Raw genomic sequence first — 72,089 nt, forward strand, 5'->3', positions numbered from 1 at the left:
TGTGCCAGAGCCTGACCACCCTCACAGTAAAGAATTTCTTCCTGATATCTGACCTAACCCTGCCCTCTGTCAGTTTGAGACCATTGCTCCTGTCCTGTCACTCCAGGCCTTTATCCCAAGTCCCTCTTTGGCTCTCTTGTAGCTCCTTTAGGCACTGGGACTGTTCACTAGGAATGTGAAGCTGTTTCAAAAGTGTCATGGCCTTAGAGAGGGAGATTTAAGGGAGTTCATATTTTTATGAACTTTGATTTTCTTTCAGTAGGGAATTAAGCCCTTGAAAGAGAAATATTTTCTTGTGATAGTGCTGGATCCTGCCCCAGCTTCCCCCCTGCATTCCAGCTGGTGCAGGAAGGTGTGAGACAGGCTGTAAGGAATCACAAGTCTAATACAGGCTGGAAATGGTTAAGTTTTGATGGCTCACAGATGTCAATTTTCAAATATCCTTGAAGCACACACACCTGAGAATGGCTGTGGTGGGGTGAAGACTTCTCTTGCCTTTGAAACAAAGGGACTGCTTGAGCTCACAATTGGTGTCTGTGATCAATTTTCCAAACTAAGGCACTCAAACCACTCTGCTCAGAGTCTCTCTGAGTCTCAGAGTCCCTCTGCCCACTCGTCTTATTCCAGCCCTTCAGTCTTTACTCAGACAAAAGTTTTTCTTGACCTTGAGGGCAGTTTTTCAGAACAGGAGGCTGCAGAGGTAACTTCCATCCTTATTAGGGCTGCAAAGCTCACGGACTACCTCCTTCACATTCCCTTAAATTTCACCAAAGGCTGTAAAAAGAAGAGTTTAATTTCTTTGACACACACTGCTTCAGTTGCTGGCACGACAAGTTGTTTCTCACTGAAGCTCTCTAAAATACTATTGATTTTGGCAGGATGGCTAAAATGAGCTCCTGTCTGCTTCTTATCATCTCCCAGAGACAATGGAAGACAACTATGGACAGCATCCAATCTGCTTTGGAATCACAGGGTTCTCACTGGCAATTTCAAATAATGGGCAATACACTCTTCATGGCTTAGGTCCAATTTTGTTTTGTCAAAGAACACAACTCTTCTCTTTTGCCACTTTGAATAAGATGACTCATGCTGCCTTGCCATTTTCAGCTTCTTGAGTGAATTATACCTGGTGTCATTTTTAACGTTTTTCTATAACTAAATAGACTCTGTACCCAGAAAATGTGGCTCCCATATCAGAAGATCAAAGGAGAATTTATTGTTCCCTATCTCATGAAATTATTTTGTCTTTTGTGACACAAATACAGATAGAAATGATTTACTCTTTCTTAAGTTTTTGAAGTCCTTTCAGTGGTGAAGTTTCTTTTGTGAGAACATCAAAATGAAACATGCAGGAACAAAGAACAGAAAAGCACCACTTTGCTGACAACTTTGTGTAAATTTGTACAAGTCACAAACAATAGAATCTATGATTTTCTCTCTTCCTGATAGGCATTTGTTTTATTTGATTATCTCTTTACAAGAGATTTTTTTATTTTATAACTGTAAAAATGAGAAAAAGTTTGCAGGCAATGCTTTGCGCAGGACTGAGTGATCTGTGTGCTCTTCAGCAGAGTTTTCTCCTCTGTAGAATGATGGATTTGACATCATGATGGAGACACGGGCTCTGGATAGACAAAAGGCAGGAAAATGACAACAGGACCAATTTCTCTGGTTTGTACCATGGACTCAAGTTGTTATGTCATCTACACCTGGATGTGAGTAAGGATTGAAGAACATCCTCACTGTGAGGATGGTGAGGGTCTGGCACAGGGTGCCAAGAGAAGCTGTGGCTGCCCTATCCCTGCAGGTGTTCCAGGCCAGGCTGGATGGGGCTTGGAGCAACCTGGGATAGTGGAAGGAGTCCCAGATCATGACAGAGAGGTTGGAACTGGATGGGCTTTCAGGGACCTTCCAACCCAAGCCATTCTGTGACGATTCTATGATGAACGTGGCTGTTTGTAATGATTCAACTGTAATATAGTGAGAAAATATTACTGTTTTGTCTTTTATTCTTTAGTTCAATTTATGAATGCTCAGCTGGGTGTCTGGGATTCCCAGTTATTAGAGAAGACCCTGGAGTGGTTGGTAGTTGGAAAAAAAGCAATTAGAATGAATAAAAGTAATGGCAGAGGGAAGGAACCCTGCAAATCCTTTAGCAAACAGATGAGACCTGAAGTCCATGCAGTGTTAATCTAAATGAAGCACACTCTAAGCACAGTGGAAAGCTTGGTCTGCAATTTTTATAACCCTTTGATATACTAGAGATCACATTTATCCCTTGTCTTCATTCTGATTTTGCAGCTCACTAACTTCACAGGAAGTCAATTTGGGAAACATTTATCAGCCTCAAGACGAGCTGGGGAAGATCCCACTGGGGAGAGATGATGATGACTTGGCCTCCTGGCAGTCCCTACCAGAACCATCGTCTGCACTGTGTAACCAACCATATTTTCACTGTGGCACTCGTATTTTACTGAACAAAGACTCTGCCTTCATTAGCTCTCGTTGTGTTTGATTTATTGATGAGGACAAGAGAGTGCTTTCCAAGGACAACACAGAAAGTCTGGAGCAGCAACAGCAGCACCAGTGCTCAGCAGGGCAGAGACCACAATGCAAGAACAATGCTCCAGTGGCAATACTCAGTGGCTACAGGGCAATATCGTGGTGAGAAATGGCTCCTGGGACCAGCCCCTTGTGGGTTTTAGGTGTTCACTTTTGGGGGTCACACCGTGATTTATTTTAACTCTGTAGTTTCCAACATGCCATGAAACTGTTGTACATTGCAGCACATCTGCTGCCATTTGGGACTTTATAGCTGCAAGTTACTTTTCACACTTGAGATGTCTCCTCTTTCACTGCAGCCGTGGGGATAAAACCCAGATCACCTTGCTTGTGGTGGCTGTTTATATTGTGGGAACTACTGATGTTCTTAGTGGGATCCCAGCTGCACAAGTATTGGCTGTATGTGAGGGCTGTGCTTTGGGCCCAACTCCAAAGTCACTTTGCTGATCACGCAATAAAACCTACGGGACCGAAAAGGCACTGACAATATAAAAAAACCCCGTTGCATTAAAGCATATGACAAATTAAACATCTTCTACATTGGTTTTTTTCAAACTTTCTGATGCACAAACATGTAACACATAAATTATTTACATTAAGGAAAATATGGAACATAACACTGTGATCAATGTGGTAGACACTCTAATGGATGTCTTTGTGTAAAAAAGTCCCTTGAACAATTAGGGGAAACTTCTTTGATTAACAGCCTTTTGAATTCACCCTCTTTATTCCTCCTTTATAAGCCATTAATGGGTATGTCAGCTAAAAAAATAGCCCCACAAGAATCAGCTTTGGAAAAGATAATCTGAAATCATCTAAGTTCACTGCCATTAGTGTGGAATTGTTCTCTATAGCATTGTCTCTATAGCCTAATTTTGGGTAACTCAATCACAAAATTATTTTTCTGTTTCTCCACAGGCTTCATCACTAACTAGCTGAATAGTTTAAAAAAGAAATGAAAGGGTTTTTTTAAAACTCTTAATTCTATTGCTTTTGATTTTCAATAACCTATCATCTAGTGTGACCTGTAGCTTCTTTATGTGTGTTAATTATAATGATTTTTCAGCTGTATTGTTGCAAATAGGGACCAGAAAGCTACAGATTTGTTTGTGGAGTTTTTTAAAATTTAATTAGAAGACATAATTTTTCTGTTGATATTGGAAAATTTAATCAAAATTCTATTTAAACACACACACATATATACATACACAAAATACACACACCACCGTTCAGTCTGTTCTAATGGTAAAATCATGGAGCTTAGGCCCTATTTCTATTTTCAAATGTGAATTATAAATTATAAAATACACATTCATGAGATTATTTCTGTTTGTTCTTTCATCCAGTTTCTGGGAAATGCTCAGTGACTGATATGAGCATTGGAGAGAGCAGCAGTCCAAGAAGTTCTTTCTGACCTTAGAACCACAGGGTTTTCACAGCAGGCAGAGATGTGAATTCAGGCTATAAAATACTTCCAGCTTCTGTGAATCACTTTATTTTCAATGGGAAAAATGTAAAAAAAGCAAGTAAAAGGTTTATGGTAACTCCTGTTCTGTACTGTCCTGTAGTAGAGCATTTACTTCCAGGCTACCCCCAGAGACTGGCAGGAGATAAACAGATGCATCTCCATAATTCTGCTAATTGTAGCAATCAAAAATATGTCTGCACCATTCTCACTTAGTCCATGGTTAAATCTATTGTATTAATATTCTATTTTTATTTCCTACATTTTTCCTATTTTTTTTTTCCTCTCTAATTCATCTGTAAGAACCCATTAACTCAGAGCCCAAAGCAATAAGGATGGACTCTGAACCTTAGCTCAGCTTCCATTTCCATTGTTTGTGTAATTATTCTTTAATCACTTTTTAGGCATCAAAAACTACTGGATCTTGATTATTTGGTCTAGGAAATGGTGAGGACAAAGATACTCTGTCCCACAGGAAAAAGATGAATGAAATGACTGCCTAGGTTTAAGCTCTCTGAAAAAACTCCCTAAAAACAGAGGATACCCATCCTGAGTATCAATTCAATCCCAAATTTGGGTTAATATTTCATCTTTTTATGAAACCTAAGTACAAATTCATCTACACTTTCTCACAAACTTGTTTATTAAGCACTCTTCCTCCTCCCTTTTACTGAGTAAGACAACTGAAGATGACTTTATTTACCTATTTTCAATAACATGGCAACGCTGGTGGACAATTTCCTGTAGGAATCTGAATTTCTGCTGTAACCTTTGCAAAGGAGACAGCAAAGCCCATGCTTGTCATCCTTAAATTAAAAACCAAATTATTATATTGCATCCTATGAGGGCATAGTTATCCCTGATACAGAGACCACATTTACCAGGAGATAATCACATTTCCTGTAAATGTGGCAGCTCCTGAGCTAATGGCAGTGCTATTACCTAAATATGTTACCCATTTCAGCTAATTAGACCTGCAGTAAAAATGAGAATTGCCACACCCGTCAATGTTGATGGGAGAAACAGAGCTCCTATAGCAACTCCAGCTTCCCTGTGTGCATTTGACTCTATTTGTGTTTCCTATACACCTGCTAACCTGCCAATAAAGTTTCCACAAACTTACAGTTTCATATTGCTTATGTGTTGTGATAAATCCATCCTAAATCTGAGGGTGTGGGGGATAACTGTATAATACATCTCAAAAAACTTTTTTCTTTGTTTGTTTTTTTTTTTTTTGTTTTGTTTTGTAGGCTTGGTTTAAAAATTATCTCCAGGTTTTAAACTTTTTTTCCTACTCGTGATTTAACAAAAAAATCCCCATATTATTCTCGGCAATCCTTCCCATTACATTGTATAAGTGATGATTTTATGCTATTATTTTCTGTTTGTGCCTGCAATCAGCCAGGCCCTGTTTGGTCAAGGAGCAGGTGGAGTTTCACACCACAGCACCAGCAAGGTTGAGGGATTTTTCTGGGAAGATTTACAATAGTGCAGAGCTCACTCTGAAAGAGAAAAAAGCACTCATGGGTAAAATAAAACATTACTGAAGTTTCAGGTTAACAGTTAATGATCACACAGTTCTTTGCAGGCAATTACTGCAGTCTTTTTAAAGCCCCTTTTGTGGCTGCTGAAAGGGCCCTTGGAGGTTCCTGTACTACTGATACCATTTCATCAAACCATCACTTTGCTTGCATCTGAAAATGCAAAGTTTAACACTCTCCTTTGGAGATTATTCAATGTAATATTCTCCCTCATAGTCATTCAGCTGAGTGTGACTTATTTCTGCAATGCAGCAATGTCTGAGAACACTGATACAGCATCTGAGCACTGAAACTGGAATCTCTGAACAAGTTTAAAATGCATGTGCAAAATTTATCTATCACTGGCACTCCTGAATAAAAAATACCCCAACCTATTTATTGCATTATTTTGGGTTTTTTTCCTTCTCTCTAGGTTCATAGTCAGCAGAGAATTGTTTAGGAAATGACACCAAGATAACACATAACAAAGACCAGTCCTGCACTAAAGACTCACAATAGAAATGCAGTCAATGGAAAAAGCTGATAGTTGTTTCTGTACATGAATTTAGACCCAAAATAAACACATCATTTCCCTAAGGCGACAAGAAGTCTTTAGAAATGTTCATTGTTCATCATATCCTTTCACATGGGCCTTGCAAATGGAAGAGACACAACCAATAACAATCCTCTGTCCTCCTGAGTGTGCTTTTATCCTGGTGCATCATCAAATTGTCCTTTTTCTTCCAGGACTCAAATGCACTTTTCCATGGTACCTGGGGGCTGACAGGCTGAGGCAGCTGCTGGAGCTCAGCCTGGAGAAGGGAAGGCTCCAGGGAGAACTTGGACACCCTGCAGTGCCTGAAGGGGCTCCAGGAGAGCTGGAGAGGGACAAGGGGTGGAGGGACAGAACAAAGGATGAATGGCTTTAAAAAAGAGAACAGGTTCAGATTAAATCTTGGGAAAAAATCATTCCCTGAGGGGGTGGGGAGGCCCTGGCACAGGGTGCCCAGAGAAGCTGTGGCTGCCCCTGGATCCCTGCAAGTGTCCCAGGCCAGGCTGGATGGAGCTTGGGGAAACCTGGGCTAGTGGAAGGTGTCCTGTGGAAGAATCTTGTTTAGCAGCCTTATATCTTATGATTTAGATACTCAAACTATCTAAAAGCATCCAGTTTGCTGAAAGGAATATAAAGTATCCAAGGGGTTTCCTGGTGAAGGCTGGATATGATCTTGTCTATATTTTGTCCAATTAATCACACTTCAGCTGTCCCATGAATGGCTTCCCTCTTACAATAAAATCAGTTACAGAGCCTGGGTTTTGTACTAACAAAAGATGAGGAAGACTAAAGAGAAAAACCTTAAAAATTTGATATCTGAAGATCAGCCTTAGCTTACAGTTAAAACAGTGACACAATCTCCTGAAAAATCCAAAGAGATATTTATTGCAAGTTGAACAGCAACTTGTAAATAAAATTTAGAGGTTTATTTTCAATGGACTTAAAAACAGGGATTTCATCATTCAAGACAGAATTTTCACCAAAGCCCTTGCACTACATATTGCCATATTAATATGCATGCACAGGCACAAACATATGTCACACACAAAATGCCACCTGATATGAAAATCACAGTGTACCACTTTTTCTTTTCCACTTCTTCTGGAATCATTTTTTAAAAGAGTATTAACATTAACATTTGGAGTTTCCATACATAGATATATACTACTTTTATTTTACTACTTGAAGAAAATATAAAATAGTTTATATGTACTATAATGCTCAGAAATCCTTTTTGTACAAATGTACACCTTCTAAAATTTTTGCTTGTAAAAAGATTCACACAATTTAGGTCAAAATACTGGATTTATAATGCAGTATATATTTTTTTATTTTAACTTACTTTATCTTCTATAGATCATTTGATAATCCACGAGCATTCTGAAAAGCAAAGCAACTTTACCTCATTCAAGGCAAGTGAGGGAATTTTATTCTGAATGTAGTGTAGCAAAAATATGAACTGATAAATTATGGTATTCAACATTAATGGCTTAAAAGGGAAATAAATGTTGCTCTCATTTATGTGACTTTACTGTTTCATTTTATATGATCCATTAGCTTTTCTTTTCCTGCTTTGGGGTGGCTCCAATGAAGACAATAAAATCAGCTGGCCTGTTTCATCCATTTTGAATCATTGACTTGTTTCTTTGGGGATGAAAGTAGTGACAGTTTCATAAGCACAAATTTTTATTGTTCAAGCATCCCATACCACAGAAACCCTTGTTGTGATCTACTGAGCTCCTTGGAACTTGTGCTGCCTTTGGAGAGATCGAGGAATGAGTGAATCCATGGAGTTATAATTCTTTGGAGCATGGCAGTAATATAGTTTGGAACGGACCATAAATTATTTAGTAGTTAATATAGTTAATATAATAATAGGAATAATGGGAAAAACACAATTGTTTCAGTCTGTTGAATCAGCAGAATGAGAGCAAGAATTTAGTGTAATTTTTAAAACCCTGCTTCTGGTCATGTGCAGTGATTTTCTCTGTCCACCACCCTGAGCACTGTCCCAGGGAAAGGAGCCATGGGCAGCAGACAGGTGAGAAACTGAACACCTGAAAATGTGCAGGCTGGACAAATGAAGAGCAGACTGTGGCTCCAGGAGAGTGAAATCATTCCAAAGACAGTGCAGAGTATTTCTGCAGTGACATTTGTCTTTCCCAACACCCAGCATCACTGTGGGTGGCACATCCTCACCACCACCTTCACCCTAACTTGGGCAGTCCTCATTTACTGAATGAAAGTAGAGATGAACCTGCACCAGGAAACCAAAGCTTTGAAAATATATTCACAGAGGAAAAAAATAAGGTTTTGAACCAGGGAGACCTAAACCTGTCAAGATATTTGTGTTCAAGGAACGCTTGGTGTCTGTCATCAGCAGGCTGGATTCCATGGCTTCCACACTCATTCCTGCCTGACCATTTATTGCTCCATAACAAAATCTACTTTGTCCTCAAAATAAAGGTAGCAAATCAAAGTAAAAATTCTAATCTAATCTAATCTAATCTAATCTAATCTAATCTAATCTAATCTAATCTAATCTAATCTAATCTATATAATATAATCAATAATAAAATTATAGAACATGTCCTCAGTCCTCAGTCCTTTTTCTCTGCTTGTGTCTTGCATTTCTTTCCTTGTGCACATTTTATTTTTGAAGCAGCCAATTTTTAAATTTATCTATTTTATGCTTTCCTAGATCAAAGCCAAACACAGCTCTGGTTTCCCATGATTGCTGAATTCATTGCAGGAAAGAGGACAACATCCAAGCTGCCTGATTCATAAAGTGTTGTTTGTTATTTGTCTGAACATGTTCTTTCCACTTGCAAAACGTCCTTGAATCCTGAGAGGTTATTAAATCTAATACAGTTTTCTGGGTTTTTTATTTTAAAAAGCAAGTTGTATTATTTATTTTACATTTCTCCTTCTCTTTCCTTTTTTTTTTTTTTTTTTTTTTATTATATTTGTCACCTAATCAAGTCTCAGAAAAGTGTGTGAGCAACCAACATAATAAAATGCACACAGATTTGTGAATATGGCTTGACCCCAAGTCCACTGTACAATAAATTCCATTAATCCCAGATTAAGTATGTGAGAGACTGTTTTTATAGTACAGCTTCTGAGAAGCAGCTAGCAAGTGATTCAGAGCTTGGAAATTACTTAAAAGTGCATCTGTTTGGCAAATTCTTATGAATAATAAACACAACATATTGTAAGGTATCACAACCAATTGTAAACTTTTTACTAACAAGAGAAGACATTTGCAATAAAGTTCTATTCACAGAAATAATCTGGTTTAATTTACTGCAGGGCTGAATTGTTCTCATTGCCAGAGGAAGACCCCTCCACAGGCATCCATTAATTTGTTTCTTACACTTCAATTTTCAAGGTGTTAAATCCTGCTGGATTCATTTTCTGCTGCAAATCTGGTTTGCATCAAATGGAATCCAAACACAAGAAAACTTTTCCATTATAAGGATTTTAAGTACATCTCTGTTTTTTTCCTCAATATAATAATACAAATAAAGTGTGACTGTGTGAATCTGGCAGTTACACACCCTTTTCCCAGATTTCTTTGGGATATGGTGGCTGCTTATCTTTCCTACAGGGTTACTTTTACATCTTGGGAGAAGAGAGAAGGAGTGAGACAGAAAGATTACACATACATGAAAACCAAAATATTGATTGGGAGGTTGTGACTCGCTTACTGATGTTACATTTGTCCCTTTCCTTCCTGTGAGGAGGATACTGAGGAAAAAAAAGTGCAACATAGATCCAACCCCATCTTAAATAGTTTTGACATGGTGGATGCCATTGAGTCCCAAAATACCAAAAATAATTGGTCTTTTGCTCTTGTTTTTAATTACCCAGCAATTCCTCAGCTCCTGTTGAAGACACTGATAAATTTTTTGCTAGTCTCAACAAAAACAGTCAAATGAACATTTCCACCTGTGTGAAAAGTTTTTGATGAAGTGCACTTTTCCCTTTAATTTTTTTTTATATTTACTGTACACATAATCTATACATTTTGTATAAAATTGAAAGAAGGGCTGAAAATTCCCCCCCCCCCCCCCCCCCCCTTTTTATTTACATGAAAATTTTTGGCACTCTTAATATTTCTTTTCTGCTTGAGGTCCATATCTCAGGGAGAAGCTCTTCTGACTTGGTGGTGTTTGATATTGTTACCTGACAATTTTTTACCAATGTTTGAACCTGGGTCTGGATATCTAACTTTAGGAATTCTTTCTTACCCAATGGTCTTGCTTTTCTTGTGACTGGTGCCCTCCTGTGCCACTCTAAATAAAGCCTTAGAATGAGACTCATAACACATGAATGGAAATGCCTACAAATGTAGATATCCACAGATGAGGCAGGCATTTACATTTCCTTTGTACTCACTGGGATGTCACAGTCACTACTCGAGTGCAATTCATCTGGCCTAATTTGGATGTCTTCATTAGGATGAAAGGAATTGTGTCCTAGAAAAGTCCACTTCTTCTGCTGGCTGTAAATGGAGCGACTACAAGAATATTAAATGAAGTTATACTTGTAAATATCTCAAGTTTAGCAATACAAAGTTAAATTTTTTCCATTTTTTAATGTTCTTTAATAATTCACTTAAAGTTAGTTATTCTCTTTTTCTTGGATAAGAACATTTTAAGCACAACAAACAACTTGCCCGAAGACACATTTTTTCAAACATTTTTTTACTTAATCTCTTCTGCTCATGTATCTTTTGCTCACATCCATCTAAAAAATTACTCTCAGAAGGAATGTACTGTTCATTTTGCAACTGGATCCAACATCTAGTCAGTTGAGTTTTATCTTTTTGTTTTTTCTGTAATTATATTTATAGCAATTATAATTATACCTCTGTGTTTCCCAGCCTCATTGTTTGCACTCAGTCTTTTGCCTCCAGCCCTAGAATAAACAAAGGAAGTCTGACTGTCTGCATTATTTCATAGACTGTTACCTCCCTCCCCATCCTTCTGACAGGTTCTTGCTCTAAAATAGTCAAAAAAATTCAGACAGTAATTCAAAGAATCAACCTCTACCTTATTCCAGCCCTAAAACTTCAAGTCATATGTACAAAACAGTCTACAATCACCCCTTTCCCCTCTTTGAATCATTGAATAGCTTTTTCTCCTATGAAATGAAGCTGAAACATGAAGATAACAAATTGCAGAAGTGACAAGCAGTCACTTTGGTAAATCTCACATTGTGCTTTTTTCTCATTTCAGATTTTTCCAATATTTTGCTGGTGCAGTATGTGCTTTCCCTTATTAATCTGTCCACATTTCTCCAACAAAAGATGAGCTTCCATCATTTTAGGGAGTCCATTTGTGTGATTGTTGTAAGCCATTTTTGCTTCACGTGCCCACTGTGCCAGATTTTTTTAGATCTCGTGCTCCTTAACAAGTTTGATCTCCCCCAGCTGGTTCTTCAGCCCAAAAGCATTCCTTCAGCATCCTTTCTTCCTCCTGAGGAAACATATAATTAATTTCAACATTTGTCCAGTGTTTTACCAATGTTTCCAGCAATGACTGCAGGTTATAGTCAAGGCAAGATACATGTCTTAAACACTCAATATCAGACATTTTCTTCTTTCTTTTCAATTTAATAAGCAGGATCTTCCACTATCCAGTCAGTGGCATCTTTCCCCAACATTTCTTACAAATGTATTCATAGCATTCTAATAAATGTTACGAATTCCACCCATTCCTGGTCTTTTACAATTGATAGTTGAACACAAACCCCTTGCACATATTTTTATGGAATTTTCACTTCTTACTCATTGATCTGGATTAGCATTAGTCCCAAGGGGCTTAATTTAGATTGATTCACCTCTTTATTGGCACTTGATGTACCAAGGACAGTGCTGGCCTCATATGGACTACAACATAAAAATTGATTTTAAAGGCCAGCCATCAAAGGTAACAGTTTTAAATCCAGCCAGAATAAACCACATGAGATTAGAAATCCATTGAAATGAATAAAAATAATCCTACACGCTTGGCCAAATCTATGATCGTGGTCTCTGGTGTGTCAAAGCAAGTAAATACACACTTGTGTGTATATAATGTTTTCTGAAATCCCTCAGTGAGATTTTTACTTGGAAAAGTCTTTTTATCCTCTTAGATTCAAAAGTTGAAAGTTGTAGTCTTCCAGTATATAGCACATGTGGAAATGGTTTGTGATGTTCTAAAGGCCTCTTGTATCTGCAGGAATACTTGTTAAGAATTATTTACAAGTTTTTTATCTATGTATAATGGCCAATTTTGCAGCAGGAAATCCTCCAGAGTTCTCTGGGATGGTCAGACTTTTCATCCACATTAATGTTAATTTACACACATGAGCATACAAGCTGTGCCTATCAGATGGTCTAAGTACAGCAGAAACTGCTGGACAAAATTTTGGGGATAGCTGAAAATTGCCATCTAAGTGCTGATACACTGCTATTCCACGTGGGGCAAATTTAGTTTCATCTCATTTCTCACCTCTTACACTAACTTCAGGAGACTTGTGATCCTGATTATCGACCAGCATTGACTAGGTGCTGATTTTGGCTTTGACTTTTCTGCTTGCCAGCCAAATCAGAGTTCTTTGGCAAGCAAATCTACTCAGCCAAGAGTGTTGGCTCATGGAGCTCCTCCCTAGGGAGCATTTGATTATAAACTCAATAAACAGCTGTCAAGGAAGGAGCAAAGCTTCTGGAGTTTGCTGCTGTACTGAATTTTCCAGCTCTCTCTGGGGGCTGATTCAGAGCTCCATCCTTGCTGTAAACACATCTGTGATCAGTCTCACCCTTGTTGAAGTTTGTCATGAGATTCCATGGTACTTCAGGAGAGCTGGGTAATGTGTGTGGGGAGAGCAGTTGGGTAAATGAGAAGGGTCGTCTCGTGTGAGATATTTCAGAGATGCATCCTCCAGGAGGAGGCTGGAGTGTGGTAAGGGCACAAGCAGCACTACTCACACATTTTCTGAGAGGTGTGTAAGTGACCTCAATGCACTCCTGGAACTGTATCCAGCTTGCTGTGTGGTGCCATAAGGATCTCTGGAAGGAGCTCAGAGGATCTGTCCTCTGGGATGTGCTCGTGCCTTATTGCAGCAGAATGGTGTCAGCATGGCCACTGACTAAAATGTAAGTCTTAGAGGAGTGTGAAAACACATTCTGAGGGCTTGATAGGAGCCAATTACAGAAATACAGATGGCTTACAGAAAATAAATTTGTGTTTGAGTTCTGTCCTAAACTGAAGTGTTCTCAAGTCTTTATATTATTCTACAGCAGTTAACCATATACTTGACTTTTCCACTGTCTGCCCAAGCAGCAATGGAGAAAGAAATGATACCTTATTCTACTTTATTCTGCTTTCTGTGAGAACTGTCTCAAAGGTAAAGCACAGTACAATGGTTACTCTTTCTGAGATGAACTGTGACTGACGAGATTTTAAGCTTTTGTGCGTAACTTGAAAAGTAAGAGTAATTACTTTGAAGCTAAGGAAGCAGTCACGTGCTTAAAAACTTCGTTATATTGAAAGTTGAGAACTCATCCAGAGGATCATGGCTAAAGAGCTGAGTTTCTCATAAGTAGTTTCCATAGTCAGTCAGGGAGAATTTGTGTCTTAAAGAAAGATTTAGACAGGCTATGACTCTAACGACTTTATAAACTTTGTATTCAGTAAGTTCCTCTGAGGATAATGTAGAATTTAACATATGTGGTGCAAAACTCAGTATTTATCCATGGCTTCTTGCTGGATGTTGTAAGAGCCCTGGGGGGCAGCAACAGAAGTTGCATCACTTGCTTGTGGCAAGTTGAGAACTTGGGAACTGTGCTCCACAGTGCTCAATGTGCAGCCAACCCAAAGCCTGTGACTCTGGAGCATCAAAGAGCAATATGACAATGGCTAAATGACTGGGAGGAACAGATTTCCCTTCACAAATTAACATATGAACCATAATGAGACTTGACTTATTTACTTGAAATAGAGAATGTCTAAAAAGGTGGCTGGAAATCATAGAGTCACAGGATCACAGAATAGTCTGGGTTAGAAGGGACCTTAAAGACCTTCTTGTTTCACCCCCCTCCTATGGGCAGGGACAGCTTCCCCCAGACCAGAACCCTGTCCAAACTGACCTCAGACACTTCCAGGGCAGCCACAGCTTCTCTGGGCAACCAATTCCAGTGTTTCATGAACATCAGGAAGAATTTCTTCAGGAGAGAGGTGGTCAGGCATTGTGATGGGTGGCCCAGGGAGGTGGTGGAGTCACTGTCCCAGGAAGTGTCCAGGGAAAAACTGGATGTGGCTCTCAGTGCTCTGGTCTGGCTGACAAGGCGGGGATCAGCTGGAGGTTGGTCTTGACCTTGGAGGTATTTTCCAGTCCTAGTGATTCTGTGATTAATTTACTTTTGAAAATAATAATTAGGATCTCAAAGAGAAGTGCTGATATAAACCTCCAGTACTGATATAAACCAAGATACTAGTTCAGACATTTATTATATTCAATAATGAAGCAGTTCAATATCTCTGCAATGAAATTTAGATCAGTGGTCCAAAATGAGTTTAAAGTTGCATAAAATTTTCTCCTACCTCAAAATTCTAGTTTCTTTTACAAAACCTAGTGTAGTACATTACAGACTTTGTGTACTGGAATTTCTGCTTTCTGTGTGGACTGAAATGTCTGTTACTTCTTTTAAAGCCTTCTTCCAACAGCGCTCTGCAGAGACACTCAATTTAACTGCAAAAAAATAACTCTTGATGTAGAAACACAGCAGTCATGTCAGCATAATGTTGTTCCTGAACTGATACTTCTGCTTGAATGAGGGCAGCCTTGTTCTGCTTCCAGAACATGAGCTGAGGTTGGTGCATAGATCTGAAATGTGCAGATCTGGGGACTTGCCTTAACTGAGAAATGTTCTATCTTCAACTCAGAGCTGCAGAGCCTGATGTAGATAGAGAATCATTTATATATTGTTTGGAAAGAACATCTAGAAACCTTCAACCTTTGGATCAAGGTAGGACTGTGGGCAACCATGAACCATATAACTGGCAATTTTACCTAGCCAAGTCTGAAAGTTTGAGGATGGAGATTTCAGTCTCTTTGAACAATGTCTTCTTTTTCTGCATGAAATGACCTGAACCTCACAAATGCTTTAACTCAAAATAAGAGTGTACTTTTGGCTCCTACTCCATCCACAGTTATTCTCAGGCCCTCTCCAGCAGGGAGCTCCCAGGCTTTGCAGAGCTCTGTGCAAGATTTTGGAGCATTTCCCAGCTCACATGAAAAACTTCAGTTTCCCCTTGGTGGACTTTGCAGGTTGTCTCCTGACTAACAGTGCCCCAGTCTAACAAACTCATTTGGTCAGAAACTCTACATTTTGGTACCTCAGCCTCTTCCCATAATTTATAGCATAATCTGCAAATTTGCTGAAGGTTCACTCCCCCCATCATCTGGACAGTGGCTGAGGAAATGAACAGTGTGGTCATCTCTTGTATTCAGAACTGCTGCCATTGCTAAATTAATCTCATTTTCCTTAAAGCCACCTAAACGATCTCATGGATTAGTATTACAAAATACTCATATTCATAACTCATAGAAATTATCTGTATCCCTCTATATTTAAGGCAGATCTCATCAACCTACAATGAAGACAAGCAGAGAATCACCTTGTGTGAAAGAAATCCTGCCACTCAGTTTTCTCACTCAGTTTCTTCAAAAGAATTTTTATTTATTTATTTATTTATTTATATGATTAATTACTTATATAATTTTGGCAAATTTTTCTGCTGGTGACTCTCCACAAGAATGATTTTTCTGCTGTACTGCCTAGTTTTAAGTTATAAAAATAATATACCTTAAGGAATACCTAGGATTATTTGCTATAGTGTAAGAACAGGAACTTTAAAGAGAACAGAGGAACAAATTACCTTTCATATGTGTTATTGATCCCGGAAATCCAAGCAATGAAAAGATTGCACAGAACATCTATTGGACAAACTTTGTAATAGAATTTAGCAGCCTCAGCTGGTATGGGATTGATTAAATATTAACAAAAAATCAAAGAGTTGATCTAATTTTTTCCTCATTTGAGGCAGCATTAAGATCAGAGAAGAAATTTTTCATTTAATACAACTTAAGTGCCAAACTTCCAGATATCTGCTGTGGGAGTCTTATCACTTAATACTAGATGGATGTAGATATTTGTACCTGAAGTGCTCACTGAAGCTTCTCTTTACAGCTGTTTTATGCCCTGCATAAGTGTTAGATGTGGGAGCCACACTAGCCATTACTAGGGAGCTACAGCAAGTGCCATAAAGTTAATTTATCAGGGTTTGTGTATGCACTCAGCTCTAGTGTTTCCACCTGATTTCAGCCTCCAGAGAGGAATGCTCTGCATCACCACAGGCAGCAGCAACCCCTTCAGAAAGAACAGACACATCTGAGTGTCTATAAAATGGTGATGTCAGCTTGGTACCAAGGAAGCTGAGGATGATTATGATGTGCCATAACTTGGGCAGACACACTAGGCAGGAAAACACATCCAAGTTGAAAACTGACAGTGCTGAATTGTCAGCGCTCCTGCTATTACCAAAAAAAGTGCACTTTTCAATCTCACATGGACAGCCCTCCTGAGCTGCATCATTTCCAAGAGCTCACACTTTGGTAATGCTTAACTCCCCACTGGGAACTTAATGGTCCCTTCCAGTTTGCACCAGCTGAGTGCCAGTGGGATGTGACATCCTGGGCATTGGAACACAGCTTGCAAAGAACATGTTGTTCTCGATAAAACTCAGCCCCTGAAGGAAGATATCTAAATGTGTTTTCAGACCCCTTAATCAGTGGTGTGGTTCTCTCTGTGTGTATTAGTCTCCACGGGGCATAGGTACTGGCAGAGATAAAATCAAGTAGTGAGGTCTCAGAGCACACTGAGAACTGACTGAAGTTGAGTTCAGAAGTGCTGGCTGACTGCCTTCTGCCTAATCTATCCTGTTTTTAAAAAGACATAATAAAATTCATCCATTCACAGATGTTATAAGGCTTAAGCAGGTCATACAATAACACAGTGCGGGTGCTGTTCATCACTGAATATATTCTCTTATTAAAAAACTTACTTGCTATGATTTGAGGTCAGTAGTATGCCTATTAACAATTATAATAATATTAAATTCAAATCTGACTTCTTCAGATAAAATTATCTTATTGGAAAATTGGAATTATTGAAGTTTATCACTATGTATAGTTTTCTAAAACACTGTAAGAGCAAGACAGCCAATGTTAGATGCTGGCATTGCTCACATTGACACTTCAGTAGCTGTGAATAAAAAAATAAACAGACAAATAAGACCATACACCTAAATTTGAGCAGCTTCACAGAAGTCAACACACATTAAAAGCAAAGAAGTGGGGGGACTGAAAAGAGCTAAATGGGTAAAATATCCCTCGAAGTTCAGTATTTCTGAGAGCATGAAGAGAACTACAGGGAGAGTGAAGGGGACTGTGGGATAAATAAAATTGGCCATCATATTGATTAAAGGAGTAAGTTGTTTATTTTTGCCTTTGACTCCTGGAATGATAAATGTAGGGCTCTGAAAAGTGGCAGAACACCATTTGCTTAAAGGCAGCCTGGGCAATGGGTTAAACAGAAACCTCTGCACTGACAGAAAGAATGGCAATGAAAGTCCCATGCCATCACACACTAATCACACACTACATAACACAGGGAGAGGAAATGAACAGTTCCAATGCATATTTAGAAACCAGGAAAGGCTCTTCTCATACAGAAAGCCCATTTTGGAATTCAGAAGATGGGGGCTAAGTTACAGCTCTGCCACTGATGTGTTACTTGCTGTCTTCCTGATCTAACTCTCTCTGAGAGTGAGATAGCAACACCTTTTTATCCATCCTCATAATTTCTGTGGTGACACCTATGACCTTTCACACAAGTCAGGACCTGACTTTAAGAACTTTAAAAATGTGTATCTAAAGCAGATTCTAATCTTTACAGGAGACTAGAGGAAATAAACAGCTATGACACAGATGGAGAAGTACAGGGAAGTATTGGTGGATTATTGTTCTGCAAGGGAGAGCATTGATTATTCTTACATATCAGAACCTACACCAAGATTTCTCAGAAGTATGAGGACAAAGGGAAATCTCAAAGGATGTTTTGACCAGGGACAAGGGAAAGAAAAGGAGGCTTCTTCCCAGCATTTTCCCCATGGAAAAATCACAAATACACATAACTGCAAACTGAATAGACTGGAAATGGATGTTTGTGCAATGGGCAGGACAAAAGTGGGAATCAATTTCTGAATACCTAATCACAGAGAGAAGTAGAATGGTGATAATGAAAGGATTTGAGATAAAGGGCTTATCAGATGCACCAGACACACATGGGGACATGTACAGACTCCTGTGCAAAAGCCAAAACAAAAAGGTGAGCTGAACAAAACCAGACTCAAGTTGTCAAGGTCAGAGAAAATGCATAATGGAGAGGCAACAGCTTGGGAGGCTGGAAAAGGTTTGTTTCCTATCTCTTACTTCTATTTATATTGTAAAACCTCTCATGCAAGACCTCTTTCTGCCTTTGAAAGGGTTTTTACTTTTAAGTGAAAACCTGGGTTTTTTTATCTGCTAGACTGGAATTTGAGCTTTTTGCTCGCCATATATATATTGTTTTCATAATTGCAAGGCATAGAAGCACTGTCTTTCTGGATGGCATGTTGGCCATCTCAAATATAAACATGAAAACAGAAGATTTGCATCTGGAGTGCCAGCTGCAATACAGGAATGAAAACAAAGGTTCTGGATGTTCACATCTCGAGCTTGCTGTTTTATTTTATTTTTTTCACTTTCTCTACAATAGATTCTTAAAAGATTTTGTATGTGAGGAATGAGGTCACAGGGGTCCTTCCTGTCCCATTCATCTCTTCCCATTCCACTTTCTCCAGCCATGGTTATCAGCATTTGTAGGCTGAGGATGTGAGGGCTGTCACAGCAGTGTGTTCAGAACTGTGACACTGAGATAGTGATGATGTGGAAATATATTACCAAATATGTTCATAGTGAGTTAGCTTTCCACATCTGTGCAGCAACAAGCACTTTCAAAAGCTGGCAAGAAAAGAGAAATTAGGTAGTACCTGCGTTTGAAACTCAGATAAAGTTTACAAGCAACAAAAACATCCTAGGTTGTGGCAGCATGGAGGTCAGAGAGAAGATAATCTTTCTTTAATTTTTAATATAAGACATTTGATGTATTATAAGGATTGTGAAGCAGCATGTGCACCGGTCTATGTTTATGTTAAAATATATAAATGGACATAACTGAATTTTGATTATTTCATTTCATTTTCTCTGTCATCTATCATTTTATCTGACTGATATAGGAGGACTTCCTTCCCCAGTTGAACCAGCTCTGAATACAAAAACAGTGGGGGCTTAAGCTGCAGTTAAGTAGAAGATATTAATCTACAATCCTTGACCCTCCCAGTGCCTCTGCCAAGCTACACCCTTTCCTATAGAATTATGGAACACCTACCTTCAATGGAAATTCCCTTTTTATTTATTTATTTATTTATTTATTTATTTATTTATTTTTTTTCTGCAGAAGGCTTTAAGGACAAAAATTAAACTTTTGTAATATTTTTTCTTTTGGGGAAAAAGAAGAGGAAAGACTTCCTGCAGAAATAGGCTACAACAAGGTATTATTACACATCAAGTTATGCAACTGGCTGTTCCACTAAATCTGACAATGATATAGTAATAAAAGTTATAAAATTTGTGCATGTTAATAGCTGGCTTGAAAACCTTTTTGTCTAGTGCTGGAAAATGAATTAATGGCAACTAACTTGGGTCAGTAGATTCAAATGATTTAAGGTGGAAAGCAAAAATACCATTTGCCCTTTGATTTCTGGATTCCATTCTGTTGATAATTTCAATCTTTCTGCTGCATCTGAGGGGCAGGTCTCTGCTTTGAATGAGGGCTGAGGTTCATATTTAGTTCATTTGTTGGTTTGTGTTGTTTTTTTCAACAGCTGGAATTATTCAGAAAACAACTGAGATTGCAAAAAGAGCCATTTCCTGCCTGTGTGCTCAGTGATTTCCAGTCACAGAGATTTGCACACCCCCTGTGTATTTTTCAGCATAGAAAAGTTCCCCTTGCAGCAAGTTTAAGATTATGAATAACATATTTTTCTTATTTACCTGCTACTGATTCCGAGCTAATGCTTCTCAGCTCCACAGAGCACAGGGTGAATACAGCAGTTTGGGACAAAAAACCAGAAGATTAAGACTTTCCAAGTGTAATTCTTCACTGAACAATTTATCTTTCCAATCCATACTCTGATTTGCATTTCATATACATACATTTCCAGATTTGTCTCTATAGTTTTTCAGTTTAAGTTTAGCAAAGACCATTGCTGGAGGATTCAAGTGTTCCAACAATTAATTATTTTCACTCCAAAGAAACATGCTGTTGTTATGTGTTGTTTGAACAAACAGTTGCTATCTCACTTGTTGTGCCTATTTTTACCAGAGAAAGTGCCTCATTATTGAAGAATTGTTTCCTTCTATGCACACACAACCTTTTGCAGATCTTGTGAGTGATGCCCTGTGTGAGCATCAGAAGAGTGGAAGAGAATCACATTTCTCACAGCAGGAAGAGGATGAAGGGAACTTCCAGTTGTCACTTCTGGACACAAAATGAGTCACACAGACACAGCTCAAGGTGTGATGAGAGGAAAGAGAAACTTTATTTCTTCTCTCAGGATTTATAGGTTTCTGAGCACGGCCAGGGATTGGATGGTCAGGATAACACTTTCCCAACCCCTGACCATGAGAGATGCCCATCAAGAGATGTGTATCAGAAAGAATGTACACATATCTATGTTTATAGTTACTGTCCTGGGAAAGTCTTTAGAAAACCATGTCAGAAAGCTCAAAAAGCTGAGTTTTCAGGGTGACATCCTATCTTGGGGGGTTTTTTTTAATTATTTTTTCACTTTCTCATACCAGCAGCTGCAGAGCTGAGGGATGCTGATGTGAAGAAGGATGTCAGTGTGGCAGCTTGTGAAGGAGTGCAGGGTGTTAGAAAAAGCTGCTGAAAGAGAACCAGTGGCATGAGAGAAACATGCAAAGCCCCTTATAGCAACAAAATCCCCATGGATTAGAGAGAAGCAATGAGAGCAGGTCCCAGCCAAGGCAGGGAACTGCCAGGTTTGTCTCCTAGCAGTGGAAAGATGCAGCCATAGCTGACATCCAGCAGAATAACCAAACTGAGCACTCTGTTGTGTCCTCAGATCCTCCTCCCTGTGCAATTCAAAGAGGTGTTCACTCTGCAGTGCACTGGATCACACAGAGGATTCATCCTTCCCTTCAGGAAAACAACCTGACATTTGGTTTTGTTCAGGGTCTGAGTCATTCTTTGTCTCCTCATCGTGCAGAACTTTCCCAGCTGTATGAGCTGAATCGATTTTCAGCAGAGGATAATGAGTTTTTCTGTTGGCAAGAGAGCTTTGGGTTGGTTCCTGATGCACAGGTGAACTTGTCTGCGCAACTTCCTCATGAGAGGAGAGAATAATAAAATTTTTCAAACAATAAAAGCACCTGAGAAACTGGAAAATTAAATCATTCAATCTGTTTTCCCTAGCCTGATATTTTATTCATGCTAATGTAGATCCAGACTTTTACTATAATACATTAGTTAGAAAGCCAATCTAGAAAAGCACTGGGTATAATTACTTTTTTTTTTGTCATTTTCTCTTTTTTTTTACCTGATTGGCTTCTTTTTGGTTTAGCAACTTCCAGAGAGACATCTGGTCCTGGTCCAAACCAGTCACAGAGATGAAGAACCCAAGGACAACAGTGAGAGTCAGGACTGGGAAGGAAGCAGTTTATCCATGACTGGGAAAGGAGGAATTTTTCCATGACTCTTTCATTTAAGATTTCACAGCATTTTTTAAAGTGATTTGAGTTGGAAAGATGGCATAAGCTAACTCTGGATAGAGGACCAGAAACCCCTCATAAATGAACAAACTGTGATATGCTGTAATAAGTAATTATCCCTGTCCAGATTTCTACTTTTCTTTTTTTTTTCTTTTTTTTTTACACATCATTTCCCAGGTAACAGCTCCTGGCAGAACACAGCTCTTGTCCTAAGATTCATGAAAACTTAATGTAGCTTGATTTCAAAAGCACAGAGACAAAAATAGGTGGTGGAAAAATATCTTAACCTAGAGTGTTTTGTAAAAACCCCCTGTGTCTCATAAGATAATATCTAACAACATCAACTTTGTCCTTGTTTTCTGTTAGCTCCATTCTGCCACATTATCTTTTAATGAATCTCTCTCGTTTTGCTGACCTGACTAGTGACAAATCCATTTTCCTGTTTCAGGGGATTGAGTAGAAACAACCTGCAGAAGACATCCAGGTTTCCAGATAGCACCAGTCAAGAGACCTCTGCTCCCTCTAAACCTCCCTGCCTGAACGGGAAGATTCCCTGCTGCCATTCTGGACAACCCCACAAAATCATGGCTGATGTAGAAACAGATGAACAAGACTAAATGACAGTGAACTGGAATGATTTATCAAATCAGGCAAAAATGGATAAAAAAGAAAATAAGGAGGAATATCCATGGTCACAGCATCGTTCACTGACAGTAGTGCTAGATCAGATTCCCTGATATCCCTCCTCCCCTCTCCTCTACTTTTTTCTCTGACATCCTTCAGCAGAATTTAGGCAAGTATTTGTAAATTTAAGTAGACATTCACTGAAGTTTTCCTCCTAAGATACTATTTTTTTTTTTTCAGATTTTGTCATCCATTCTTAAATATCATATTATGGCAACATTATAATAATTTAAATTGCATTTTCAGTGTACACTGGAGCCTGGAGAGCTCTGTGCTGAAAGATAATTTTTATTGTTAAGAATAAAGTATCACCATTTTTTAGAGTGCAGAATCCTAATAATAATAATAAAAAATATATTGTCTCCTCTTGGAATAATTAAATACACTTTAATTGAATCAAAACCTCAGTTTGTAAATGATTTGAAATCTTTTTATACCAGAGTCATTTATGGGATATTTGGTCTTTACAAGATTAAGGCATTTATGCTTGTACATAAAATTAAACAAGAAATCACTCAGGAAATGCAGAGTTTAAAGCCTCCAAAGGTGATAGATCACAGATGTTTCAAAGACCATTGCTTAGATCTCCCCCAAAGTCATCTGAGCCATATTTTGGATCAGCTTAAGAGCTTGGTTTTGTCTCCTGGTCGCTTTACTGGAACTTTGGGAGACAACAGGTTCTATTCCTATGCCATTTCTTACCTATATAACCAGTATGCAGATTAAAAATTTACCTAAGCAAGAGCTTTAGAGGGCATGTAAAGAAGGCTAGCATAATTTTTAGAAAGAAAAAAAATCCAGAAGAAAACCCAGCAAAAAAAAAAGTTCAAACTGGGCTAATATTTGGCCACCTTATTTTAAGGACAGTCTGGAATATACTGCTCTGAATTCATGGCAGCATTTAATTTTATCTTTACATTAGGTGACAATCTCACAGGCTTAGCAAGTGCATCTGGGCTAAAACAACATCTCATAGCAAATACCCTGGAGAATCAGCTGGTGCTGTATTTTAGTTAATAATGCATTTATTAGCAGAATTTGAATAATTCAGAGAGATTTATAGCTAGGAGTGAAGGAAGCTTTTTTCCCCTGACCTAAGATAGGAACTGCTTCATAACATGTGGCTACGCTGCCACAGGTGCCCACCTAGAAAACTGATATAATGGCACTTATCTTCCCATGTAACATCAATTAATGTTTATTCTCTGTCAGACACTTCATTAAGTCCCTTAGTCCCAGCTCTGGGTAGGAAATAAACACTTCCATGGACTCTGTGAGGCCTGAGATGTGTCAGGCTGCCAATCTCCATAAGCTGGAGCTGGATCCTGTTTTCCTTTTCCATTTCTGCTTTCTTCTACATGACAAGAATTAGAATTTAATACCAGGGAAAACAAACAGATATTTAATTATCAAAATGCTGTATTTCTTGTGCCAAAGATTTGCTCCATCCTGTATCTGTCTTCCATATTTTTGGTTACTTTTAAGAGAGAGAGAAACCCCAAATAAACCTGATGGAGTTTTCTCTGTAATATCCATATCTGACAAAGTTACTTAGCAGGATTTTTGTTGTAATGCTTTTCCACCTAAAACCAGCTAAAAGCCCTTCTTCAATTTATTAGCTTCTAAAAAATTATTTCTGTTACCCTGGTTTTTTCTCCTTAGGGAATTCATAAGTGGCAAGAGCAAGGCAGGGAGTCCAGTAAGTTTTGTGCAAAGAACTAAAGTCTGAGAGGATCTCAATGTATCCCATTTTTATTTTCATTTTTTGGACAAGGGGACAAATGTGGAAAATTTGCAAACTGAGTACTGGGCTTTACACCTGAGACTGGATCACTGTTAAAAACTGTTAGATCTTCCCAAAGTAGCTGGATAAATGCACATACAGCTCAGCTGTGCCACAAATCAACACCACATTTTGTATTCAGTGTGTTTGTGCTGATCACAGCTTTCAGGCAGGTCAATCTCATCTGCTTTGTTTACTAAACACCACATGTATCACACCATGCCAGTTTTTATTGATTTGAATTTCATGCAATTCCACTAAATGCTACAAAATGCTATGGCTGAGTCTGGCACTTCAGATTAAAGCTGCCAAGAGTTGCATATAAACAGCAATATTTTTAATTAAAAAAAAAAAAAGTATTTAAGAGCTACTGTGACTGCAGGCTGAATGGTCAGTGCAGAGGAGGCTCTCACTCTTAGCTGATGCTCTCTGTTATATTCTCTACTCCCAAATTGTGCCTGGGCCTAAAAATCATTATCTAAACTCAGTCCAGCATCTTGAAACCTAGTCCTGTATGCTGCTAGCAGCTAAAATGAGAGTGTGCAGGTCAGCTGCAGAGAGGGAGGATAAAAAATAAAACTAAAACTTGAGGCTGTTTAGCACAATAGATGCAAAGGGATTCACCTGCCGAGGACCCCCAGCTCATAGCTGCAGGTGGTCACCACACCAGGGATGTGAAAAACAACCTCTTAAAGGTTACCACAGCTTTTTATAAAAGTGAGATAATCTGGGCTGCTGGGTTCTGTACCACCCTGGGCCTTACTTACTCCCTAGGTCAGAATCCTAGTTCTCATACAATGCCAGAAGTTCAGTGTTGCAGCGGCCTCAGGGAGACAAAGAGTTACATTGTCCCACCCCAAACCCCTTGTGAAGGGCGGCCCAGGAGTTCTGATTGGGTTTGAGTCTCTGGGGGGTTCTCCCTTGGTGTGTTTCTAATGGTCCCTGACCCTGAACTCCACCCTCAAAGGTGTAAACCCTCGGTTCTGTCCCTCAAAAACCCCTGCTGTGCCTCTGTTCGGGGCTCTCTGTTCTGGACCTGAGTTTGTTCTCATGCTGAATAAATGGTTTCATGAACGGGAGCCCGTCTCGGTGTTTCATGCTGATCCCCAGAACCCTGCTGCTTCCCTGGACAAGATCCTGAGGTTGCAGGCTGCAACAGTTCAGTATTTGAAAATAGAGGTGTTTGTGAGAATTATTAGGAGACTCCAGACAGTCAGAAAACACTCAGGTTATTTCCTTGTTAGAGCTGCTATTTCTTTCGGGGAAAATAAAAGGTTCTGTGTATACAAACCCAAAATTTATTACTCTGCTTAGAGACATACAATTTGGAACCAAAACTCCATTTTGAGTGAGTATCTGCCAAATCTCTTGCAGTGAGTGTTTGGACTGCAGTCATTCAATCCTTTCTGAAATCATGCTGAGTTTTCCAGAGTGCTGACACGTGAACTGCAGTGATGGGTTGTCAGTTCCATGAACATCGGGGATCAGACTGCTTTGCTTTCCACTTGTGTGTCACTGCCTGAGCTGACTTGGCCAAGATCCCTCCATGTAAATCTTTCCACACTTATATAACAAATATAAAATGATTGGGGTGTCAGCCATGAAGTTCCTCCCAACTGGGTAACCTGGTTTGACCTACAAATCTGCCACACGTGGAAAACAGACCCATGAACTTACCTCAGGTTCACTGGGCTGAACTGAACTCAAGGGAGTTCCAAACTGGGTACTTGTGGTGCCAAGCTGATGAATTACATTTGGGAAAAAACAAATTTCAGGCATGTCTGAAAGTAAAGTGTAAGAGCTTCCATTGCTTTCCCATAAAAGGTCAATTTGGATATTTATTTGGAGAAAAAAGTCATCAGCTGAGTACTTCAGCACCTGTTATGAGCACCAGCACACAATCTGGGAAAGAGGAATGGGAAGCACAGCCCCTGAGTGACCTGGAATGTTCTGTACAGTTTAATCACCTGGATAAACAGAGCAGCCCAGTGAGTATCCAACCCTCCTGCACCGTGCACTCCTCCCCTCTGGAAAGTGTATTACAAAACATATCAGAAAAAAAATGGATAATCACTGCCCTGATGCTTTGTTTGCTCATTCCTTTTAAACCTCACAAGCACTGTGGCCAATGCCCATGAAAATGCTGATGTTTCACGTTGGAAATAACATGGTTAAACCAAAGCCCATGTCTTAGCAGAGGCAGAAAAACCACTAATCTCTGCTGCATCCCCTCAGATTCATTCCCCACTGGGCTCTGAGGTAGCATAATCACTGTTCTGAGATTTTCTGGAGGCTACTTCACCTATATTAACCTCCAAAACAGATCTTCTTTCAGCATTATTAGACAAATCACTCTCCTATTTCTTTGTCTCATTTGCAATTGCTGTCCTGCATTGTGTTCAGTTACAGAGCTCAGAGAGAGGCTTCCCTGAGGTAAAAATCAAATACAGGACACAGGGAAAGGAATTTTTTATATGTTTGAGACAGAGAAAATGGGCTTGCTTACAACAAATACCCCTAGATTAATTAAAAGAAACTCAAAATTGTTTTTCATCCCAAAATCAAATATTTAATTTTAAATTCTGTATTGTATTAACCCTTCCATTTATTTTATATTTTAAATGGAATTTAATTTTTAAAACAGTTTTTATAGCACCAACATAACACCCTGTCACATTTTTAATATTTCTTATAAATTTTTAATATAAATTTTCTCCCTACTTCTTAGAAAGTAGTTGGAATAACTCATCCTCCAGATAAATCAACTTTTGAAAATATTTACTCATCTGTATGTAACTAAAATGGATGGTTTGTCAAACTCAGCACAGTTGAAGAGAAAAATAGTATTTCTTCTCTTTGGCTTGTATTTGAAGAATTATTGTGATGGTCCACATGTTAAAAAAAAAACAAAACAAAACAACAAAACTCCTAAATAATTTAATTTTTAATTTTTTTTTTTGTTTTATTTGCATATATTTCAACAGAAAGTGATATGATTTCAAAATAAGATCTTCTATTTTGATACTTGAGGATACTTGAGGATAAGATACTTCTTTTTTTAACTTGAAGATGAATTACCAAGAGATGAATGTTCATGGTAACACTAAAACTTATTTTGGCATCCTGGAGCCTCCAGTTTATTCGACTTCAGACACTGATTTCTTTTACAGAAATACCCTGAGAGTCATTTCAAGAAGCATTTGTGTCAAGCTGGGAGCCAGCAAAGCACTTAACTTGGTGTATTTAATAAAATGCATTGAAATCCCTGTGCCAGCCTGCAAGCTTGAACACAAGAACCTGCTCAACTGCTCTGGTGAATTACAGCAGATCAGAAGTTTTATCATCACTGGAGCCAGGAGAGGTCTTCAAATTTGTCCCTTCTTCCCTCTTTTTAGCTCATTGTCTAAGTGAAGCTTTATAACTGGAAGGTTTTGGACTGTGATCCATCACTGGAAGGATGTGGAACATGAGATCGTTTGATCACTTAGTTTGAGCTTTTAAACAACAGCAATAGATTTTTGCAAACAGCCCTCCCTTCCTTTGGCTGTCTGAGGCTGATTTCTAGCCCAGCAGTTGCTTTGATGGAGTCACCAGCTGCCCTTTTTGTCAGCAGGTCAGGAACAGGTGAGGTGTGACACCTTGAAGTCAGCCCCTGGCAGCAAAGCTTTAAATCTGTTTGGCTGTGCTCTGTGCAGGAGGTGAGCTCAGAGTCACTCTGCATCCCTGGCTTATTGCTGCCTTTGGAGCAGTGCCTCAGCACTCTGGGGAGTTTCACAACTCCATGTCAACCTGCCCTCTGTCCCTCAGCACCTCCAGGGGTTTGCAGTCTGCAGCCAGACCCTGTCTGCTCTCCCAGAGCCCAGCTGCAGGGGTTCACTCCCTCTTTCAGAAAATCTCTGAGCCATGGAGTGGTTTGGGCTGGGGAGACTGCAGAGATCACACATTTCCAACCCACTGCCACGAGCCACCTTCTCCTGCCCCAGGCTGCTCCAAACCCTGTCCAACCTGGCCTTGGACACTTCTAGGGATCCAGGGGAGCCACAGCTTCTCTGGGCACCCTGTGCCAGGCCCTCCCCACCCCAGAGAACTTCTTCCCAATGCCAATCTAAACCTCCTTTCACACTGATTTAATTGATCCACTGCCTTATCCACTGCCTTAGTAATAATGATGTCAAGGTCACTGAAGGCGTGGTTCTCTGTGAAATTCATTATCCAGAGTAGGAATTCCCCTGATCTCAGTCACCCAGGAATGGAACACAACTGCTTTTACCTGAGTAAAAATGCCAAAAGAGAGGAAAAGGTTAAATCACCTCCTGTGGTACTTCGGTGCCCAGCGAAAGAGTTTAGCTAAAACACATAAATCTAGAGACAGCAGTGGCGAAATGAATTAGGTGTGAGGCCAAGGCATAAAGAATGTTTAGATATTCAGCTTCTATCAACAAGTTATGCACCCAGGTATATAATTACTTGGGTTTACTGGCACTTTTTGAGATATTTTTCATGGAAACTAATATGACTCAATGTAGAGATGACTACAGAGAGAAAAAATTGAGGGGGTTTTGCCTTTTTGTCATAAAATTCCATACATCACACAGAATTTTTTATTCCATTACTCATTTTTACGATGAAACATTGAATGCAACTGCTCGAGAGAAATTCTTGCCTTACAATAGATTGAAATTGAAAAACATTAAAGTTTATGGCAATAATTCTTCAAATTATAATTGCCTTTCTATACCTGAGATTTTTTTGTGTGTGTGAAGCTATCAAATGTTTAATAGCAGACTTTTACATAAAAGCAATTTTATTAAACAAAATGTAAAAATGCAGCTGCTTACATTATTGTCATCAATCCCCTGGAAGCTGGCTGGTAGTGCAATTACTGCTTATTTCTAAGGGAGAAGAATAGAATAACTTTAGGAAATATATTATTTGATATTTTTGAATATCATATGAATGTAAATGTAAACAAATTATTCCTGGAAGAAATGACAGTATGTAAAGAAGAAAATAGAGGTTTCTAGTTTATGGCTGCAATATTCTCATCTGCTACATTTGTTCACCCACTCCAGGAAGAGGCTGTGAGAGAGAGAGACAGGGAGCTCTGGGAGACCTTTTGGGAAGCTGTCTCAGGGAAAAATGCACTTCACCAACTCATCTCTTCTCTTTGGAGTGACAGCAGAGCCACAGCTCAAAGAAGGAAGCCTCAGCATCTCCTGGCAACAAACCATCTGCTCTGTAAAGCTGCAGGTCAGAGCTTTGCTGCGAGTTTTTCAGCTGTGTGATTGGAAGCTCTCAGCAGTGATACAGAAGTCATCTTGCAGAGCCAATGATCAGTCATTAAATTTTCCTCCTGTTTTTAAAAAAAAAAAGCCTGAAGACTTTTTCATTTTTCATGTCTGAGATAAAACACACTGGAAAGAGGAATTGGTTGTCAAGCCTGCAGCTTCCAAGGATTTTATGTGGGGGCCTCAAGTTCACATCCATTCCTCAAAAAAAAAAGAAAAAAAAAAGAAATGTTGATAATGTCACAACGAATGAAGTTAGTCTGATGGAAAATCCCTTAAAAGAGGAATTTTTCAATAGAAACTTGTGGCTAAATCCTAGGTTATCAGCATCTGGCAGGAGGCAGATACTTTTTGCTGCAAGTACTGTAGGAGAAATGCTGAAAAGTACATAACTGCATCTTTTTTTTTCTGTTTATTCACTGACCTTCTCACCAGGGAGATAGTTTTCTCTTTGAATTATGAGGCTTTGCTTTTTCTTCTAAGTCCAGAGCAGAGGTTTCCCTATTCACATATCAGGAAATATTTTTCTAAGAAGCTTGGAAATGGCTGCTTGGGCTGGACTTTGTGTTTGAGAGATGCTTTTCCATGGAAGTGCAAGATGAGTGAGTGGAAGGTTACACGGCTCCAGGGCCTGTGAGCCACAGAATGTATCGTGTGTCTGGAGAAAAGTGCCACTGGCAGGCACTGGACCCATTCCCAGGCTGCTCTGCATCTCTTGTCTCATCAGGAATAACCTGGTTTTCTTCCCTTAATTTATTCATATTGTCAGGGATGGCACAGGGACAGGGAAAACTACTGGGTGTGACAAAGAAACTGCTGGATGTGACACTCAGAGTTATCTCAGGATAGTGCAAGATGCTGACAGAAGCTGCAGAAGGGTCTGTGAGGGATGACAGGAGTTCAGAGGTGGTGAGAGGGGAGCTTATGTCAGTAAATGGGCAAAGTCCATGGATAATGGGAGGGGAGAATTTGGGACTGTTGTGGTTTTAAACTAGTAACAAAAATTACTTATTTTTTTGTTGTGAGATATGGATTAAAATAAGTGCAAAACAGGCTTAAAACTTAAAAGGAATAAAGACAGTTTATTAACAAACTATTAGAATAAGAATACTAAAATAAACTTTCAGAAAACTCTTTTTCTTTTCACTACTTGACTATTTCTTTGTACACATAACAACATAGAGACAAAAAAAAATAGTTTTACAATCTTGGTGGTCAAAAACAGTCTCAATTTTTAGAGTCTTCTCATCAGTCCCCGTAGAGAAACAGAAGTCTCTTCCTGCCAATCCATGGAGTTTCTAGAGTCCACTCCTCCCATCTCACACTATTCTGAGGTGTGCAATGGGTCAAATTGAATCTAGGGATGTTATTTTTAAGGATAAGTTATTCAAAGGTAGAAATTTTCTTCAGTTGTTTCTGTGAGCCTTCCTGGAAAACAGCCATCTCCCTGGCTCCTTTAAGGCTTTAAAATCTTCACTCGCAAGTTCCAGCAACTCACAGTATTATAATCACCCTTCTTTTCTTTGAAGTCCACACTTTGAATACTCTATTCCTCCCATACTCTAGTCATGAATTAAAGGAGTCTTTAAACTACTGTCCATCTCCATAGCTGTAACAGAAAGACTTTTCAGCAACAAGCATCTCCTTTTTCTCTCTTTCTTATTTAAACTTAACTCTTTTCTTCACTGTTTTTAGTAGTTTTATGATGTCTTTTGCATGTTGATTGCCTCTCTTCCTCTGTCTTTCTAGCAAAAAAGAGTAATCTGTACATTTATCAGGTAGTAAAAAAAATTAAAGCCTTAGAAAAGCTGCAAGAGTTCATAGTGTCAGGTTTCAGTCTAGCAGCAGACCTTGAAAACTAAACTAAGCTGCCAAGCTCTGCTTTTCTCTCCTTCCCCCCCCTCCCTGCGGCCTTGTCCCGGGCCTGGGAGGGGGGAGAAAGCCAAGACAGAGCTTGTTACCTCTCAAAAGGCGGAAACCAAAAAGAGCGAGAGAGCTCTGAGTGTACTTCTTACGGGGGTGTTTACAAGTTGAATTCACTTTTTAATGGTCAGATCTGCTGTCAATTCTTGGAAATGGCTGATAATTGGTCAGGAAGAAAAACTCCCATCAGTCACCAGTAGCTTCAACTTCCCCTTTTTTTACTCGGTCTTAAAGGTGAAGCTAACCCCTGACATTGACCTTTCTAGGAATAAAGCCTTAGAAGAAAATCGAGGTAACTGTGTTGCAGATAACTATTAGGATTTGTTCCATGTATTGGTAAATTTCTCTCTCCTCTTGGTCTTCTTATTCCAGTGCTTCCTGTTGTTCTATGTGGTAGCACTTCAATATTTATAAGCTGTATTGATTGCTTATATTTATCCCTGCCATACATCAGAACCCACCACTGCTAGAACAATAATTTGCACTGTCAAGACAAATGCACACGTGGAAAAATGAGACATTAATGAAACCAACACCTCAGGCTGTATGTGCCTGTACTCAGTGGTGTAAAATGTATTGTCTAAGTTGCTGGTGATTCTAGTTCTTGCCTGCAAGTATTTATATATTTTTCGTGTTATAGAGAAATAATAACAAGGATTCTTCCTAATGCCTTTCATAACTCGATGTAATGTGTACATATATTATTAAAAAATGAATTAAATGGAGAACTGAAAGTACTGTGGGCAAAGAGGGACAATTAACTCATCCTATTTTAGATTAATTCCAAATATTAAAGCTTCTAGCTTTTCTGTTGCTTTTGATAAACAGGCTCAAAAGTAGTGAGGTGGTCAGGAAAACAGTGGCAAAATGAAGCCTTAAAGCAAAAGAGGTGGTTAAGATACCAAAACCTGGGTTGATGAGGTTATGGAATATGCTGAATGTTTCTGATTTTCTAAGAATTATGCTCTTATGCATTTAGTGCAAATATTTTAAACGAATCAACCATATTTTCAGGATTTTGGGAAAGATGCAGGACTTGATTCCACACTGAGACGTTCATGTCGGAGCCTGATTTTAGCAGATCCCTGACAAACCACAGAGGAATGGCCCAAATCTCAGGGATGTTGAGGCTGTGATCCAGCTCCCAGCTGAGAGCTGCCTTGCTGAGCTGGCTCCCTGGAAGTCCCCACCCTGCCATGGAGCAGGGAGAGCAGGGGGAAAACACAGCCAGAACCTTCCCTGGACCTGCTGGAGTGAGAAACTCCTTCCCAGCTCAGAGCTGCCTTGTGCTCATCCTGCCCGAGTTTAGTCTGGCTCAGCCCACCAGTACAAAAATTACTTCCTAAGGCCATTATTGTCACTCTACATCGAATTCTTACACTCTACATCTACATTCTTACTCTCACACATTTTTTTTTTTTTTTTAGCCAGCTGGAGAGAGAGCATAATCTTTCTAGCCAAAGACTTAAAGGAGTGAGGACAAAAGACTAATCTTTCTGCTGAAGAACTCCCTTTTTGCCAGACCTACAGAGAGTTTTCTCTGCTATTCCTGCCCTCAATCAGGAGGTCAACGTAGCTGTGACCCTGTGCATGCTGAGCTGGTCTCCTGCAGATTTAAATAAAACACCCCAAAGGAAATTCTGAAGTGGAGCTACAGACCACAGGTGATTCTTCCTTTTTAAAGTTAGTATTTAGGTAAGTACTGCAGACTTTAATTGTAAGAAAGAGAAGGTATTTTTGTGAGGTCTTGACATGAATTAGCATCTATAGATTTGTGTTAACTCCAGTGACACACCAACTAAGGATTAAATATGCTAAAATTAGTTAAGAATAACTCATTTTATAGAGGAATAATAAGAGGAGAATAAATTGTGATTCAGTACTGAACTTGCATTTGAAATATGCTTCATTTTTACAAAGAATCTGTGCAAGGGCGATAGAGCTGCTGTAGAACAGGACCTGCCATTTCAGAAATGCAATTAAGTCATCTCACTCTGTCCTTTTGGTTGTAGAATTTCCATTTAAGCGAAACACATCTAGGCAGCACACACAGTGGAAAAAAAGTCTAAAAAAGAGTAAGTCTGGGTAGGAACACTGGATGTCTGCTGAATATTTTGAAAGATGGGTTTTGTCCATAGTGTGGAAGTTAATACAAAATGATCTCCTGTTCTCAGAAAGTTCCCTTAGCTTTCATTTCTATGCCTGACCCTATGTGATAAAGCATTCAGGCGTGTTTGGACTCAGTCCTTCCAATGAGGAATTCTGGTTTTATCCACAGCCATCACAATAAAAATCCTGCAGTGGAGGCCAGAGTTCATGAAACTGTTTAGTCAAAATATAATCTATTGATTTCATTAAAATATATGCTAAGGACGGCTCATTATTAACAATCATATTGAAAGGAAGGTTTCAACTATAAAGGCTCAGTACCATGTAAAACAGAAGAGATTGTCTTTCTGCAGGGACTGACTAGCAATAATGAAGGCATCATTGAATTATTTGATGAGGCTGTTAGCTGGACCTTTTTGAAAATGTCTTGTTTATCTTCTGTTAAAATCCTTATTTGGGAAAGGTTTTTCCCTCCAGGAACACAATGTTAAAATTTGCATAATGATCCTTTTTTTTTTTTTTTTACCAGCAGTTTTAATTATTAATCTTTTTTTATCTCAGTCATGATGAACATGAAAAAAAGCCTGAAAACCTGCCTGTAATACAGTGTTGAACTATGTCTATTACAGAGAATAGTGTTTGGTGTTACATCTGGCTCCCTGGACCTTGTAGGACCCAGAAGTGGTTCCACACAGCTGAACCAATTATCATGTTATAAAGCACAAAAAAAAGAATTCCTTTCAAAAAGAGGTATAATAACACTCTGCACTGCCATTTCTGTCCAGCATGGGTTTCTTTCTGGTGCAGAGTACCAATGTTTTTGTGAGGACACTGTTTGAAAGTAAAATCAATGCCCAAGGATTATTTACCAAATTGTAGCAGAACCAATTAAGTAATTGTAACAGGAAACCATAGTTTGCTAGAAAAATAGTTTGTGAAAGACAGAAAAAAAAAACCAAAACAGAACAAGCAAGCAGTGGACAAAAAGTTTATTATAAACAAGAGGAAATGGAGTGTGGAAAACCAGTGTTTTCATTTCCATCTTGGGGTCAGGGACAGGAACAAGAACTAACCTGAAATCTTCAAAATTCCAGGTGAAAACCATGATCAAAGCCTCACTTTCTAACCACTGCTGGCTAAGGTACCCCTTCTGCTTGGAAGGTGCTAATTATTTGTTATTCACAGAGTTTTTTTGTCCATAGTTAACAGCCTCCTACAGATTTACTGCTGCTAGTAATGTACACTTTCTCCCTCCCAAAATAACCCAGCTGTGACTCTCCAGACTGATCCAACATGACTCAGTTCTCTTCTAATATGGGCACAACCAAAAGCCAACATGAATATATTGCACCCATAGCCCACAGCTAGTATAAGTTTTTCTTCTTAATTAAAAAGCTGTGGAATTCTCACAACTCTCTTAGTCCTGTGTTTGAATCAGGAACTCTTCATCAAGTGATATTAAAAATAAATGTATCTGCAGCTGAAAAGAGCTGAACCATGAAAATTCAGGACCAAAAATGAGATGGGATCTGCAGTAATTAATAAGCACCTAATCCAGAAATTACTGGGGAGCTCTGGCAGAAAACCTTACTAACCTTTCATGTCCTGGTATGTGCAGAAAGAGTGAAACTTCCAAGGTACCTGCAGTTCTTGAGCTGTGAGCTGTCCACCAAAAAAGGCAGTACTAGCAGAAAGCAGGCTTCAGTGAGCAGCTGTTGTTAAGCCAGGAGAGTGAGGGGAGGTCTGTGAAAGAAAGACAATAATAATAATAATCTGCATTTGAAAGGGAAAAGAAATTTACACACCTACCTTGCCCTTGGTATTCCCTGTTGCTCTGCTCCCCATGAGATTATGTTGGACAGGTTGCAATTCCAGAGCTCCTACATCAAGACTTTTAAAACACTGTGTGAAAAACCTGAATGCTTGAGACCATCCTGGGCTTCACTGTGAAGTCCAGGCACTCAAGAGTTTGATGCTCCAGTTCAGAGCTTTTAGAGACCAAAATCTTAGCTCTGGATTCAAGCCTAAGTAATTAATTGCACTGAAAGTTTAATATTAAGTTAGTTCTTTAGGTGTTGTACATACTTTTTATTCAAGTGTAAATTGTTACCTTCACTCCATCTCTTTTAGAAAGGCAGAGAAAATATTTCTTATTCAGGCTTTAAGCAAAAATTTAAATTCAAATAAACCACATTTCTTCCCAGCATTAGGACTTTCTTGCTGCATAATGAACCACTATTTCAAATGCAACATTTCATTTAGAAAACACTGTAGCCACATTTTCTTATTCAAAATTATAATATTTTTTCATTTAAAATATAAACCAAAATGAGAAGACAGTGGACCAAAGTCCTGGAGGAATGCCAAGAAAACACTTTTTAAATTAATATTTGAGGAGTTTGGGTTTTTTCTGATTGTGAATTTCTGTGCACCAATTTCACCATGAGGATGATACAATTATATATATTAAATATGCTGACTTGAAGACAGCAGGATTATCTGAACATTGCTCTTAGTTTCAACACACCTTAAAAGAAACCAAAACAATGCTCAGTTGTAAGAACGGCATGAAAAAATCTGTTAAGTAGTTCAACAAACATTTAATTAGTGGAACATACATAAAATTGAGCCACCCTAACAAGGAACATAGAATAAGAACTTAAATCTCACTGGCACTTTTTTTACCTCAGAGTGAGGAGAACTCTGCCTTGTTCTGCAGCTGAGTCAAAACCAGCTTTATTCAGAGCAGCTGAAATCCTGATTCCATTAAACCAGGGGAGTGCACAGGATGTCCTTAACATGCTTCAGGATTTTACCTCTTTAGGCTTCTTAATATCCAGAGACTTTTACATATTATTATATAAAACCTTGTACCTACTGCAAAATGTACTAATTTGCAGATATGGGAGGCAATCTCATTTCCCACCATTATGACTGCAATCTGCAATTGTTGCCTGCAGAGTTTGGCTGGAATGTGCATTGATTCCTCCAGGTGTAGATAAAGGTTAAAGCTGTTGCATAAGTCGTGCTCTGTTTCATGAAATAAAATTCAACAACGGCAGCAGCAGTTAGGTGCATAATGAGAATAATGTCATCATGAAAGTGTAGAATGGACAAGATGTTCCCTTGGCTGTGGCCTGGATAAAGCCCCTTGCCTAAATTGGGGCTGACATGAGAAATTCAGTCCTAGGAGCCTTCCTTTCAAGAAGCCCTTCAATATCAGGCTGGGCAGTTTGCTTATGTAGAAGAAATCTGATGGCTCATACAACTATCTTAAAGTAAACATTTTCCATTACAAATTTTGTATTTCCAACAGACAAGTCCAACAACAGCTTGTAATTGGTATTTTCACAGCACACTGCCCCAGACATGATGTATCCAGGGAGAACAATCCATGAAGGGAAACCAGCTCGTGTAGGACATTGGGAACTTGAGAAACTTGATTCTAAGATTGCAATTTACCATTTTGGGAAGTCAAGTGCAACTTGGCATTTTCACTTGTTAAGTTTCAATAGAATCTCATTTCATTCTCTACATCCATGGATCATATCACTTTATTCTCTTTTCCTAACCCTTTTTTCCCTTCTTCTCCCATTAAATATACACATATATTTTGTCTCTAGAGGAAGGAGTCATGCCCTCTACATATGAAAAATAGAATTTTCTGTCTTTTAAAATAAGCACGTCTGATTACAAACAAAAAAGTCTGCTCTCTATTATTTAAAATGGATAAATCACCCCAAAAATGCATGAGGGTAAAGGCCACATCCAAAAAGTCTGATGAAATTGTTCCTTTTTCCCTGTAGGCACCTGTTTCAATTGCTTTGGATTTCAATAAAAAAAACTTTTGGTGGCATATCTTGTACCAAGCCCTGTGAGATTCCTTCAGCACATAGGTCCATTCTAATAAAAATGAGCAAACAGGCAGGACAAAAACATGATTGGAAACTGATTCCCAGCTGATTCATGTACATATTTTCTATCCCAGTGAAAGATGGAGAAATGAATGCTTTCCAGAAAGGCACTCTCACAGTGGACAGGCTTCAAGGGCAGCTGAGGGTGTCTCCAGATCACAGGAGGTGTGATGGAGCTTCTCCACCACAGAAATGGGGCATTCCTGCTTGCTCTCAGGAAAAAGAGATATCAGAGATATCATGAAATTAGAGATATCAGAGGCAGTCACTGGAACTGGCTTCTTGTTCTCGCACCCATTGGAGGATCCTGAGAGAAAATTGCAAGCAAGCCCCTAAGTGTTGGCAATAGATCACACAACACTTATAAGCAGCTCCATAAAACAGGACTAACTGGAGAAAACAAGAAATTTAAATATTCCATGTCAATTAAAAAACAAACAAAAAACCCCAACAGAAAACCTGAGAAGATAGTTTCAAGAAGAGGAAGATAGTAGAAATATATTCATATTACAAGTCATGGTAAAGAGAGGCTAGAGAGACATCATCAAAATATCATTTTCAGCCTAGTTGCAACACTTCTTGTTTAAGAGCTCATGATCTGAAAGCCACAGGTTCAAAAGGTGTCCCAAAGAATTAAGAACTGGTGGACCTCACTTTTACATGACTTGGAAGACATCTAAAGGAAAGGAAGAGCTTTATCAGTCAGGGGCATCCTATCTCTCATCTTTTCTATTGTTGTAGTCTTGGATATAAGTACAAGAACCCTTTAGAAAAAAAAGAAGGTTTTCTGCCCTTCTCACCTCCTCTTTCTTCAAACACTTGTGTAGATCTTAAAATACGAATAAAAACCCATGGGGGCCAATTTTTCAAAATGAAGAGGCTGACTTCCACCTCTTGACTCTGCCAAGTCAGAGTTCAACGAGGCTCCTGTGAAGAGCGGCGAGCCCCGCGCTCACCCGTGGCTCGCGAGCGTGGCGGTGGCCAGAGGCCTGGGCTCGGGGAGCGTCTGCCGAGAGCTGCTTTGTTCTGGGGCTCTCAGAAAGTCAAACGCCTCCCTGGTTTAACATTTCACAATGCTCAGTTCCAGCTCAGCAGCCACGTCTTGCGCTGGCTGTGCAATAGTCCTTCCCTTCTCTGCAGTTTTGATTTGTGTATAAGTAAATCTCGTTAAATGACACGGATTCATGAGCGGTGCTTGGGAGGAGGGTGTTTCTTCCAGATGAATCTTTCTGGACATAATTTATGGTGAGATCAAGCCCATATTCCACCATATTGCAATGCTGCCCAGTTCACTGCTGTGGCACCCCAAACCCTGGACCTTTTGTACACTTAAAATTGACCCCTTGAGCCAGAGGTCTGCCATTATTACCATTGCATAAAACAGCAAAAAAACCCAAATTCAATTCTCATTATTCAGTAAAACTGTGGTTTTAACCAAACACAGACCAGACGAGTTTTGATACAGTAAATTCCTTGCAAATGTGAGAATTTGGTAAGTTTAATAGAAATCAAGGTTAGTCTTAGGTTTCCATCTGCTCAGAAAGTAAGAGATTGTATTTCTTGCATTCCTGCATTAAGATTGAGAATTTGTAACTCAATTTCCTAAACAGGAACAGGAAACAGAACTATGAAATTTTACTAGATTTCTAAAGAGTCTGTAAATTAAATTTTGGCTTGAATGGCAAAGCAGTGTTCTTAAAATGCTTGGATGCAAACATCTTTTCCAGTACTTTTTATTACTTTCTGCAGGCATTTGATAACTTGCAAATGATGGTATTACTTAATATGTTAAAAAACTCAGAATTCCTTCCTCAATGTCCTAACACTGCCACAGAAAAGTCAGTATTTTTTTGTCTGGGAAGCATGAGTTACTTGCTGCTTGAATATTAATCATTCATAATTAGATTTTTTTTTACATTCATCAGAATTCTATATAATTTGGGGGTCATCACAGTCCCTGCTTCCCAAATAACATATGCATAAATATTCAAGTCCAAGCCATCCAAATCTGTCTGCTTTTGAAACATTTGTCAATTTTTCTCCCCATCCTGCTTTATAATGTTTATTATTATTAAGTGCTATTATTATACAAATTATACCACATAAAGTATTATACATTTCATTGGTATAATTAGATATGCATAAACATTTTCATGTATTTTATGTATTATAGAAATCATTGCCAAAATAATAAATTCTGAATTTTTCATGAGTGAAAGTTTCCTATTCCTCTCTCGGTGTAGTTCAACCTTAATGTTTATAGAAGATCTGAAAGACCTGAAGACAACCTCTGCTGTCTCAGGAATCAACAGAGAGTTGTACATTATTTACCACCAGCTGTTCCAGACAAATGTTTATTTATCCTTCAATACCATATAAATCCTAATATCTTACTATAAATTCTTTTAAGGGAAGAGACAGTTAACAGCTTGTGACTGATCAGGAATAGAAATGAGTGACAGGAGAGTATTGATCAGGAATTTAGACACTTACACTACATTATCTGTGAAAGTGGTACTTGGCTGTCTTGGCTGATGAAAAAATTGAATCCTACAGCTTCCTGGAATTCTTTAAAAACACGGGTTTTCCACTAAATATGAAAGTACAACAGCAAATCCTTAGTAGTTCTCTAATTACTTATTTATGCCCAGGCTTCTCTGACAAAGTAGAACATGCACTCTCCTGTTCCAGGGTATTCTGGTGAAAATTGAAATCAGCAGAGGTATTATTGGGGTAAGCATAAAACAGCTGAATCTCAGTTATGGAGGTAGGTTTGGGCTGTGAAAAAGCAAATCCCTGTTTACAAATCCCTTTAACGTGTGATTTCTGAGAGTATTAGGAAATTTAGGTTGAGAACTGCCATAGACCACTGAAAACCATTCAGCAGAAGCAGAATTTCAAAGCCTCCAAAATCTGATTTTGTAGTTCTGATCACATCAGTATTTCAACAGACCTCTCAAACATTGCAAAAAAAAAGGTCATTATGAGAGACAACTATTGGGTAGGCAAAATATCTGAGTAGAACTATGCAGAAATTAATTTCTCGTGAATTAGGATGGCAACATTTTGCTGACATTTGCACTCTTGAGTGAATATAATATAATGCTTCCCATTCTTGGGGGACATGGAAATGATGACATCTGCATTGTCTGTGAATGTAATACAGCAAAGCCCATAAATTGATTATGTGTCACTGGAGTTATTAGAGACCATACTTCAGCTGAGGCAGAGCCACTGACTGTCCTAGTTCTTAATTTTTTAACTTTTTCTTCTAAAACTGTCTTTTTTTTTTTTTTTTTTTATTTTTTTTTTTTTTTTTGTTAGGTTTCTTTATTTCTTTTTCTTTTTTCATTTTCCCAAAGAGATGATTCTTCCCATTCTAGTGCAAGTCACCAGGTCAGATATTGTTCACATTGTTCTTTTTATTTTTTTTCATCCAACCACTATTAAAAAAGAAAGGGTTTTTCTATTTTTCACAACCTACTTTTTAGCTGATCCAATTCAGTTTCACTTAACGTAGCACCAGCAAGAACCTCATTCCTGTATTAAAAGTAGAATATTTTATGGTGGAACAAATTTAATGCAGGTGTGTAAATTTGTAGAGCTTCAGTGATGCAGGGAGCTTTATCCATCATACTATCAAAGAGCTTGGCAGAACACATCATATTAGAAAGAAAACATACAGCAGTCAGGATTTGCCCTCAAATAGAGTCTGCCATCTGGGAGCCTCAAGGTTAACCAACAATTTATGGTCTGTTAGTTCCAGGGACAGGTTTGAGATTCAGGATTGGTTTTGAAATACACCACAAATAACCTTAGCAAAAAATGTAGAGGAAAGTGGAGGGAGAGTATGCAAACGTGAGAATTTACTGCCTTTTTATTATCAGGTAAGAAAAGTCTCCTGATCAATACAGATAACTCAGTATAAACTAATTTAAAAAAAGAACACAGGAAAATTAATCAGCCCAAGGTCCCTCCTCTGCCCCTGAAGCCTGTGGCATAAACACAATTTACGTACAGAGTGATTTAGGTCTTGAAATACATGGTAATAGTAACCATATTGGGGTTTTTGGGGGCTCACTGTCTGCTGAATCTTCTCTGTTATCCCAGAAAGTGCTCAGTGGTGCCTCCTGTAACCCAAATTATTCTGTGCTAGGAGCTGGTGAGTGAGATAATCACAGATCAGCCCTTGAACACAAGCCCTCACGCTGTTGTGTGGGTAAGTATGGACACAGTCTGTGTAATCCAGGGTTATCCCCACAGGTTCAATACACAGAGAGGTTTAACAGCCTCAGACACACCCAGATCCTTCCAAACTCCCTACACATTTTGCCAAGAAATTTGCGTATCATGTGGACTTCCACTGGGAAATTATTTTTATTCATACCAGCCTCAGAGCTCTGTTGGGTTGGCTTCTGGTTTTACTTGAAAATATCCACCTTTTGATGAGCTTCAGCATGGGTGGTGTGAGACCTGCTCTAAGATCTTGCTCCCACTTGATCTGGAGCAGAACTCTGATGTTATCCACGTTTTTTGGCTGTTGACCTGAGACAGCAGCAGCAGCAGGATTTGGCAGAGGGCGGCCAAAAGGAAAGGCAGGGACTGATGGAGATCTGCTGAGCCCAACACTTGTGCCCACACCATGGATTCTGTTCTCAGATGATCCACCTCAGCCCTCAAGGGACAGATGGGGAAGAGGTGGGTGATAGACGGGAGTGTTCTGCCCACAAACCTTTTCCAACATTGGACATGCAAAATGCAGGAATGTGCAGAATGATATTTTGAAAGCCTGATCCTAGCACCCACAAGAAGCTCACTAACAGGAGAAAGGAGATGAAACAATACACATGAAAATTTGTAAAACCGCTACCTCTTTTGGCTGCTAAATTAAATATACATATTTGGGTGCTTTTCTTTGGAAAGTTGATGCCTTTATGTATCTTAAACTGCTAGACTGAAAGTGAGACTTTTTGTTTAATTCCAGGAACTGATTAAATGGGATGAGTTAAATGTTTTGTTGGCTTGACTCCTTTACTACTGCTCTAATTAAACACTGGAATAATCTTGTATTGTGTGTTTTGATGAGATAGCTCATCACTTGATCACCCATAATGGATGGCTTTGTTGTCAAATTAACTACTGAGTGTGCCTTGGGGGATGCAGTGAATTTTTTTCCCTTTTCTCTTTTTGAAAATATTTCGTTTGAATCAAAGTACTTGAAGTTAAACTTTCATATGAGAGAGTAAAAAGCTGGCTGCATGGATTTCAAAAAGAACTTTTATGTTGGTGGATTTATACTTAAAATTTTGTTTGCTAAATGTGATTAAAGACCCTCATTTTCATCCAACAGCCTGAAATGAAGGTGGAAATCGCAGTAAGTGTTGGAATATAGATCCTCTCTCACTACCCCCATCTGCTGAGAGTCTGTTCCATGATCAGAATCACACAACGTGCTCTAGCCCTGTGCCTTCACCTCTCTGCTCCTGTTGCATTTGTCCCATGTGGCCTGCACTGCCTAACACCCTACAATATCTGTTTCTGTGGAACTAAAGGGGTGGAGAGAGAAAAAGAGAGAAAAGCTGATGATCCTTTGGTGTTCTATGATGACATGGCCATGTACAAGGACATCAAATATAAGCCATCAGTCAGAAATCCTTGGCGTGAAGTCCTTGGAGGAAGAAAAAATGTTGGATAATTTCTAAAGGTGTATTTTAGTTCTAATTACCATTATTTTCTGAAAATCAAAAGTTTAATAGCTAGATGAATGCACAATTCTGACATCAAATCGTTCTAGGACCTTATTCAGGATAGTTTTACAATATGGCTTCAATTTGTATTCTTGCACAATTTCATTACAGGATTACTCATGGATTTGTTAATACTGGTAGAGACCATGATGCCAGGGATTTTTTTTTCCTTACATCTTTTTTATAGGTAATGGTATCTAGTAGTTAGCAAAATTAATCAAATTTCTTCTTGCAGTTTCCTAATTAATTGTCTGTATTTTAGTTTTCTTCTTCAACCTCCTCAACCTCCTGAACAAAAACCAGAAACTAATCAATATTTAAAACTGTCATAATGGAGTGGAATGTGGTGTTTTCTTTTTGAAGTTCTATTGGACAGATTATTTGAGATGAAGAAATGTCATTATTCAGACCATTGCATGAAAACTGTGTCAATCAGTGTATCAGGAGGAGTGCAGAGACTTGGATTGTTTAAAATGTTTCAAAACACTCACTTCAATCTTTTTTGTTCTTTGAATATGTAGAGTTTAGATTGCACCTACAAAGGACTTTATTTTTTTGTTTGCTTTAAAAACACATTATTTTCAAAGACAAGCACCCTATTTAATTTCACTTTACACATTGATTTATAATGGTGGGACACATCTATTCTGCAGCAGAGAGTTTGGCACTACCAAGGAGATTTTTTCTGATGAGCTGTGGTGAGTTTTTGAAGAACATTTAATTGCAGCTGACACAGAAATCCTCAAAGCCACATAAGCCAAATACTTAACTTCCAGCTTCAGAAATCAGGAATCAAAGCACTTTAATGTGGATTGAGGCAATTTGCTCCCAAGTGTGAGGTTTGGGTTGTCATTTTTGTGGCCATACATTGTTCAAGAGGTCCCTGTGCAGTCACTGAGGGCTCTACAGCACCTGGGCTGCAGTGGAGACTTTATCTCTCACAATATCAAATGTTGGGTTGAAGCTCTGTTGGAAATTCCAAGGTTATCATATCAAATCTTCCTGTTTATAAAATAGCACAGACATGGATGAAATATTTAATCATTTTTTTTTCACTGGAATAATTTGAAAGTTGATTAAAATCTTGAAATCATCATTAAATCCACTTCTAAAAATGGTAAAAAAGGAAGGGAAGAGAAAAGAATAAGATGATAGTTTGAGGGTCCAAAAAGTAAAGGGAAAGAAAATAACTATTTTATACCTTTCAAAAGCAGAAGAAAATTACATTTTCAATAGTAAAGAGAAATAGATTTCACTTATCATTGGTTTTTACTCGTAAGAGCAAATGAGATTATGAATTTTTCCCCAGTTTTTAGTTTTGTTTTGTGTCCAGTAATTTGTTCCCTATCTTCATCTTCAGCTGAAGGTAAGCAGCCTCTTAACTGCACTTGTCTATTTGTGATCCACCAACAGAAAAGGACAAAAAGTAATAACACAAAGGAACACAAGTACTTGCTTCTGATTTCTGAGCAGCCCTTTTTTGGAAATTTGGGTGGTGGTTAGACCAGGAGTTGGCTCTAGAAATGCAGAAGTCTCTGATGCTGAGGTGCCAGCCATGCTTGACTCGTGGAAAAAAAATAAATATGTAATGTATATATATATTATCTATCTATCTATCTATCTATCTATCTATCTATCTATCTATCTATCTATCTATCTATCTATCTATCTATTTATCTATTTGTCTATCTATTTGTCTATCTATCTTTATATACATTATGTGTGTGTATATATATATATATATATATCTATATATATCTATCTCCCCATCCTGCTTACCACCACTTCTCCACCACCCTCTAATATCTTCTGTCACTTGAAATTGAAAATTAGGATTATTACCTGTTTAGGCATTTTCTCAAAACTGCCTTTCTGCCCATACAAAAAGCTGTCTCCACTGATCTTTATAATTCATTCATGATTATCATTTTTATGATTGAGATTTATTTTGATTGATTATGATTCTTCCTTAAGTTTATTTCACAGCCTTATATCCTTCTGACACTAATTTTTATAGATTGATAAGTAACTGAAAGATTAATCATTATTTCCAGGCAATTTGACCACTTTTTATGAGTTGTCTGTCCTGGTTTCCTGTCTGAGGCACTGATACAAAGAATGGAATCCCTTCTTGAATATTTTTTCTTCTCCTTCATTTGAAATACCAATTTTCTTTGGATGCAGACTCCTGAATGATGATACTTTAAATACATGTATTTATTTTTTTCACCAGGTTTTACTACCTTCTTTGCTCATATAAGTATCTTGCAAAATATTTTTTTTTTTCAAAAAGTAAATGTTTTAAATGTTTATCACAGAAAGTGAGTCAGGATGGAATTTCAAGAGGTCATTTGTGCTGACTACACTCAGGAACAGAGATAGAATTAATTAATCATAAAAGCTCATGATGAAGATTTGTCTAAGTTGCTCTTAAAAACATGAAATTACAGGTTTTTATGGCTTTTCTGCAGAGGAAAAGCTCTTCCTGCTTTGTAACCCAGACTTGTTTTGGTGCTGCTAAGTTCTACTCTTTCTCACTTCCTTTACACAGAAGAATAAATTCACTGTCACGCCACAAATGTGGAGTTTTGTTATCACTCACATAAATTGCAGTGTTATAATCTGTAAGTTGAATCCTACTGCTTTTCTCTTGTTTTTCTAGATGAGTCATGATTTGCATCCCAGTGTGAGAAAAATGATCCAAATTACATAACCAGCAAGAAATCAAAAGGGGAAAAAGATGGATGAAAGGAGATTCAAATCTACAGATTTGTGAACTTAATAGCGTAATTTACGTAATGTCTTTACCTCTGTGTTTTATTATTGCTTTATCTTTTTGTTCTTAGGTTAATCTCATATTCATTTGTCCCATAGATGAATTCTAGATTATTAAAATATGAATTGGATGAGAGGACATGCTGTCTGATTAAAATAATATCCGGTTACTACATGCAGATATACACCGAGGCTAAAATCCAAATAATCAAGCATTATCAAACTGCAGCATGTTTTAACAGCATACCTGAAACTACTAATTGTATTACAGGAATTAAGGATTTTTCTTATTTTTTTTTTCACTAGATGAGAACAGCAAATAATGAAGTAAATTATTTAGCAAGCAGAGGTTCTCCCAGGCTGAATTGTAATGTATCACTGGAGAACCTCGTGAAATCCTGTTCAAAGAGACAGCCCATTGGCAAATCCACAAAAAAACAGGACTTTTGAAAGATAATTGAGGCTGATTTATGTTTAAAATATTTATTTTAAAAGTTGCTTAAAGAACAGATAAGAGAAATAACTGCTATTGCTACTGCAGCAAAATTTGTGTTGGATTGTGACTAGAATGCAATGAACTGTATTATTATTAACATGCTAAAATTAGTGCATCATTCACTTCCTCAGTGTAATAAATAAAAATGATTGAATAGTGGTATGATGAAAACATTTTATTCCTCACCCAGCACCATAACAAGAAGGGTGGGGTAACTCCATGATGCCTCAAGTTCATCAGCTTGGATCTGTGTTCCACAGATCTTATTCAGGCCATCAACAGGAGGCTCTCATCATTTTATCTCACACAGGAAGGTTTTGTTTTGTCCCTAGCTGGCCACAGAACCCTAAAAATCAGGAACTGCAAACCCAGGCAACTTTGATATATGTTAATGTCCTGTGTTCCTTAAATTAAGAATTCATGGGGCCAGGAAATTGATTCTCTGAATGCTTGTTTAGTAAACAGAGACAGTATAGATATGGCCTGATCCTTCTTTAATTTAATTCAATGTACAGAGTCCCATTAAATCTAAATAACATGGATTTAGAATTTAATAAATAGTATGCATTTTATTTCTGTTTTGAAGGGGACATAAGGAATCACAAATAATAAAATAAATGCACTGTTCAACAACCTTTTTATTGTTATGACTTCCTGACTCAATTAAGATTTTAATTATAAACTTAATATTGCAAGTTTTCATTTGTAATATAATTAAAAACTAGATTCCTACTGTTGAATAAAGCTTAGATATAATGCCATTAATTGAAAATTATACATTGAAAAGCAATCTATTACCATTTTATTAACCTATCAGGAATCTAGATGTGTTAAAGTGTTTTGCTGGCATTTCAAACCCCATTTGAATGTCAGTAAGAAAGTAGCTAAACTCTGCTAATTGACACTTTGGAGGTGGGTTGGTTAGTAACTTGTAGCTGCTTTGAAATAAAAGTTAAAGCCTAATCATCTTTTTCAAGTATATTGTACTAAAAATATTTTAATGAACATAATTAAAACTTAATTGTTTATGTTATTTTTTTCATCATAATTGTCAGATTAATTAGGTATGGGTCTTCATATTACTGTTTAATGGGTGTTGTTATCAGTTGACATTTAAGAATGTGGCAATCGCTGCTCTTTCCTGTTTCAGTGTCTCAGTTGGGAAGCAGTGCTTTGGAAAAGAAGGAGTGAACAGAATTGTCCTGATTTTGTGGAGCAGTGGATCAGACCTGTGAGCTGTCATCTTCCCTGATGTGTGCAAGAACCAGATGCTGCAGGAGAATGAATAAATCCTCCTGTCCCCATTCAGCAGATGTGCAACATCTCCCCATGGAGGTCTCATTGTAATCCCAAAGGATTTGGATTAAACCATTAAGTACAGGGTTCATTTCATTTTCTTTTATAAATCTCTGGTAGTTTATAGTTACAAATCTCTGGTAGTTTCAGGATCTGTCTGAATATTTCTTCTCCAAATAAACCCACAGTTTCCATTAAAACTTCTCCAATTCTGACTATCTCTTTAGTGAAGACCACTAATTGATGACAGAGTACATTATAAAATAGTAAAAAAACAAGTGTTTGCAAAAAATCCAATAAAAATCATCCCTGAAATTACAAATGCAGGTCTCAACTCCAGATTTCTTTGTATGAGGAGAAGGAAGACCAGGGAGAAAGGAAGTAAATGAATATTTGCAGAAGTTCAGATCTGCAAATTTTCCTTGGAAGAAAATTGCCATCCCTCAGTATTACTGAAAAAAAACCAACAAAACAAAACAAAACAAAACAAAAAAAAAAAACCAAAAAAAAAAACAGACTGGAAAAAATAAGAATCACATAAGGAATATCAAGCCTTTGTGCTAAAGGAGTCACACCTCTTAGGAATCAGCAGCAAATGGCTAAAATTGTCATGATTTGTGACAGTATTCAGTAAAAGCATGGCAGGACCATGTCTTTGGGCAGCCCTGTCCCAGGGACATCACAGATTTCACACTGCTGGGGTCCCTGTCTGCCTGGCCAGAGTGAATTCCCTGGGAGCTGCTGGCTCCCAATCCTCGTGGCAATATGGGGAGCCAGCTCCCCTGTGTGACCGGGAGTCCTGACTGATTCCCAGGTAAAAACTTCCTCAAAGTTTCTTGCCAGAAAGGACAATTGAAAACCTTCTTGCTTCTTACCAGCAGTTCACCAAAACTCACATCAGTCTGGTCATTCTTTTATGAAATGCAAACAAGTTTAACTGCAAATTGTCTGTCAATTTTATTCTCAGAAAATGTTAAATTCAATGAATAATTCCTGAGAAACAGCTACCTCAGGGTGCATACCCAAGTTTCTACTGAATTCCCAACTTTTATGTGCTTTTCCTATTTTTCCAAGAAATTTCCCTGAAAAGATTACTCACACTGTAGCATGAGGCTGTCTGCAATGTGGGCACTTGACAATGAAAGATAAATTCATTTGCACTGTCATTTTTACTACCTATGGAATATGTACAGTGGCAGAAGAGAGTCAGACTCGCAGCTTTAAGCTGGAAGCCTCTGGCACAGGATCCAAAATCTAAAAGCACAAGTGACCAATATAAGACAGGGAGAGAGGACTGTACTTCAACAGAAGAACAAAAAGAAAAAAAAATCTCTAAAAAACCCCCATGAAATATCCAGGGATTTGGAAAGTGTCTTCAATGGAACAAGTAGAAACACTAAATTTGGGTGTGAATATAAATTCATTCACTCTCTGCTTCCTTAGTCTAGATGCCATCCTCTGTTATGGATTTAAACATATATCTTTTAGAAGAATTGAGAGGGGATTAAAGAGATTAAAGCTTCTATCTGTTTCATTCCAGGGAAAAGTTTCTAATTGCTGCCCTTCTACTGGTAGTGGATAAAGGATATAGATAAATCTTAGCCTAAAGGTTAGAGATCTGATCTAGGAAAATGGATTTCATGTTTCATTTCCTGACCTCTTTGGAAACTTTATAAAGGACTGAAAAAAGAAATGAACCCCTCAGAGCAGGCAACATCACATCCAGCTGGTGCCTAACCTCCCTGACCACCTGGCTGTGGAGGAAGGTCCTGCAGGGGCAAATATCCTTCCTACCCCTGTGTCCTCTGAATGGCTGAGGGTGCTTAGGAAAAGATTATAAAAACCAGGGAAACACTGCTGGACAGAAAAGAAGAGAGTATTAATGCTTTCCTTCTGACCCCATGAGAACTTTCTGTCCTAAGCAGTGACCCAGGGCTAACAAAATGTACAGTTCTGGTGGAATAAACAAAGATTTATTCTTTTTTTTTTTTGCAAACATGAATATTCATGCTATCATAGATATGTAATCTTCAAAGCCATCTTCAGTCCATCCATCCCTCCCAGTTCAAGGCATAGTGAATGCTATATTTAGTCTCCAGCTTTCCAGATAAAGAATTTAGTGCAGCAGCAAAGACGGAGAAGACAAATGGGCTGTATTGAAATTGTACAGGGACACATTACACAGTAATTCATGAACCTGCTGTAGCTGATGCTGCTATCACAAATCTACTGTTATTTACCCTGCTAGGGTATGCAAAGAAATGCTCAATTCAGTTTTACATATGTAAATCAAACGTATAAAACTGCACATCTTTCCTTATTAGGCTGTGAAATGTTATGACTCAAATGTGACAAATAAGTTATTCATAGGTACTGGTGGCCATCCATTTTATACTATTCCCTGCAGACAACAAATACCTTTATATCCTAATGAATTCCCAGACTCTCTGTCAGAATCAGCCAAATAGATTTTAAATATTTTAAAGCATTTCTGAATAAGGTAGTGCCCTATCCTATCCAGACACTCCAGATCCTATTATATTCCCAGTAAATTAAAGACTTTTTGTATTGGATTTTTTTTTCCCCCCCTCTAGACTCAGTTTGATTGCTGTCTGAATACTTGAAGAAAAATTTGATTAATTTTAGCAGATAAAGAGTCATTTGAGTTAAAAGCCACCTTGGTGCCTTCCACATTCCATCCTCTTGCATTAACACAGAGCTGAGACTGTCAGCTGCAAGGAAGTTTTGGTGTATTTTGCAAGTCATTAATGTGGAATTTGGGAATTCAAAACTGAATCCCCTGATGTACCACAGATTTCACTTGTGACATGAAGAGGTCCCCTAATTTCTTTGTATATAATATTAATGTCTGGGAAAAAAAAAAAAAAAAGAAAAATCTATGTTCATTTCACAGTACACTTTGATATCTAAAATCTATTACAAATTACAAATAAAAAAGGAATAAAAGGTGCTGACATGAAATCTCTGGAAATGTCTGGAAATGAAAAGCTCAGGGAAAGGAAAGAAATGGGGGAACTGATGTCACAGATTTGTTCCTCAATTCATGCTGCTGAGAGGGGTTGACAGAAGAGACACCATGAGCACCCAAAGCTTTATGAAAGAAGTAAGGCTACAGACAAAGAGGAACATTTGGGTCCGTTCTTGGCTTGGCAGCTCCTGTTCTAAAGCTGGACAAACAAGTTATTTCCAATGTTTTTGATTTTTCAAGATTTGAAGACCCTTTATTTGATATACTTTCACCAGCATTAGGAAAGCACTCTCACTTTTCACTCTAATCATTGGTGCAATCTATTAACAATATAATATACTTCTAATTACCTACATTAAAAAATGCAGGGTGTATACATAGGAATGGGAAGATGAGTAATCTTGTAACCAAAGGACACAGAAACTTAATTTGGATTTATACTTTTAAATTAATTAGAGACTGAGAGAGAATGCATTTTTTGTAAGTTTTGAAGAGAGGGGAACTTGTAAAGGAGAATATAGAACGAGCTTGTGTAGTATCAGTGAAGAGATTAAAATAGATATTAGGTGAGATCAGATGGGATCTCAAACACCTCAAACACCTTCCATCAGGGAAAGTGAAGTCTGGGGAAAAAAAACAAGCAACAACTTCTGAAACTCCATAGTTTTAAATCTGGGAATTGCTGTAATTTGTGTCAAGCAAAATCTTGTACCACTGATCCATTCTTCTGGTTGCTAGTGGAAGGGTAAAATGTTTTATAAAAAAATTTAAAAACCTATGTCAAGCAGAAGAAAGAAAACCTGTTTAGACTGAGTTTTGTGCTGCATTATTCCTACTTGTAAAGGCAGAACCTATGAATGGACTCGGTCACTAATCACATGCCTAGGTGCACAGGCAAGACTCGTGATAGATGGGTAAATGGTAAATTGTATTTTTAGCTATTACTTCTGGAAAGGAAATGGCTTGCAAAGAAAATAATCATGGTAGAAAGTCCAGTTTCACCTTTCAGAAACACCAATACACTGGTGTGATGTGTCATTTGAAAAAAGAAAATACACAGACCAGGAACGAGAAATGAAAAATGTTTGTGTTTATTCAGAATACCTTGAAAAAATAATAATAATTCAACCAGAAAACTTTTAGATTATCTGAACTCACAAAGGCAGCTGAACTGTTTTCTGAGAACACATTTCTTTTTCATGCCTGTGTCAGGTATGAGGAACCATGAATCCTTAAACCTCTGCTCTTGGCTTCTCTTGAGACACATTCTAATTAGAGCAAGGCATGCTACCTCCCAGGGATGTGACCTCTAGAGAACATGTACTTTTATAGAGCTAAAAGTTTGTTAGCCCAAAACTTAAGAGATTCCTGGGTTTCCTCAGGCAGGTGATCAGGAAGTTTTTCTTGACAAGAAGTTTTTAGGTAAGAAGTACATTCTAAAATGATGGAAAACTTTTGTCTGATCTTTCATCTGTAGTGCTGTTGCTTTGCAGGGAGCCAGCTGTGCATGTCCTGAGTCCAGTGCTATAGTTTTGATAGATTGGGTTTTTTTTCTGTTTCATTGAAAGGTGATAGGTGGGCACTGGGAATCACTTATGCCTTAGAAGTAAAGAACTTTGAATTTTGCTTTATTTTAGGGCTTTCCCACACCTATGACCAGGCCATTGAGAAGCAGAGACAGCCACAAAGAAACTATATTCCAATACCCACAAGTCCCCATTAATCATTATCCATACCTACAGGGAGCCAAAACAGATTTTCTTTAAGACAGGAAAGGCCCCTCTGAGTATAATTAACTTCATCAAATTAAATTTTTATCAATTTACTTCCACAGGATCTGAGCTGTGTATATTTACTGGCCTCTGTTCCTATATGTTTTCATGTTCTGTTTTAAAGGAATATTGTTCACTTCAACTTTGTTACAAATTACAGCCCTTCAGGGGGATTAGTCAAGAGTCTTATGCAACAATCCTATGAAGAAATGGAGGGAATATCAGCCAGTGATTAATCACATGTAGGTCTCAAAAAGAGATTTCTTCCCCTGTTATCTGTATCTCGTGTGCAGTCTCCAGCCTCCTGAGACAAAGCTGAGTTTATCTGCAGACTGGCAGTAAAAACACACACTGTGGAGGTGAAGAGGAGATAAGCCAAAGCTCTTTATGAAACTGCTACTGGCAAAACCAATGCCCCAAAGGGCTGCAATTGGCAGTTAACTCTAAGCTGTTTTCTTCAGAAGTACAAAATTAGCCTTTGCGTCTTCCACTAAAGCAAAACATTAAACTACTGTATTTAGAAAAGAGAACATTCTTTCAAAATTGGCAAGGGAGAAATGCTTTCAGTTGTTGTGTTGTTCTTTCACTCCAGATGCGAGGTTTGTGCCTGCAGTTTATTCAGCAAATTGCAGAGCACCTTTAAGGTTTTATTTGTGTTCCTCTAAGCCTTGGCCCTGAGATCCAAAATGACCCCGTGTGTGTAGGGCAGGTTGGATGGGGCCCTAGGCAATTCATCTGGTGGGTGGTGTTGGACACAGATGATCCTTAAGATCCCTTCCAACCCAGACCATTCTATGATTCTGTGATACACTTCCAGTGTAGCACAGACTCTGAAAACTAATCGGATAATTCCGTATAATCCCAAACACTCCAAGTGATGCTCTAGGGAACCAAGTGACTCAAAATCTCAAAGCCCCACACTACATCCCTGAACTCACAGCACACCACACCAGACCTGCCACTCAAACATCTGCAGGACTGAGGAATTCAGATGTCTTTTTGGGCAGTGATGGTTCAGGGCTAAAGAATGTGCACACTAATCCCACGTGTTAAAGAAGATCTAATCTAAATCTGCCCTTTTCCAGTTTAAAACCATAATCCCTTGTCCTGTCACTACATTCCCTCGTAAAATCCCTCTCCAGCTCTCTTGTAGCCTCTTTAGGTACTGAAAAGTGCTCACAACACCTCCTTGGAGCCTCGTTTGCTCAAGGTTTAATAACCCCAAATCTCTCAGTTTGTCTTCACACATCCACAGCATGGACTGGTGCCTGTCCCATTTCCTCTTAAAGAACATGGGCCAATCCATATGTTTAATTCTGTTAATAAGGGCTGCATCCAACCACATGCATGAGAGTTTGGAGGAGGTCTAGAACATCAGGTTTACTCTGCTGAAAAACGTAGACAGTGTTTCTTTGGGGGTTTGGGGTTTCTTTTTAGTACAGGATCTTATTACCATGCCATCCTCGTTCCTATTCTGGCTTCCTTGTAGTGGAACTGAACAAACTAATTAAAAATGTTCAGGATTCACTATTACTCATTTATAAATTGAGAATGTTCCATTCATTTCTTGCACAGGCTTGTGCAGAGATTACTTGCTTGTTTTACAAGTGTTATGTAGCATACAATCCCTTTGTTCCAGAAGTTAAGACCTCAGCTACAGACATTTTGCTTTGGATTAAAAATTGGCATGCACTGCTTCCTTCAAACATAATTCTTTTGGCAAATTGCCCTTTTATTCTTCAACAAGTCTTCCTTCTTGAACATGCATTTTTACTCTCTGCTTTTTTCTCTCTTAAAAAGCCCTTTTTTAAATTTAATACACTTGGACATACACTTTCTACTTCATAACAAGGCCTCTGCTTTATTCCTGCTTAATGTATGGTCAAGGGAAAATGATTCTCCTTGATTTTAGTCATTATCAAACTGTACAATATTTTTTTTCTTTTCATCCCCAAATGTACGATTGACATGCATTTGGATAATCCCCACAGCATTTAGATGGTGTTCACTCATGTTTTAATCCCTCTGAATCTGAATAAAAAAAATAAAAGTTAATGAAACAATAATATTTAATAAGACACAAAATGAATATGTCATTGCTGGGCTGTATTACCAAGGCACCCATGAACTGGGGAGCAGAAACACATCAAGAAAGCAAATAAAGCAAGTAATGGTGGGGTTAATGATGGTTTTCCTCTTTCCCTGTCAATAAAAACCTTCAGATACTACTCAGAGTCCAAATACAATTATAAGTACTCTGAGTTACCCAGAAACCTGCAGAGGGTGGAAGGAGAATGCAATCTAACCCAGACTCATCTAAAAGTTAGATGAGTACATTTGACTGCTTAGCACATGTTCCCTTTATAATCACTGGGGAAAAAATAAAATATAAAGAATCCTCAGAGGGAAATTCATCCAGTCTGTAAAAGATCCATACCAGTGTGTACTGGGACAACCCAATTCCTAGCATGCACTCAGATATCTAACATTTAAACAACAGAGATGAGTCCTAGCCTGGATTAAAGATTTATATCATTTTCTCTACAGGTTTTTTTCCCTCATAATTCTGCTCCCTAAGTGCATTTACACAGCAGAAGGGACAAATTGCCTCTTAGCTGATGAATGCTGCTTGACTTGTCAAAAAATGCTATTTTCATTTTACACGAGGATAGATGATAGAATTTCACAATTTTGCATGGTGTGTGAAATTATTCATATACCTCTGAATTTTCCTGCTTTTCAATGCCATTTTTAATTGAATCACCTTTAGATATTTATTAGCTTACTCAGCTGGTTACAGGAATCAAAGAATAGAAATCATTGCAGAACTGGAGACACATTTCACAAAAGGCTTAGACGAAGTTCAGAGCAATATAATTTTCTTAGTGTCCAAACATTAAGTCATTGTTTAAAGCAAGGAAAAACAGAATGACAACCAGATCTATGCTTTTATATGTGGACATAAAATTTGTGTGAATATTTAAAAAATTTTCTTTCAATACATAAATTACTCAGCTTTCATACATCACCCAAAAAAAGTCTTTCTTAAATTATTTCTTTAATTATCTCTTCCCATTTCTTTCACCTCTATTGCAGGCTGTAACTTTATTTGCAGTAGTTTTTGCACCACATATGTTTATTTTCATATGTGCTGAGAAAAGACCAGCCAGGTAAAGCGTGCTCAGGGACACAAATATATGTCTACATATATCATATATACTCCTTCCCATGTGACAGCCTCTAACCAAATGAGACACCTGTTTAACTGGGCAGGGAGCCAGGCTGGGATTTAAAGGCAAAAAGAGACTTAAGACTAAAATAATTATTTAAAAACAAACCTACAGCAGCTGTAGTCACCAGCAAAACCTGAAATTGGGTTTTATTTCAGTGCAGCATCACACTCCAGTGCTAGACTGTTCATGAAATGAGAGAAATTAACCTACACTGAGCGTATCTTAATTAGGGTTGCTGAAATTTGGTGATACAAATGTCCAGAAGCTTTTGCTTGTTAATTGTGTGAAAAGTTAATGGCATGTAAACTGTTTCTTAAATCTTATTTTGTTCTTTATATTTCAAAACTCCTGTCCTTCAGAACTCAGAGAGCTGCTGGAAGAGGATTTAAGCAAATTGTGCAGTATGTGAAAATGTTATAAATGCATGAAACAGGCATAAGATGAGTTAAAGACATAGATTGTGCTTAATGACATGAAGGACCAAAGACCACTGAAGTTTCACCAGAAATCAAACTTGCCCAAACAAGAGATCTCATCTCTCCTTTCTTCCCCTGTGAAAACAATAACCAGAATACAAAACATCTATACTCATAAATAAAATTCCCATCTAAGCAAGATATCAAACATGGGGATGATTTGAGCTGTCTGCTCTACCTGTTATTAATGCTGTTTGGGTTTCTGGTTGTCCAACACACACAGGTCTGCTCTGCAGTGGTTACTGACCTGTCCCCTGAATCCTGAGTCCTCTCAGACACTGGAATATCAGCTTGCTTTAACCATGGCTGTTCCTGCTTGGAGAAGCTAAATGAAAAATAGCCAAATTAAAGGAGCTTGTCAGCAGATGAACCAGAAGGAGTTGGACAGCCTTTAGCTCAGAAATGTGCTCAGAAAATTACTCCAGTGCTTACAAATCTATATTATTCAAATCCAAATCCAGTGAGACTTTTTAGTGTCAAGAAATGGGGATAAAATTGATAGACATTCTACCCATTGTATTTTTTGCCTTGTATTAATGTTTAATTGCAAGATGCCATTATTTGAGATTTCAGTGTTGATATTTTTTGGCACATTATTTAATTGGGAGACTTTATTTCTTTATAAGATTTTTTTGAAGGCCATAATCTAAGATTTCTACTCAGAATGGCCTTTAGGACTCTGATTAGATCTATGTGGAACTTGAGTGAGTGTATAAAGTTAACTTTTTCTGAATCAGGATTAAAATAAGCTGTTATTTTCTGTTTGAGAAAGCTTCTGCTAACTGGCAGTAATAGCTTAAAGAGATAAAAAGCAGCTGTCTCAAAAAAAACCTTGGTTTGAAAGGAGGTTAATCTTGCTAAATCCTAGATTGACAGAGATCTTGTACAGATTCCTGGAGCTGAATATCCATCCATAAATAGAAATGGCCATTTCAAAATCTCTCAGAATTAGCCCCAAATTTCCTAAAGTTTTATTCCAAAATCCTTCATTTGTTTATTTATTTGTGCAGCCTGCTTTCTGGAGAGGAACCGTGCACATTTACATCCTGAAACCAGCCAGTAAGATACAAGCCCATTCAAAATAGATGGTTTACTAAAGAAATAACTGAACTGAGCTTTTGACACAATTAAAACATGCTACCTCTCTGCAAGCAGGACCAATTCCAAAGGTTTTGCAGCTTGTACAGTGAAGTCTGCAGGAGCTGTGATTTGTCCAGCCAGGTCTGTCATCCTCAGTGTTCTCCCCTCACAAGTTTCACTGGGAAGGTCAGACCCTGCTGGATGTCCATGTTTTAATCTCAGTGCCAGGTATTTTTCAAGGTGTCAGGGGAGTTACACTCTTCTGGACCCGCTGATTTAACGTGGCCTTCTTGTCCTGGGGAAGATTTTCAGGCACAGCAAAAGGAGTTATGCCAAAGTGTCCGTGCTACCTCAGCATGTGCTGAGTGGCACACGGAGATGGTGGAGCGTAGGTAACACAGGTGGTTAAACAATTCAGGGGGAAAAAGGCAAAATGAGAGAATAAATCAGAATGAAAACAATTATATCAAGGAAACCAAACCATCTCAGTGTCAGGTGGGGTTTTTTGTTTGAGTGTTTTTAAGCCTTCTAGATTGGCAAATTGTGAAGTTGGGATTGGATGCAGAGATTAGAAGGGAAACTAAACAAATCTAACAGGACTGCCAGGACTTTTAATGCCAGGGCTCTTACTCCAAACAGCTCTGCATCATTTGGCAACAATCAATTCCATTTGTGAAATGGGACAGAGAGAAAAAAATTAACATAGAAGGACTGAGCCATTCAATAATTACAATTTGAGATTCAATTTAGGGAACAGCTGAAAGAAGTGAGAGAAGGACACACCAAATTAGAGGCCAAAACTCAATGATCTCCTGAGCACCTCTGATTTGCTGTGTTGGAATGAAATTCCCTTTGCCTCTACTTGGAAGAGAAGAAAACCCATTCATTTCAGTGGTGTCTGGGATTTCTTTCTTCGAACACCAGTTCCTGGTGCTGCTGGTGAGAAACAGGTCGTGATAAAAGCAGTTTGGCTGCAATTTAGAAAACTGTTATACTGTTTCTGAGGAGAATGGAAAGCCACAGATCCGAATCATCTAAATTAATTGGCAATTTGGAGCAAAGTTGAAAAAGAGGTTAGCCAAGACCTTTGCTGTTAGAAAACATGGAGTTTATGGTTGTATATTGCCAGCTGTGTGTGTCTTTAAGCCTTTATCAAGGAGTCTGAAGCCAAGGGATGATTTGCTGCAAATTTAAATACTAAGAAAGTGGATTCAAGATGAATATAGTATTTTGTAGCATTTCTGCTTACATTAGCCAAAAGAGGGAAAAGAAAAAAGGATTAAACTTCTTTAACAACTAACAGAACATTTATTCTTGGAAGGGCAGGGGGTTGGAATGGAAGGGAAGAACAGAAAGGAGAGCTGATGGGGAACATTTGTTGTATGCAAAATTCACTGCAGTCCAGGAAGCACTAAACTGTGTGATTTTAGTGTATTACATGCAAAACATGTGCCACTTCTACTAAAGCAGTGTTTCTCCATGCCTGGTAAATGTGATAACTAACCCCAGTGTTAAGATATTTCATCATTTGAATTTGTTCAAATAAACCATTCCTCCTTAGACTGCTTAAGGAAACTGCTTGGAGCACCTTGCCAAAGAGAAATCCTGGGTCAAACCTGTGTTTGCTGTTGCAGCTGAATCAGTCTTTTTAATTCCCTTCTCCACCCACCCTGAGCTCCGTCTGGTGCCCTTTGCTTTAAATTGGAACCTGGAATCTTTCCAAAAACTGATAGAAAGTTCGCTGAGACAACATTGTGAGCACTCTTTTGCTTATCTAAACAATTTCCCAGCTTCCTCCAAACAGAAAGACTCTTACTAGGAAGGGATTCAAGAGCTGAACACATTAAGACTAGTGAAAGGCAGTGGAGAGGGTATTAAATCACAGTTTACAAGTACTTATGAGGGATTTAAGGCATTGCAAGGATTCACTAGGCATTGCATTTTTCTATTGCAAAATACATGGAGAATTTAATTTGTCAATTTACCTTCAGTCTGCTTGCAAAATACAGGAATTACTGCTTCCTGAAATACAGGATTAATGTCTACCCAAGCAGTTAGAAAGGGCAGACCAGGGAAAGCTGCAGTACTCATCACTATAATTTAAAAAGCTTTTCAGGGGTCTATGAAATAAGTTTATGTTTGGATAGATAAAATAGATAGTGAAACCAGAATACATTTTTTGCCAGGGGAACTTTTTAGAGCTGAACATATCTAATCAAGCCATTGAAATAGAAAGAAAATAACTAACCTCAAACTGGTTTACTGGAGAAGCAGAACTTGGTGCATGGAGTTTAATGGAATTGGAAAGCATCTGCTGTGTCTCTTTGACACTTAAAGACTGTTTTCACACACCTTAAATAAGCAAACAAACAAATAATGAATAGATGTGCAGAAAGCAATTCCTTTAAAGGCATGGGGCAGCATTTCAGGAATTTTCTCACACTGCTGCGTAAATCAGCAAGTGGTGAAAGAGCTGAAACCTGCAGTTATGCCTGTGGTCCTGAGGTGTTACATAAAACCCCTGCTCAAAACACCAAAGCAGTGTTCAGAGTGCCGTGTCCCCCCAGCCTCCCCACCTTCTCTCATCCTTTGCCATCTCTGCTGCAGGATGGATTTATAGCAGCTGCCACAAGAGCTCTCCCACGAATGTGTCTGATTTTGAACCAATTCAGTGTCTGACCTTCTGAAAACCCCATTGAATTCCACTGTCTAATCACAAATAAAGGATTATTTCTATCACTTTCAGAGGACCTTACTTGTTTGTTTTCTGTTTTCAAAAGTGTATAATACAAGAATTTTCTCCTGATCCTTCATCATTCTCTTTCTCCATGCAGCTCATGATTTTGTTGGTCTCTGTCATACTCTTCCTCACTTTTCTCATCTGAAAAGTCTCAAAACACTTTCCTAAATTTGCAAAACTGTTGAAAATATGTTATAGAGAAGTTTTTTCATGACATTGCTCTTACCTATTTTTTTGATTCTATCTCCTCTTCCAAGTGAAGAAAAGAATTTCTAAACAGGCACAAAGTTAAGTATTTATTTTAAATTTTTTCCCTTAATGTTTTTTGTGTTTTACTCTACTGTTTTTAACAGCAGTGCTCTATTTGCCTTCATGAAATTTCTTTATTACTGAGCAGGATTTCTGAAGAGACCAGAAACAGTGATTCTTTGATCCTTTTCAGACTGGCAAAAGTTAATTTAGCAGTTGCCTCTCTTTATGTACAGTGAGAATTTCTGTCCTGTGTTTACTCCTTTGCATTTAACAAGAACTGTCTTCCATCAGCAATTGTAGCTCTTCATCATCCAGCATCAAACCTGCTGCAATTTCTTGCATGTCTTTCAGTTTAAAATGTCCTGAATCATTTTCTGTCATCTGCAAATTTTGTCACTTCTCTACTTGTTCCCTTTTTTGGATCTCTTATGAATATTTCAAACAACACAAGTCTTGCACAGATTCCTTTAGTGACAACTGTGAAAACTGGGCTTTTTTTCTCTTATCTTGAAAGAGTTGTAATTCTATCTCTCTATCTCTCTTATTACTGACGCTTTTTTTTTTATACCCTCAAGTAAGTAGTTGAGTTTTTTAAATTCCAGCTGTACTTTAGAAACCAAAAAAGATGTTGAATTTTGTTTGTGGGAGAGTTTTTGGTTGGTTGGGGGTTTTTGTCTACTGATGTATTAGACAAGACCTCTGGGGTGTGAGAAATAATTTTGTCTACAAAATTTTTTAAAACTCTTTTCTACTGTGTCTTAGTTAAACACATGACTTTTAGTTCTGTTCTTTTAAATGTATGTTAGCAATTTACTCAATTGGGAATTTAGTCTATTAGTCTAATATAAAAATCAGACCTACATTTCCGTGGCCTTGCTAATATTTTTGAGTGTTACTTTTCTCTGATATAACTGTCTTTGTATCTTTTCTTAATATTTAGACACTTAATGGTCTTTACCTCTAAGGGATAGATTCCTTACAGGTTGAGCCTTATGACATGGTTTAATTGGTTGTACAGGCAAAAAAAAAACCACATAATTTTCTTCCTGTTTCCCAGGATTTCCTGCCAAACAGTCTTTTGCTTCTTCCTTTACTGTTGTCACCTATTTGCTCTATGAAATTGTAATCACCTTCTCATTCCATGGCTCAGCATCCCTGCTCCTGTCATGTTCTCCCCTTGCTGGTCCACACTCAGGTGCTACATCTGAGCCACTGGCTCTGAATCAGAAACCTGTGCAAGTGCCTTCCTCCCCCAACGAGATAAGCTAATAATGAGTCTGATCATTAATTGGCAGGAGCAGCAGCTGATGTGAAGTGCCCAAGGAGTCAGAGCCAGAAGGCACAGCAGGAGGTGCCACTTCTCCAGCAGCTGCCAGAGGAGGCTTGGATTCTCCCTGCCCAGAACCTTCTGCTTTCCCTCTATTGCAAAACAGAGCAAATGGAATTTGCATTTAGTTAGCTATTGCATACCCACAATGAACTAGACTCCCTTCAGAGACATAAAAAATGGAGCGGGTCCAGCTTTGATTTTGCTTTTCGTAGTTTCCTGTTTTCTGTCTCGTTGTGCAAGATGTACATTTCCAAACTCTGCCATTTTCAGCTCTGGGGTCCAAGGATCTTTGAAAAACAATTTCTTGGGAAAGGACAATCATTTATTTAGTTCCAAATAATCATAAAATCATAGAGAAACACAATAGTTTGGGTTGGAAGGGACCCTAAAGATCATCTAATTCCAACCATCCTGCCAAGGGAAGGGACACCTTTCAATAGATCAGGTTGCTCAAAGTTTTTAATTTCTGTGTGTTTTCTCTTGGTACAGATGGATGGATTTCCCTTCCAGCAGGGCATTCATGCTTACATGCTCCTTCTTTAAAGTTATTAACTACACCTAAATAACCTTCTTGGAATGGGTGAAATGGAGACAGGGTTGAATTTTACTTAGATGTTCACAGCTGGTGGAATTCACAGAAAATTCAGAGGAAACATCATTGAAGAGGTAAGAATTAATTTAGCATATAATGAAAATTGAAGCAGTGTTCCAAAAGTAAAAATAAATTTAAGAAAAAAATTTAAAAAATAAAATGCCTTCTGCTATCAGTGAGCTAACAGAATAATCCTATTCATCTTTTTTTCTTACTTACAAAGAATTGGCAGTTTAAGAAACACCTACTTCATTTTTTGATATCAGTATATTCTATTGAATTGTGTAGACTGTTTTAATCTTCTTGAAATGCAGTTCTGTTCTTTCATTAATGTAGTGTGATTTCATTAATGTAGTGTATTCATTAATTCATTATTTTCATTAATTCATTAATTTCATTAATGTAGTGTATTGCCTTCTTTCATTATCTGACAGAGTTTGGAATGTTAGGAAAGCATCCTCATATGAGTAACATGTTCCTCTAAGGAAGAAAGTGAATGTACCTATTGTGATGAATAGTTACACCAGCATGAGGAGGGGTCAGAAATTGTCCTGCATTGTAAAAAACAGTAAAGCTTCTGTTTTATTTAGAAATTACATTTTCTTTTAGCTGCTGACGATTCTAGGATATATTGGGTTAAGCAAGTTCTCTTCAGGATTACTTCCCGATCCCTTAAAATATTTTGGTTTTATTTAATTTTCTGGGCTGAGATGATATGGAGATTTTTGGCTCACTGTGGAGACCATGGCTATGGAAATGTAAGAGACAAAGTTCATGAGAAATGTCAAGAACAGCCATTTCCTTTCAGTTTCAAAAGGAATACTCTTACTGGAATGAAATAGTCATAATAGGTTTTTTACCTCCTAATTAAAGACAAGGTTGATTGTCACATCACTAAATGACAGGGTTAGAATAAGTGTGGATCTTGTATTTTATGAAAATCAATGAATGCAAAGAACAGCTGTGGGATGGCACTCCTACAGGAGAATTCTGGTGCTCCTCAGCTGTACTTATCCTTTGTTTCAGCTACTGAGGATCTCAACCAGCCTTTTTGCTTTCACTAAGAGTGAATCGTGATTTGAAGCATCAGCACAGTTTGCTTTTGTGATCACCTGAGTTTTTCACATCTTAAAGTAGATCAGTTTTAGTAGTTACCTGTTAAACCAGTGCTTTGAGAGCACAGCATCACTGAGAGTCAGAGAGAGGAGAGCCAGAGCAGCCTTCACCTCCCTTCCCACATGACTGAACCAACAAGTTATAAATAAACTCGTGTTTGAATTGGCTGATTGATCTTCCCATTCCAAATTTGGTTACTGTGTAAATTAATTTATTAATTAAGAAGAGAAAAGTAAAACATTGTACATTTCAAGATAACTGGGAAATCATGACCAAAATTTGGACAGAGATTATCAACATTTCCTCCCAAGATCAGGTATTTGAACAGTTTTTTCAATGCAATATTTGATTTCTTACCTGCATACTTCCTTTCTCTCCTTCTCTTTAATTCAACTCCAGGCATCAAATGTGAACCTTGAACATTTTTTTTTTTTTTCCCAAATATTGCTTAGGGTACTTCCTACAATAAATACATAATTTTCCAAGTTCTCCATGTCCTTTTTAAAAATTCTTAGGGGATTTTTACAAGGAGTAGGAAATTACTGGTAAAGCAGGAGCTAAGAATCCAAGTGGGATTTTCTTTTCCTTTAATAGGTCATAGTGGTAACAACATTTATTTAATCACCATTGCCATCCGAAACCTAAAATAGTTAAATTGTCATGACTTTATGTAAACATTGTAAGAACAGGACAGAAGTAGCAGACAGACAATAACCAACAATATAACCTCATTTAATTTCCTGGGACATGCAATTCTGATGGAAAAGAGTTACTTTCACCAGAAGGAGCAGAGCCTGAACTGCTGGAATTTGAAATTCTCTGTGTTACTCCTCCCCAGAGAGTGTCTAATCACTGCACAGGGGGAAGCAAAGGCAGAGCTGCAGCCTGGTGTCCACATGAAACAATCCCACTGCTGGGTGGAAAGGCTGACACTTGAGCTCTGCTTCCCCTTCTTTTTGCCAAACTCATTAATCTTTCCCTCTCTATCCACCTGTCCATCTTTATAACGCTTTTCAGTACGCAATTATCTACAAAACTTCTGCCCTTCTTTCAAGCTTGGCGAAATTGGTCAGCAGATCAGGTGCCAGTAGCCAAGGACAGACTGGCAAATGAACAACCAACACAATCATGTCAGCAAAAACTTCTTCAAGCGAACGAGCCACAAGCAGTAAAAAACTGCTTGCAGCAGATTAATGGAAATAAATTCAGTCACCAAAATGGGAGGCCATGACAAGTCTTCTTGCTGAAGCTGCTCCAGTTTTAATGAAAGAATTAAAGATTCATCAGGCTACAGGGAAGGAGCGAAAAGAATCATGACTCTGTCTAGTGGTTAGGGCACATGGCTGGCTGACGAAGGATGTGAGTTGTAATTGCTTGGAAAGCATCAGTGCTCAGAAGATAAGTGATGAGAGTTTCTCTCACCATATACTTTTCATACCTGGCTGGCTGCAGCAATCATCTGTGATGTCTGGCTTGTCCCTACAGGTGAGGAGGAAACTGGATATTAATAAACTTTAGTAGCATTTTCTTTATGTAACCATTGCTGCTGAAGCTGCTGGTTGTGGCCAAAGCTCCGTTTGTTGGGAATCCTCCTGGATCAGTCTCTGCAGGGGAGGCAAAAGGAGGGACAGGGACTTGGGACTGTGGGCAGGACTTTACCAAAATTCAAAAACCTGCCAAGATGAGGAATTTTCAGGCTTTCTCAGGAGGAAATAAACACATTGCAACAAAACCCCTTGTTGACTGTCAGCCATGGGGTGGATAACTTCATTGCTCCTATCTGCAGCTGGAATGAAGCAAGTTAAATGACTTTACTCTTTTCTGAATAATAGAAGATGTGGGTTGGAAGGAACCTTGAAGATCACCCAGTTCCCTGTGCAGAGACACCTCCCACTATCCCAGGTTGTTCCAACCTGGCCTTGAACACTTCCAGGGATCCAGGGGCAGCCACAGCTTCTCTGGGCACCCTGTGTCAGGGCCTGTCCACCCTCACAGTAAAGAATTTCTTCCCTATATCCAATCTAACCCTGTCCTCTGTCAGTTTAAAACCATTCCCCCTTGTCCTAAAATACATTCCTAAATTAGAAGAGCTGGGAAAAGCCCCATCAGCTGTAGGATCACATACATTTCTCCAAGAAAGCCTCCCCTTGGACTGTTGTAGCAATCACATAATAACCACACAAATACTAAGTTCTAATTATATGTAGACTACTAATGATTATTTTATCACTGATTTGGATTGGGTTTGCACCAGAAGCAAACAAGAGATGACAATTTATTACTTCTCAGAAAAAGAAAAAAACCACCTCGTGTCAATTTTGTCACCATTTTCATTTTAATTACAGGTGATGTTTGTAGGATATATTGAAGTTACATTTGTGGCTATGGAGATAGAGAAGAAAATGGTGGGAAGGGAAGGGAAGGGAAGGGAAGGGAAGGGAAGGGAAGGGAAGGGAAGGGAAGGGAAGGGAAGGGAAGGGAAGGGAAGGGAAGGGAAGGGAAGGGAAGGGAAGGGAAGGGAAGGGAAGGGAAGGGAAGGGAAGGGAAGGGAAGGGAAGGGAAGGGAAGGGAAGGGAAGGGAAGGGAAGGGAAGGGAAGGGAAGGGAAGATAATTATAAAAAAAAAAAAAAAAAAAATAAAAAAGAGAAAAGGAGAAAAGGAAAGAAAATAGCAGTCCTGACTTCAACACATGCCAACTCAGGTGGCACATCAAAGTGGACATTTCGCAGGAGATGGATGTTAGATGAAGCAAATCCCCTCAAAAGTTTTGCTTGAGCATCTGCCTGTGTGATTAACTTTCAGCAGGGAGAGGAATATGACCCTCTGATCCTTTTTGATCAAGGGCAGCACCTTTACAAGGGGATGGTATTTCTAAGGAAAGCAATGTCAGCTGGTGAGTCTGTTCCAGTACCATGTGCCTGTCAGCTGCTGGAAGAGAACAGCCCAGCTTTGGTCCACAAGAAGCTGGCTGGGAACACTGGCTGCTCATCTCACTTCAATTTTGCAAAATTTCATCAGGTAGCTCCAGTTTCACACCCTGCTTCCCTCACAATGTCTCTTCTCAGCAAAGGTCACAGCCTGCTCTGGGTGCACAGGCTGGATTTCTCTTCCAGTCTTGCCATCAGCAGCAAATGCAGGATGGAAGGGGTGCTCTCTGTGAAAAGTCTGTCTGTCCTGTGCTCAGGTGTGAGACTGGGGTTTGCAGGATACCCAGATTAGCTTTAAATTAGTTGGCTTAAATGCTGAAAATATTACAGAGAATGGATTGTGCAGCTGAGGTTACAAAACTCTCTGGCCAGCCTCGAGCTGCATTCAGGTGCTGCGTTGTGCTGAGCTCCTGCAGTTCCACAGCCATCACTGCCAGCAATTATCCAGCAGGGCTTTCTAAAAGGATCTTAAATGGGTTCCCATGGATGTATCAAAATCAGAGGCCCACTATTCATGCAAAGTCCAGCTCTACATGATGTATGCTTGCCACAAGTCCCCTGAAACTGCTCTGTCATCACCTTTCTCTATTTTTTTTCCTCTCTACCCCTCTGAGTGGTGGTAATGCTTTATCACCGCTGCAGGTAAGAAAGTCACATCTTGAGATATCACCTTGGGATGAGACAAACAACTTTCTAGATCTAATGGACTTTATTGATCAGGGATAAGAGTCAATAGATTGAATATAGTTACCTACCATCATTTTAGGTTGTGTGGAGCATCCTGACTGCTGCTTCAGCTTCTGCTCAGCGATGGCAATGGGCCAAGGTGCCCTTTAAACTACAATTACATTAAATATTAAAATTTAACCAAGACTAGCTACCACAACACATTTCTTAAAGGCAATCGCTGATAGATTTCCCTGCCTAACTCTCAAGGTCTCCAGCAGGAAGACAAGCCAATAAATTCTGAGGCAATAATTGAAAACAACCACCATAACAGCCAATTCAATTATATTTGCTTAAAGGATGAAAGATTCAATTCATTGGATCAGTGGGTGAATTTCTCCACGTACTTTTTGTGTTTTTAAGGGGCACAGAGACAGCAATATTTGCTGGTAATATTTTACCAACACACTGGAGTGGGAAGATGAGCAGTCAGAGCTGCCCCAAACATTAATTTTCCACAGGTGGCAGAATGCTCAGCTCAGTGAAGGAAACCTTTAGCATGAACATGGTTCCCATCATGGGGAAGGGAATTCTCAATGTGATGAGAGAAGGACCAGTCAGGTCAGAACAGGGCAGGGTCATGAACTGTGAGGGTTATTTAATCTAAAAGAGGGTAAAGTGAGGGTAATTATAATAATTGCTGTAAGCACAAGAATGTTTTTCCCCCTAAAAGCAATATTTGTAAATTTACTCTCTCTGCACTGAATTTGCAATCTCAAATAAGGAGTCTCCCAGAAAATCCTAGAGGAATGTAGAGCAAGATTTGATCTTACAGAGTACAGATGAGATGCACTCAAACATCTACAAGAGGAGAAGGTTATCATCTCTGAATTATTCACAGCAACAGCACCTGTGGGTAGAACAATGCATCTCTCTATTTAAAGAAAGATCACAATGAGCATGTACTGTGAAGAGATCTCTCTGAGGTGTTCATTTCAAAAGTACCTTAATAACAATTTAACAAATTTAATTTAATAATGTTATGGTGGGGAGGCTGAAGCACATGGCCCATGAGGTGAAACTGAGGGAACTGGATTTGTTAAGCTTGAAGAAGGGGAATATGTGGGGGATCTGATAGAGGCTGAGTCAGTGAGAAGACTCATCAGAGCCATCAGCAGTGTTTGCTGGGTGGGTAAGAGACAACTGAAATAAACTGGAATGAGAGATGTAGACTAGATAGGAGGAAAAGTGTTTTTGTTTAGTGAACAGTCATGCAGAGGTCCAGGTTGACCAAGGAACTTTTGCAACCTCCACCCCCAATCCTGACTAAAAGAGGACTTAAGAAACTGGGCCTGACCTCAGGGCTGAGCTGGCTTTGAGCAGAATGTTGGATTAGGCAGCTCTTGACGTCCTCTCCATCATAAATTATTCTGTGGGTCTGCAATTCTTTGTCAAAACCAAATTTGGTGTTGTTGGTGGTGTTCCTCCTTCAGGCAGATTGTTTATCCAATTTCCAGAACACGCTCCCAGATTTGAAGAATGGCTGGCAAAGCCAATCTGAGAATAAAAAGCAAAAAAGGGCGTGAGACATTACAGAGAGAGAACATGCTCAGAGTCAAGAGGAGATGTTTTGGGATAATCAAAACCTTCACACCAAACCTAACAGAATAATTGTGCTCTTTAGTAATTAAAAATAAATGCAATGTGACACCATTGATTTATTTCATTGTTGAACAGTAATAGATATTTTATTCATGTACAACACACAAAGAGTGAAAAGCATAAAAAACGATCAACCCCCAAATTTCCTAAATAATACCCTAGGTAATATTATAATCTTTTTCATTCTTGCAATAAATTTTGGAAATATGTTGGAAACATTTCTTGATATTTTCTGTAAATAGATGATTTAGCATTTCAAACATATCTAAGAAGTACATATGGGAGAGAGAGATTTTTCTCAGTTGAAGGATGTGTTCAGAAACCATGCGTGCCTTAAAATGATGCATCACACTATGGAATGCAAGCTATTTATTACTAATTGCTTCTTTCCCAAAAGAATTCATCACCCTATATATCAAATTTTCAAAAAATTGACACAGAACTTGTATTGACATTGGGATTAAAATAGAATTAACATTGAAATGTTGAAGAAAATTTTGTTTTGTTTAAAGATATCCTTAGATCCAGTATATTTTTAGATATTTCATTATAAAATAGTAGTCATGATTGTTTCCACCTAGTATACATCCAGCTTTTGAGTACTTTGGGTTTTTTTTTTATATCCCATTAACAAATATTCGTTATAATTTACAAAACACATTTTAAATCTCTGGTACAATTGAATGTGTCAAGCAAGAAAGTGTTCTTATACTTAAGTAAAAGTCAGTCAGCTATTTTCAATCTAATAGCATCAAAACTTTTATGTTTTATAAGAAAGAGTGAGGTCCTAACATCTAGTTAATTTTTTTTTCTAATAAATTTAATTATATTGCACATCCTTGAGAAAATTTATGGCATTTCCTCCTCCTCAGTTTAGATTTTCCTGCATATACTTTATTATTGAAAACATTTTAGGTGTTTAATTTATTCATTTTATCAGGAATAATTCTGGATATCTATGGCTCTAGAAAATATCTCAAAATACCTGTCTTCAATTCAATGTCTATATTCATTCAAAATTGATGAAAATATGTCACTTCAAATGTAAAATCATTCCAACAGCTTCTGCTTTTGTAGTGGGCTTAGCAGCTTCTTTGCCAAGTGAAGAACAAGAGACATCCCTGCCTTGAAAGGGAAAATGAAAAATCCTACAACCATCTCAAATACAGCTGACTTTTCACAACAATTAACAGGGAATGACTCTTCATGGAAAAGATAATTAGCCTCTGAAAAAACAGTTCAAGGATTTCTGCCAATAAAATCCAAAGGAGAGAGAATACATTCCAAAAGAGTCCTTGCAATATCCTCTCCTGGAACAGTTAAAATCAGATGGACACAAGTGAAAAAAGATACCTGTGTCCTTTTTATCCTGAGTGTGTAGAGAGGATGGACCACACTTGGATATTTATCTTGGAAAACCTCTATAACGTGGTGGGAGTGCATCCTAAAGCAGTTTTTCTGTGCAGTTTTCATTTTAAAGTTGAATATTAGAAAAGCTGGCTCAGTTTCAGATTTAGCAGGTTTTTTTCTGCTCAAGTTTGTAATCAGTGAGATACAGTTTCTTGTGTTCTTGATAGCTTTGGGTCAGGCATTTGTTTTTTGGTTTACAGAAATTCTGAACTGGTTTAAGATTACTGAATGCAATATTCCTCTTTAAATCTCACACTAAATTGATAAAAAGTCAGATACCTGATGGGATTTTGCAGAAACTAATTCATTAATCTAGGAAAAACACTGATTAAGCAAATTGCATATCAACAAAGCTCACTCTTTTTGGTTGGTTTGTCTGCTTTGTTTTTCTTGGAGGGCATGCTGGGGTGAGATTCAGCTGCTCTCTACAAATGATGAGCAAGACTGAACAAGCAGAAATAGTTTCTGCATCAAGCAGAGATAGTTTACATAGCTGACAGGGTGCTTAGGGTGAAATTAATCATGCTGGATTTTTTTTTTTTTTTTTTTGATGGGGGACAAAAGCAGAAACTATTTTTTGAGATTGGCATAGAATTGTTAATAATGGTAAATGACCAATATATTGATTTTATGTCTCAATGAGGCTCATGAGTGCAAAAAATTTTAAGCATATTAAGAAGTTTTGTAATAAAGAAGAAACATTAAAAATCAAGTCTGGAAATTAGCCAAAAGTATTAGTTATATTTATGGAAATCAGTTCCAGGTTGCTCCTCATCTTTATTAACTTTGGGCAAGAAAGCTCAGTGTGCACATTCCATTAAATATCTACATCAGGAGCACAGTTCTAGGGAAAAACACCCTCTTTAGAGAAAGGCAAGGGTAAGCATGTCAATATAAACACATTTCTTGGGGTCTAAAAACCAAAACTTTCCATGGGTCTCTGGTGACAACAATGTTAAAAGCTGCTTGACCTGACCAGTTCTGTCTTCTCTACAGAGGTGATTGGTAGATCAATATTGTCATAATGCTAAATTTATGAGCATTTTCAGTCTTAAGAGCCCCATTTAAATACTTTTTTACAAAAAAAATAAGTCACCTTTATATCTGTTGATTGCATAGTCCTAGATGTCACAAAACTGTGCACTTGGTATGCGATGTGGAGATTCATTGTGCTTGTTAAGGGTTGCAAAGATCAATGTTCAGATGAGATCCCAAAGAGGAGCTGTGATGGTCCTTCATTCTGCATTTATTGCTGTCCTACAGGCTCCTAATGTAGGGATGGATTAAATGGAAATTAGGCACTTATGTAAACATTTAAACAATTTTGACTTCATCAAAAACATTCCTTGGCATCAGGAACAGGAACCAGTTTTAAAAAGTGTTCACTGCCTCTGCAGCCAACTGCTTTCCCCTTCAAAACAGGGGGCCTGCACTCAACCAGACTACTCAGAGTGAACCCTGGAATTTCCTACATCCTAACTCCAATGGGAATTATTCCTGAAAATGTTCAGTTTAAAAAGATTGACTCAGTCCCAGGGAAGATCCTGATGACATCAGGGAAGGATGTCAGCAGGTGTGTTTGGGTTTAGCACAATGGATTTGGGGTCACAGTCAGCAGTGACTGTAAAGCTGGTCTGAGACAGATCTGGGTGGTCCCATCTGCCTTTCCTGTCAAGGCTGAAGGCTCTCGGAGGTGAGCTGGATGAGACATCTATTCATGCACTCTATAAACATCTACCCAGTGATTATTGTTCTTGGTCTCAGATCTCAGCTGATTCCCATTG

General features: G+C 38.3%; 1 long non-coding RNA gene across 1 annotated transcript; it reads left to right on the forward strand.

The window, feature by feature from the left end:
• Positions 1–31,287: 31,287 nt before the first annotated feature.
• LOC131578879 (uncharacterized) lies at positions 31,288–48,297 on the forward strand. Its single transcript, XR_009277576.1, has 5 exons — positions 31,288–32,015; positions 33,151–33,418; positions 41,903–41,965; positions 46,156–46,288; positions 47,915–48,297. It is a non-coding gene; the product is annotated as an uncharacterized LOC131578879 (long non-coding RNA).
• The last annotated feature ends 23,792 nt before the right edge of the window (positions 48,298–72,089 follow it).

Source organism: Poecile atricapillus, chromosome 4 (assembly GCF_030490865.1).
Source record: "Poecile atricapillus isolate bPoeAtr1 chromosome 4, bPoeAtr1.hap1, whole genome shotgun sequence".
NCBI lineage: Eukaryota > Metazoa > Chordata > Aves > Passeriformes > Paridae > Poecile > Poecile atricapillus.